The following is a 66,198-nucleotide window of genomic DNA, read 5'->3' as shown; positions in this document are numbered from 1 at the left end:
TCCAAAAGAAATCTCAATATAGCATCGAAGTCCTCTCCAAGAGACATATTCGTGTGACGAAAAAAAAAAAAAAAAAGACCATTCAAACATTGACCAGGTCAAAATTACCAGAACAATGTCGACCTTCGACCAGTCAACACAATAAGACGGGGATGGAGTACATCAGTGCAGACAAAATGTTACTCTACTATTCCAATATTGCATGTTGGTCCTTTAATTTAAATGAATTTCATATACGTTGCACTTTTGATCCTGAACATTTAAATTATCTTGATTTTTGATGTAGAATAATATTTTAATCATACTTGGATTAAACTAAAATAAGTTAAAGCATTATTTTTTTAAGGGATCTAAAGTACAATTGAAGTAAAATTCTAAGGTCCAAATTAAGGTTTAAACTGCTGTCCCGTATCATATGGCACAAGGCGGCACATACTGTGCCCCAAAAAAAGGGCATAGTAGAGGGGGGGGGGAGGGGGGTCTCATACCGCCGCCGTGCCGCGGTACCCACCCGGTTATCACACGAGATATTGCGATACCCGGGTGAATACCGCGGCACTGTGCCGTGCCTTGCTTTTTTTCACTTTTTTTTTTTTTCGATACCCAAAGCATTCTGACTACTCGGCTCACATCTCCTAAAAACATTACAAATCGAAAATCTACTTATTAAGTAAGTCAAAAAAGTTATAATTTAATTTTTCTTATTTATCAATATATGAATAAATTTTTAATTTATATATCAGATCCATACTGCAGTCTGCGAGCTGGAGCCGAGCTTCCACCACAGATATCCAGTTTTTATTCACAAATTATTTTATTAAAATTTGTCACATCGTGAAACTTTTGGCCAATTAGGAGCATAAAATCGAACTCAATAAACAATTTAAGACATATCAAATATAAAATTTTATTTTTGCGTTACAAAATTAAAAATTCTGATAAAATTAAAAGCTAAATTAAATCAATTGATACTTAAATTTATTAATATTTATTTTGTTCATATAATTATAATTATTTTTTTTATATAAATCTAATAATTTTTTAAAAATTAATAAAAAAATATATTTTTTTTCAAATATTTTTTAAAAATAATTTAAAAAAATATTTATTTTTTTACTTTATAAAAGAAATAATATAATATGATAAAAAAAAAAGAAAAAAATGCATTTATATTTTAAAAGTTCTAATATATAAAAACTTTTATTCTGTATCAGTTATAGTTGTATTTTATATAAAAAAGTTTACAAATATATTAATTGATGAGTATAAATAAACTATACATAGCAAATATTTATAATTATTTAATTAAATCTTTCAAAATAATATTATAAGAGTTTATTGAAATAAAAAAATTGAAATGATAGTCTGTACAAAAACGCACCGGTAGAAGATCATACGTATTTATCGGCATACAAGCGTACCACGTGTTCGCACGAAAGCGTGCCGATGCCATACCATACCAGGCAAACAGCGGCATGCCCCCATGCCACGGCACTTTAAACCTTGGTCCAAACTATTTAAGGTAAAAGTATTGGGATCAACTTGTGATGTTGAGATAGTAAAGGAGGAAAAATGTCAAGTATACATCTTAGAAAAAGGAGTGTACATTTTCCGCTTTCTATCCTAGGTAGAAAAGTATGGGAACTATCCATACATTTTACTCAAAAAATAGAAGGCTAAACATTGCACTTTTGGTCCTCAAACTATGATCTGCATGACAGTTCGGTCCTCAAATTTTAATTTATTATAATTTCTCTCTCGATCATTCGGAATTATTGTACCACAACCCAATTTACTTGGCTAAGTATTCACGAATCACTAATTAAAAGTAATGTGACATTTTTATTATTGTGACATCAATCGCACATTGCCATGTCCCTTCTACAGCAGCGAATTATCAATATTTAGTCAACTAATTTAGAACGTAGGATTGGCGGTAAAATTGTAGAAAGTTTGACCAAACAATTTGGGGACTAAAAGTGTAATTTAGCCAAAGATATAGAAGTGGTGAATCTAAATTATTAGTTAGGCAAACCAAAAGGGGTCGTAGATTCCCATGTGGTTCAAAGAATTAGGTTGACCATTCAACGTTTTAACATGGGTCCCACCACAATGCCAATAATGTGTAAAAGAGTTTTTGGAATGAATTGATTCCCACTATAAATAGGAGAAAGTAGAGAAGAGAACGCTAAGGGAGGGCTCAAAGGATATTAAACAAGCAAAGGAATAGGAGAGATCAGGTTCTTTTGTCGCAGGAAAGGTGACACCTGCTGCAGCTTACAACCACTGTGACAGCATGTGCCACCTTTTCTGAGACAAGAGAAGCTGCCTTCTCTCTGATTGATCAAAATCTTTTTATCCACCATCTCTTGAGTAATACGGTATCTGAACTAATCTTGAATCTTTTTATTCCGTGAGGTTGCACTTGCACGTGAGTTAGTGCTGTTAGATCAATATTTTGGGTGACATCATCTGCCCTGTTATTTCAATATGTCTGTTTGGAATTTTATTGTAATTAGTTATCTAGAAATAAGTCTAAGTCACGCACTACGAAAATTATCTTACTTTAGCTCATTTGATGGTCTTCACATCCATTATTTCTTGGGATAATGTATTTTTCTCTCAAGATGATTTATCTTATTTCATAAAATTCACTTGAAAGCTGAACATTATATTTGCCTTAATTTTTAGACATTTTCTTAGAAGGTCTGCAAGTATCCAAATAGGGCCATAGTAGATTTCTCTAACCTTGGTTTTTTGGTGTTTTTTCTGTTGTTTTTTGGGAAATGAATTGCCTTACTAGTCGTCCTCGAATTTTGAAACTCTTTTTTTTTTTTTTCGTTATGAAACTTTTCCTTTGACATTGGAGGTCGCAAACTTTAGACTACATTTGGTTCAGGTATAAATAAGAATTACTTATTTCAGAAATAGATACAAGTTTTGGTATAAGCAAAAAATTAGACCAATTTACGTTTTGATGAAAATAAAGTTATTTATGAGAATAAGATAAATAGTGTTTATATGATTAGATTGGAACAGAAGGAATAAAAATTATAATTTTAAATTAAAAATATTTTATCTAATTAATTAACATCAAATATTAATTAAAAATTATTTAATAAATTAATAAATTTATTAGCTATGAATATTGGATAAGATAATGAAACTATATTAATTAATTAAATATAAAACATAATTTAAATATTTAATTAGTTAGTAAACTATTTTAGTTAGATAACTAGTAAAAAAATTAATTAGATTAACAAAAATATTAATGGTTGATTAATATAAATATTGGTTTATGGATAAATACATTAAATTATTAATAATTAATTTGCTAATTGATTATAAGTAATAACTTAGTTAATTACTTTATTATTTAGGCAATGAATAATAATTTAATATATTAATTAGATTAATTAATAATTTAATATAATAATTAAAATTAAATTTAGACTTTAATTAACCTTGTTCCTATTTAGGAACAAACTTATTTCAGGAAAAGGAGTGAGACAACAGTTCTAATTTATACCGAGTTCTAATTTATACCGAATTATACCAGCTTACTCTAAAGACCTGAAAATTACTATTTTCGGATACCAGGCATAGCATTTGGAAACAAAAGGAGAACAAAAGCGTATTCCTCCCTTATTCCAGAACCAATTTTAATCTTTTTAGAGTCGTTTTATTTTAGCCCTTTTTTTTAGATAAAAATTTATTACTTGAACTCAATTCGCTAATACATTCACGCATCACTAGTCTATTCCGTCATAGGTGATGCAACGGCAAAATTTTGAAGCATAGAAAAATTTATATAGCTTATAATAAGATTAAACTATAAGATTGGATGATTTTTTTTTTTTTTTTGAGAGAAAAGTAGCTTAAGATTAAATTATACGATTGGGTGAATTTTTTTTTTCTTTAAAAAAAAAAAATAGCAAACTACTCGCTTCGATCATATTTTTGAAATAAATTCAACTTAGAATGTAAAACAACTCGTTTTCAAATTTTGAACCTTGGATATCATTTATCAAGTTTTTAAAAACTGTTTGGTTCCTTAAAAGTGCATGAAAAATAGCTTTCATGAAAAAATCTTTTTTTCAATTTTCCGGCCATTTGATTTCCCCAAAAACTAATTTCTTTTTTTTTTTTCAAATTTCATAGGAAACTACAGTTTATGTTTCCCAAAAAAATTCAAAAAATTAAATAATAGTTTTCCATGAAATGTGAAATTGTTTTGCAAAAAGTTATTCTTTTAGAACCAAACAAACAAAAAAACTAGAAAAAAAAAATCATGAAAAATATTTTCCCTTTTTTGAATTTTTTAGCCAGCTGCATTAGTAACGGTCGATAATAATATATGATGATTGGATGAAAAATTGATAGAGGTGTAATGCATAAATGATGGATAAAAAAACAAAAAGATACACCATGTACATGCAATCAATATTTTTTATTAATAACCATAAACAAGAACAATAACTAAAACGAGTCGCTTTAAAAAATTTAGAGTGAAATAAACTTTGGGTACCACCAAAAACGAGAAGGTATTAAATAAATCGTGATGATCAATTCGTGATCTTATTGTTACTCGAGTCTTAAAAATGCTTTTCTTTTTTTGGCTAAATTACATAAAATCCTTATGTCAAAATCCGATTTTTCACTTTTTTCCGTCATTTAAAAGCATACACTTTGACTCCTTGTAAAATAAAAAATATTCACTTTGTCCCCTGCAGTTAGTAATCCGTTAAAATTTTATTTATAAAATATTATTATATATTTTTTATGCCAAAAATATTCTCAGCCTTCTCTCTTGTGAAAATGGTAAGAGGCAAAATGGTGAGTGACAAAATAGTTATTTTATTATTACAGTTAACACCGTACCTTTCTGTAAATATTTTTTATTTTATAAAGGGACAAAGTGTAAATTTTTAAATGAGGAAGAAAAAGTGAAAAATCAAATTTTAATAGGAGGATTTACTGTAATTTAGCCCTTTTTTTTTTTCCCTTTTTGAAATGCTTTTCTTGGTTGACCATGACCTCGAGAGCAAGCTAGTCAATATATTTTAACATCAGGCAAATTGCATGTTTGGTCCTCAAAAACCTGACACTTGGATCCTTCAATTTTAATGTGTTGTAATTTCTAACTTAAACTTTCAAAATTATTACAATTAAGTTCTACAAATCAATTTAATTAACTACATATTACTATAACACTGAAATAAAAGTGGTGTGACATTTAAATTATTAGTGCATTATCAGTCACAATACTGCTATGTCACTTTTACTCTACTGATTCATCAACATTTAGTCAATTAAATTGAATTATAAGACTTTGTTGCAATAATTCTAAAAGTTCGAGATAGATATTGCCACCAAGTGTCACCCACCTCATAGTTTGCGGATCAAAGAAAAGCATTTAAAACTTTATTATAGGAATAAATATATAATTGTAGTGCTTTGTAAGGATTATGCATGCAACTGGACCAACAAATATATCTATTGAGGAATTTAGAGAGCCAAAGTTGTTGGCTTAAAGAAGCCAACATTTTGCCATGCGGCGAAAAGTCAGGTTGGACCAAGTCACATTCGAAAAGGCATGAGATTAGATTAAACTCAGTCATGTTCGAAATAACATGAAGCTGATTAGACCGAGTCACAATCGAGATCCGTAACTATTGTGTCTATCCGATTTAAATGAATTGATTGTATATTTCTAATGGTTAAAACTTTTAAGATTAATAATTAGTACCAACGATCTAACAAAAATGTCTTTATGCAAAGCACTTGACCAACAAATAATGACCATCCTAGTACCAAAACGTTTCAAGTATGACCTGTAAAGCAGGGGAAAGCAGAGTGTGGGGGAACACCTAATAATTAATAATGCAAAACAAAGTCCAAACAATTTCTTGGTCGGCCGTAGACTTTACAATTAAGGTTTAATTTGCTCAAGGGTCCCCATCCTTTACCTTGTTTTCATTTTGGTTCCCCACCTTTTACTTTTTACAATTAGATCCTTAACCTTTGAAATTACTTGCCAAATTTGTTCCTAACCTTCACCCTTTCTTTCTATTTTCTACTTTAGTTTTCACGGAGTTGTTTGATTCCCAAAAAAGTATGCAAAAATAAGTTTTGCCAAAAATTTTGTCACGAAAAAGGTTTTTTTTAAAAAATTTTCTGCCTGTTTTGCTCTAAGAACTAGCCTTTTTGGAAAAATCTTTTTTTTTTTCACATTTCATCCCCTTTTTTTGGAAAAATAAAAAAGCATTAATTTGCTATAAAATATGGAATTTTTTTTTCCACAACAGCTAATTCTTTTGGAACCAGATGGATAAAAAAAACTATAAAAAAGGAGCTTTCTATGAAAAAATTTGTTCTCAAAAACACTTTTTTTCCATACTTTTCCGAAAAATTAAACAGCCCCAGACCCCTTATATTATGTGCGCATATCACGTCAATCCCAATCTCACCATCCTCAATTTTGTACTCCACTGTTAAGACCACCTCGACCGCTTACACGACCCCTATTATCTCTTTTGGAGTATCTGACGTCCTTAGCATCAAGCTGGTCGTGCCATCAAGTTCTTTCAAACGTTTAAAAAATCAGTACCATGATTCATTAGTGATTAGGAGCTATTGTACTATGACTGTAATCTATATGAATAAGCAACACTTTATCGCAGTTGGCATGATCTATTCTGTCAAAATTAATAGGAATTTAGACAAAAAGGTAAAGGTTAGGGACCAATGGTGCAATTAACCCTACAATTAATAAACCACACTGACCCACTTTTCCAATGCTTGTGAGAACTCAAAATTCCACTTTTCCAATGCTTATGAGGACCCAAAATTCCACATGAAAGCACGTGGTTTCATTGGCCAAACATTTAAAATGGCCATATGCTTTGACCAGGCCAATGTGAATGCAAACGACGAAGAAGAAGAAAAGAAAAGCTCCCCATTCTCTATATAACCTTATGAGTTTATGCCTACGAAGCATATAGGAGAAACAAGAAAAGATATTGAATGAGGAGACTACTAGAGGGGTTAGGGACCTTTGTCAGGAGAGATGACACCCACACCGGCGGATCGGGTTACCGTTCGGAGCGGGTGTCATCTCTCCTCGACACGGGACCGTCTAACTCCGCATTCCTTCATTTTCATTGCTAAGTTATTGCTATATGATTCGATTGCATTATGCAGTGTCTAAATGTGCTTCAATAAGTTGTTCTTCGGCTTTGTTTTGCAGGAAAGGTAATGTCCAGTTGCTGCTGTCACTGACATAAGTTAGAGATGCCGAAAACAAGTATGGAGAAATTACCATTTCATTGCGAAGATGCTTAGCTCTTGCGTTCTACAAACCTCCATGGTATGTAACAAAGTTTCCTTCGCCTGACATTTAGTTTTAACAGCGAGAGAGGCAGACTCCAGTTTGCAGTGGCCGTTAACGGAAACGGCTTCTGGCTCCAATATCTTATCGCTGCACTCCAATTAAAATGGCACAAAAATGAGCAAGTTAGACGAAGTAATTCCAAAACTATATTGCCAAATAAACTTAGGAAACTTTGCCTACCTTTTTCTAATAATAACATTCAGAATTTAAATGTAACCAAATGTAAAGCATGTATCGATTACAACAAGTTGACAACATATTGACTAAGGTTAATAAGCAAAAGTTTATTGGTATTGGCACTTGTCTTTGGGAATGTAGGATTTTCATCATTGAGTACCTGGAGCTTACAGTCACTGTTTGCAACCTCAACAAAGAGGTTGGTCAAGTTCACCATCATCTAATAATATGCATATTAGAAAGGCCAAAGCTTCAGCGAATAATTTCGTAGGCTTATTTGACTCGAAAGACTATTTTGAGCTACAAATAAGTTCTCTTCCTGACTTAGAGAGATGTTTATATTCTGAATAGTAAATTCACCTTTAGGACAAATCTAACCAATGATACAACAACATACTCCCTGTTTGCCCAAAGAGCTGTGTTTTCATTTATTGAGGGAGCAATTAGTTGAAGATAGGAACTAGCCTATGATCTGGCTCACGAAATGTAACGACCCGACCCGCTAGCAATAATAATTCGTTAGGCACAAACAATCGGCCCAAGATGCTTAAGCTCAGTTATTATAACTAGCGTGGAAGGTCTCATATGAACTGATCGGAATCAGTATCCATCTGATGTAGGACTATTGGAGGCGTGGGATTATTTGGCGTTACAAACTCGGCATTACAAACTCCCCTTGTTTAGACCTTGACGTCCTGGCGTTACAAACTTCTCCTATTTAGACCCTGACGTCCTCATCAGGTCCAAACTCAGACAGACAGATAGACCAGAACAAGAATTACCAGGCAATGTGAAATTCTAAAGGTGGCTCCTACGGGTTCAAGAGGTGGCTGCCACCAAACTGGTTGGTGTAGCACTTTGCCCCGTTTAGCACTTAGTTCTCACACTTCCGGCTGGTATTCGGCTCTGATACCAAATGTAACAATCCGACCCGCTAGCAATAATAACTCGTTACGCCCAAACAACCGGCCCAAGATGCTTAAGCCCAATTATTATAACTAGCGTATAGACCTCATATAAACTGATCGGAATCAGTATCCCATCCGATATAGGACTATTGGGGGCGTTACACGAAACATTCTCAAATTTGATTAGTTAGAACAGAACATAGCACCTCACCGAATCAGATATTGAAACGATGTGCCCTTGGAATCCAGTTTAAATAGGGCATCATTTCAATACACTTAACACACTCTTCCTTGTGATTGCACTTTGTAGTCTATAGATAAGTATACTAGGCTAGCACTTGCAAATAACTTATGTACATTCTATCTTCTCGGTTCATCAGAATCAGCCTAATGAGATATAGCCTAGATGTAAAGTTATGATTTCTCTTTTTGTTCTCGTAACTTTGAATGCGAAACTTGTCAGCATAACATCTTAAGAGATCCATTCTATGATGAGAGTTTTCAGTGGTTAGATAATTTAAATTCATTTTGACGCAGTTTGTGAAGAGGATAGAGATATTCTTCTACTACTAAGTGGTGTAGGAGTTCACTGCTGAGGAGGAAAAGAGCTTGACGAATTCTCCAAAATAGCATGCTCAGCGGTCGATATGGCTCTCAAAAAAGGGTTTCTCGAGTTGAACATATATTTTCGCCCGAAATTATGAAGTCCAGTTATTATCACCTAAAGTGAAAGGATCATAGAGTTACTATGCAATACATGCCCATCATAATCATGGACAGTGCAGCATCTTCTTATTTGACTTGAATAGTTATGCCCATATAATGAATAGCTACAGTAGGCAACAGGGGAGTTTCAGGTTCTTGTTGGTAGACTCAACAAGAAAAAACAAATTTTACACATGCTAGTGCCATATAAATGATTTTGTTGTACTTTACAATAAGTTACACTATATTCTCTGCCTATAAAAACAGGTTTAAGATACATGTTTTCTAATAAAGCAAGACAACAATTAAAGAATCTTGAGAAAAAGAATGCCTAAAACTCAGCAGATTTGCAGAGGAGATTTTAATTTCTTAATTTTAAAAGAGAACAAGAACACTGATCTATATCATCTTGTACCTCTGAGATACTGTGGAATTCATGTCCATATGGAAGAATGAACTAATCATGAAAACACGAGCAACGTAATGTTGAGCTCCGAATTCAACACTAGCTGTGCACTTTGAAGCACTTCAGATTCAGGAATAACTGAAGCAAGTCACTGTGGCTCCTTCTCTACAAACAATTGAAATAGAAAAAAAAGAAAAATCAGAAAAAAAAAAAAAAGGAAAAGCCACATGAATAAGCCCTTGATAATAATAGTAATGTTACCCGACCTTAATGCCAGTACATCCATATACATCAAGAGTCGTTAGAGTTTTCGAGCAAGACTTTGATAGGGCCTCAAGAGAAGCATCAGTCACACCAATAATTCCAAACAAGCTGCATATACATTCAAATTTTTTTGTATAAGATACACAACATGAATTCTTGCTTCAATGCAAATGAGCTGTCCTCAATTTACCTAAGAAACTCAAGAGACCTACAGCCTTGTGCAATAGCTACCACTCCCACATCAGTGACACATACACACCTGTAAGGTAGTGCTTGTTATACCACTTATTAACCAACTTGAAAGGAAATATATATATAGATAGAGGTATTAGCCCTGAGTTACCAAGTCAAATTGAGAGAAACCAACTTTGCGCATCTCGCTATACAGGAAAGACCTTCATCACTTAGATTCTGACAATAAATTTACTGTGACAATATTAGCTATAGGTTTGATTATGTTAGGTAAAAGGAAATTTCAGTTAGTACCTGGGCTCCACAAAGGTCTAGGAATCTCAAATTAGATAGAAATGCTATCTTTTCATAAGCTTTGTCGGTGAAGCTGCAGGTAAAAGTCGTCAATTAACCTAGCTCCAATATTACACAATATTCATAGTGAATCAGAAACATGTTCTTTTCCATGATTACCTGGAAAGGGCATAGAGATTCAAACTTTGAAGGGAAGAACATTTTAGAAGTATCTGTTGCAATCCATCATCTGTTAACTTGATGCACCTACAAAATATGGAAACTGATATTTTGAACTGTAACGCTAACGCATAATTAGAACACACATTCTTAGAAGGAAAAGTCCATCTGCTGCACAGAATGCAAAGGCTGCTATGTACTGGTAATTACAAAATATTACTCATAGTAGTGCTAAAACAATTAGGTTGAAAGCCTGAAACGTCATATGAGATAAAAAGTATCAGATACTCCCAGGGTGATGACAAGCAAAAAGTATTGACTACTTGGCTCAAGTGCATAAATAATAAGACATTAAAATCCGAGTCATTTATAAGTATAAATAATTTTCTTATGTAAACTTAACAGATAAACGGATTCTCAAATCCACATCTGAAGAGAAACACAAAAAGTGTATTAAATCGTAGTGTTTCTATCCTATCTAAAATGCTGTCTTATCTATAGTATAGATGAAACCAATCTCAAAATCGTGATTTTTAGTTTCTAGAAACTTTACTCCATATCATTTCTAACTTAGGGATCCCCAATTGAAATGCTCCAGCATCATTAAGTCATGCATAAGAGGAAGGCAGTAAAACAACACTCTGCTTCTGCTTCCTCCTACTCGCCCTCTTCTTGATTCTGCTCCATCAATTGTGGCGGAGTCCTTGACCAACCGAACTCTTCCTGCTCCACATCTCGTTCTTTTGGCGTCCCTTTCTCTCCCACACCTCTTCCTCATCCTCTCATATCATCTGGTTCTGATCCTCCACACCCCCCCCCTCGTATTTGTTTCCCTTTGCTCCCTCTCGCCGCAATGATCGCCTCTCTTCAGAGTTCACGGGTTCTTACTGCAGCATTATGGATCAGATGAACGAGATTAAGAGTCTCAAATACATATTTGCATCCATCCCTTCTGCTATGACCGCTTCTTCAACTCCACCACCCACCTTGGTGGAACCGCAGTTTGATGCATCCTCCCTTGACCCCACAACTTCAAGCTCAACCTTTCGGCATCCTTTGACAGTCAAAGATCTTCATCCGATCAGGAAGGCATGCAGGATTCTCATCCCTGAGGATCTTATATTCGAGGCAGCTTAAATCTAAAGGCTTTCAATGTAAGATGCATGACTAGCTTTTCGGACATTTACTCAAATAAAGTTGCATGACGCAAGCTTTTTGGGATTTCTTTTTTTTTTCTTTTTTTTTTTGCTTTTGGTTTTGCTTGGACATAGATACTGCTATAATATGTGTGCTCTTTGATTTTTCATTTCCTTGTTAGACTATAGTTGGTTAGTGGTTGTGCTAGGATATGAGGTACTATCCTGTTCTCTTTTTATATTTAATGAATTGCATAGGGAATCACCCTGTGCCTTATAGTCAAAAAAAAAGTCATGCATATTCTTCAACAGCATCCATCTTGAATTGAAGTACTAATTTCCATATGCATAGGTGGAAATAAGAAAAACAGGGTATTTTCCCACATTGAATTCGTGCATTTGGACCCAAATTGAAGGATAAAAGCAGGTCAACAAGATCAACACAAGGATCAACAAATGCAATATCCACACTATATTACATTTTACCTGGTGATATTCAAACTCTCCAATCCTTGGTAGTTATCAGCTATTAGATGCAAACTTTTATCTGAAATTTTCTGCAATTAGACAGCCAAGTAAACAACTGCATCACATCATTAAATGTCGATCACAACATCATGCAAAAGAGTAAAAAGCTGAATGGAATAGAAAATCACGTGCAATCTATAAGGCAAAATGCTACATCTAACAGGAGCCATATTTTTTAAGTACACCATATTTACAAAAAAATCCTCAATTCCCTCATATTATTACATAAAAATCATCAAGTCGTTCCTTTATAGCATCGTTGAAACCCAAGCATTTTTATGCCCTGTTTATTAGGTCCAGTAAATAAATAATGCCCATGGAGACAACATTTACAATGATGGCGATTTTAGAGGGCACAGATGTTATCTCTTCATGGTTATAAACTTCTTTTCAAATGTTTTTGGCTGCAGCTACAACTAAAATAGATCTGAAAAGATTGTTTTATAGTCTCATGATTTACAAGATAATGAGTATAGGTTTTAGCTACAGTGAAACATATCCAATTCAAAACATCCAGATATGAAAAAGAAAGAGCATCCACATAGAGAGCTACTCACAAACACACTCATGAATCCACTACATTAACGAACAAATGAGATAAGTAACGCAAGAAAAATCACATAAGGGAGAATCATTTAAGGTAAAGCACTACACATTTAAAAAAATTAAAATTTTAAAAAATGAAGACTACTGAAGTTTTGTATTACCTTACAACCACTCAAGTTCAAGTCAACTATCTGTCTGCAGTTCTTCACGATGTACTGTATGCTTAAGTCAGTTAGCCTAAGCAAACAACATTATGTAATCAATCACACAGATGACAAGCAATATATTTTTAAGAACTTAAACTCCATAAAATCTTTTAAATAATCTTCAACAACAAGCATACCCAACATTCCAATAAATAGAGAGAGCCCGAAGATTTGGAGAAATGCTGGTTATAGCATCAATTCCTTTGTCGGAGATCTTCTGACATGCATTCAGATTTAGAGTCTCCAAATCTTGAAGTAAATCAATTCCCTATCAAACAGAAAGGATTAAAATGTTAACGTTGTTTGATTTTATAAGAGACAACTTTCAGTGAAGCATGGCCCAATAACTCAAATGGATCAATTTTGGATGAATGCGAGTTGTTTAGAGATGATTTTTCAGCTCTGGAAACCTGTTATGTTTCACTATGTGAAGTAAAGTTCACAGGGCCCAGTGGGTGCAAAGAACTGAAAGTGATCCAATTGGTAAATTATGTATCATATGGTTTTAAAACCACTCATTTTCAATCTGTTCTTAGACACAAGAGCTTTTAGAAACCAATCTAAACAGTACAAACACCAAATCTTTTGCCTCAGAGATATTTTATACTTTTAAATGGTTTTGGGTGTGAATAACATATATTGGTGTGCACGCCTAAGAGATGGATCAGTTCAAGTACCAGTAGGTGACCAACATAATTTCCGGTTAGGACTAAGCATTTAAAATTTTAAATGACTTTGGAGCTCTGCATAAATTTACTCCATAATGAAATATTCTGCCCGAAAAACATCTGATACAGTTCAGACTAAACAAGCAAGCCTTGTGCGAGACATACATATGAAACTAATAATATATTGCTCTGATAACAGTAACATGAATTGGAAAATAATCACAAAAAATTATGTGTTCTAATATTTTATAAAAAAAAACTTTATAAAGGGTTATTAATAGATATTCACAGAAGTAAAATTCAGATATTCAGCAAGCTAAATGTTATTCACCATAGCAAACAGAAACCTGAGGTAAACACAGGCCAAGTAAATTAACAGGACAGTTTCTATAGTTGAGAAAATTGTAATTACAACTAACGGTACAAAATTTTTCATAACACTACGAAATGAACTGAAGAATGTAGCCAAAAAAAAAAAAAAAACTTATGTGCAAATAATAATAATCTTACTTCTATGGCGTCCAAACAATTTAATAAACACTCTGTGAGGACCCATTTACTGCTCCTTTGGGCCCCTAAATAGCTAGCCCTAATTGTTTCTAGAGAACCTTGCTTGATTTTAAAACAGGGCAGTATTAGTTGCCAATAAATTGGTCCTACGGAAAACCTATTGCTCAACCCGTGTTATCTACTCACTAACGATCCAAAATTATGTGCCTTCTCTATTAACCTTTTAAATACTTTTCCTCGTAACTTGTAATTAAATGTGCCGCAAGTTAAGCAATTCCAATATTACAATACTTATAAATGAAGATGGATTCTCGGTTTGAAAAGAAAATAACCTAGGGATGGATTCTTTCTTTCGAGATAATAAAGACAAATTTGGTATGGTTCTTCAATTGACATTCACTATCACTTTACTGGAGGTTTCAATGTCTACACCCAATTATTTCCAAAATTTGATTTCGGGAGTAATCTTATGTTAGCGGTTTAAAAGAATAGGAAATGGGCCGCTAAAACTTATACAATTTCTAATAACACAAGTAGCAAGGGATTTGTGTACTTCAAAGTAAGAAATCCCAAAGAAAAGGGAGAAATTATATTATAACGTCAACAACAAATTTACTGATGAATAAAATTTCTCACAGGCAATTTGTGATTACCTTGCTTTTCAAAAGAAGTAGATGTCTATCTTCAATATCTTGGGCAAATTCAAGGTTAATCATTTTCACATGTCGATACCTGGGCTGCACACACGAGGGGAAAAAAAAAAAAAAAAAAACTAAAATCCGAGCAGCAGCAGACAATGATACCTTATACAGTTCCAAAAGGTATAAAATGCCATAACACAAGATAAAATCACTCATTATCTGGCAGACAATCCTCGTCATGCAAAATCACATTACAAACTGTGCTTGATGATGAGCCTAATATTACGGTGAAACATACCAGTGAAAGTGCAGAAACAAGTCGATCTCCTGCGTTTTTCATCTCATGCAGATCAAGAACCTGGCGTATTACATGGTTAGGGACATGAGTTAAAACAATATTAGAGCCAATAACAGTAAACTTGCATACACTGAAGCAGCAATAGATAAATAACAGCAACTCCATGTGTTAAACCCAACTAGCGCACAGGTACGAACAATTGACGAACCTAAACTATGCGGCTCAAAATGCTTTATCCCATGTTAGTTAATACTATGTTATATACAGCAATCTAGTTCTCAATTTCATCGAATGCAGGAATACGGGAATTGGGGTTTGACACCAGGAGAAGTTCAAACTGTCAAAAAAAAAACAAATTGCCGCATGGAATTGGCGATGATCTCCGTTTGCCAAGCTAAATCCTTCATATTCACCCGCCCAACTTTGGCCATCATAAAAGGCCATTAAGAAAAAAAAAAATTGATCAATCTGGGTACAATTTTTTCCACTCAAAAATTAAGATTGCTAGTTCACTAATGTTTCATTTGCATGGAGAGAAAAGAAGAGAAAATAAATAAGAGAACGGAATAAAAAAGAAAAAGAGAAAAAGAAATGAAATGAAAATAACTTTCTCTTACTTTTTCTCTGCTCTTGCAGAAAAAAGCAATTGATCGTTACGTACGTTATTTTCGCTCTATTCTTCTTCGTTTCTCTTCCGGATTTCAATTCAAATAAGAGAAAACGATTCTCTTCTAACTTTCTTTTCTTTCTGCCCATTTTCTTTTCATATAAGACCTCATGGCTTAAACTACCAATTTTGACACTTTCTCAAACCAAGTTTGGAATCCGGTGTCTACAACTACCAATTTTGACACTTTCTCAGACCAAGTTTGGAATCACGGCATCTACAACTACGTATTTTCAGGTTCTGAAATGCCAAAAATATTCAAAAGCACTTTCAATCTTTCTCTTTCTCCAATACCTTCAGTGCTCACCACAATTTTGTATCCTTAGAGTAGAAGATTTTGAAATTGGAAAGATTGTGAGTACTTTTTGAATATTCTGCGCTTCTTTTCAAAGCATGAAATACTTCGGGTTCTTACTGTTCTTATAGCAATTTTAGCCTTAGAATAGAAAAGATTGATTATGCTTTCCAAAGTATACTCATTATAGAACTTACCAACTTTTCAAAAAATTTAATTTTACTGTCTAACCTTTCAATTTTGTTTGATTTGAATCAGTCACTGATACTTTAACTTCAAAATTTAAGCTGATTACTCACTTTAATAAATCTATAGTTACGAGAATCACATAAAGTATGCTAACTAATAACTAATAAAAATAAATGCCGCTTTTTAAACTTTGAAGTCAAAGACCGTTAACCAACTCAAATCAAATAAATCGAAAGATTGGGTAGTAAAATCAAAATTTTGAAAGGTTGAGTAGCAGCCGATTCGGGTGCAGAACATGTTTTCTACGTTTTCATCAAAAAAAAAAAAAAAAAATTTAACCAAAGTAGGTCTGAATGATTCGAGTGACCAGCGCCGAGGAAATTGGGCATGACAAAGAAGACGAATCTAAGAAGGGTTTTGGTTCTTCGCAAGTACCTCCCAGAGGGCGGGGGCGGGGATGGAGAGGAGGGCGCGGTAGCACGAGGTGCTAACGAGGAGAAGGGAGTGGACGTCGCGCTGCGGGAGAAACCCCCTCTCGCTCACGATCGCCATCACGCGGGGCACCGTCTCCCCACACCATGTCGCCGCCGCCGCCGCCGCCGCTCCCTCTCCCTCTCCCTCTCCCTCTCCCCACTCCGCCGCCATTAGCGCCCCCCTTCTCTCTCTCTCTCTCTCTTTCTCTCTCTCAAAATATCTCTCTGGAGAGTACCTTTATTTATTTATTTACCGTTGCCAACGGATCGGATTCGGGCGGGTTTTAAAAATCCGAACCTGTACCCGAACCCTATGAATTTTAAAAATTTATATTCAAATCCGGACCCCCGACCAAAAATCAAAAAATCTGAAGCTAAACCCGAACCAGCAAATTGGAATCCAAAATAATTATTTTTTTTACAATATTTCAAAAATATATTACGTTAAATCTAAATTTTTAAAATATAAATTTAAATATAACATCAAATATATGTGTGTATATATATATATATATATATATATATATAATGTAAAATTAATTCGGATTCGGGTCGGATTTAGGTACAGTTAAAATCTATACCCGAATCCAAATTCGTCCAGTTTTCGTTTTTTATATTCATATCCGAAATTATTTCCGTTTAGTATATGATATCTCCGATTCATTCGAGTTCAAATTTAGATAAAACTTCGAATATCCATCTTGAATGACATCCCTAGTCTCTCCACGGGGAGGAAGTCTAGTGTGTAACAACTAACAACTATACTGTATCATTTATCTACAGTTTACTATATTTTTTTCTTTCAAGAGAAAAACACAATAAAAATATTTTTAAATTATGATGGAATCCACACGGTTAAAAATGATCTATACCATTTTAAATATCTAAAAGCATAATATCAAATCTTTTTGACATCATTGATCTAATGTTCAAAGGATTGCAAATTTTATAATTTTAATGGTCGATATAAGACGTTTTTTTATTTAACGACGTAAAGATATCCAAGTCGATTGAATTTTGATTAGATAATTTTTGAAACTCTTTAAAACAAGATCTATACTCTTGATCTTGATTACAAGACTCCTATCATCACTTTTTGAAGGATAGTCATTTTCAAATGTTAACTTTTGTGTCCATTTAATGGACAAGAGAACAATATTGAAAAAATATAAAATATAATTTATAGATACTTCAAGTGATATAGAATATAGATCATGCTCAATAATATCAATCGTCAATTTGGAGGTTACATTATCGCAAATAAATAGATAACAATAGAACTCATTTACTACTAATAGCATTTCAGTTCAACTCTACTATATATGTATGTATCTACGTATCACGGACACTTATATAAGCCTCGCGTGTCCGATGTGGACATTCCTCGGACGTTCGTTTAATGTCGATCCATAACATATACAACTAAAAAATATATATACCTATTTTTATTTTACTTTTTCTATCCATATATAATATAAGATAATAAATACTTTAGCTTTTTGATGAATGTATATTGATAATATAAATAAATTATGTATGATGGAGAATTTTTTTTCTTAAAATATATAAACTGTCAATGAAAAATTTACTAACTTTCATTCGTATGAAAAATATAATAATATTTTACCAAAATTAATATTTTATATATAATAAAAATATATTATTATATTAATAATATTATATTTTAGAGGTGTTTACGCCGAGTTTGTGTCCTAATTTTTTGAAAACTGTTGGATCACAGTGTTCGAGTCGTGTCGTATCTCGTATCAGTGTTCGTGACGTCAAGGTACGTATGCAGGTATGTATGTATGCATATTAAAAACCCTAAAAGAATTGGTAAACTCAAAAACTCTTGGATTAAGGGTTGAACCCCTTCGGAGTGTAGATTTAATATTTATTTTTTTTATTTACTATTATGAATTATTTTTATTTTCAAATGCATCACTAATGTAGCGTTTTCTCACCAATTTCTATACAGAGACTTATTTCTTTTGCTACAGTATACTATTTATTTCATTTTCAAACACACCACTAAATTATTAATTTTTCGCTAACCCTTATACTACTGCCGTCAACAAACTTATTGTTTAAGATAGCAACAGCAATACCGACCGTTCCTAGAGCAACTGGCAAAATGCTTGGTGGTTAGTATCTGAGGTCTCAAATTCGAATCCTAGTTGATTCACATTTCCAGCTAAATTTATTTCTAAATAAAATAAACGAAACGGATAGTGTGCTACCTATCTCTTAAAAACAAGAAAAAAAAAAAAGCACTAGCAAAGAGCATACAGATTCTCTCTAAAGCCACGTAGCTTTTTATATAGTAGTGGCACCACATTATATAAATCTCAACCAATCAAATTCTTTACTTTGATAGAAAAGTATAATAATTTTTTAAAAAACAAATTTATGATGGAAGAGGTGAACTCTATGAACTCGATTTGATTTAATTGATTAGAGATATAAATGATGAGGTGTCACCACTATATTTTAGAGTTTTTCCTGCTGTGGAAAGTATAGATCCATTGGCAAGTGTTTTTTCAAATTATTCTCAAATCTCAACTATTTTTTCTACCATTTATAGTGTTTCTTCTTTTTATCACCAAAATAGGTGTATACTGTTTAGTACTTTCAACCAGTATTTTTAAACGAAGCTGCCAACACCATCTGCAAACTTTAGTTCTACAAAGTTGTCTAGCGAAATTCAATAATTATTCAAATTTTAGACTTTTTTGACTTGGAAACAAAATCTAAAGTGAAAATTTATGTAATTTTTAACACCGAGGGGTAATTAAGACATGAGCTTAAATGCACCGAGAGAATTCTGTAACTTAGCCACATACACACACAAACAAAACAAAAAGAAAAAGAAAAAGAACAAGCAAAAGAAAACTAAATCTGAACTGCTTACTTTTGTTTTAGTTTGCTTACCATTTTGGACTATTTAGTTTGCTTACCATTTTGGACTAGATTGTCGAAAGCACTTCGACAGCAAAATCTCCCACAGCAAATTGGCCATTATTTTGAGAAAGAAATAAGCAAAGCCCCTGCTTACTAGTGGTACAGTGAAACTATGAGTTAAAAATATAAATGAAAGAAGAATCATGGTTCCAAGCAGAGGAGAATTACAACTTGCCAGTTACTACTTAAAACTGTACAGCAATAGCAATAAAACTGTTCAATACTTTCCCTCCCATAAAAAAAAAAGATGTTCAGCACTTCAATTAACATAATGACCTTCAAATTATTAACATAATTATATTTTGGTGTCTCAATTCAAATTCAAAATCCTATGTTGCTTGTTTTTATTTATGTTCTTCAAAATCAATTCTAAAATTCCCACAAATTATTAGCGCGGAAGAGAAAGGCATAGATCAAGAATGAAGCAGCTCAGAAAGGCAAACTGATGAAAGAATGGTACACAGTAGAGCTTGGACTGTATACAGAAAGGGCAACATATGCAGCCTCAAACTCCATGAAAAAGAATCCGAAGATTTCCTAAAACAGATAAACAATGGCCTACACTAGCACAAATATTGAATGGGAGAGAAGAACAACAAACAAAATGGTTATTTCTTATCATACAAGGAGCTTTTTTGCCAAAAAAAAAAAAAAAACCAGAAAAGCACAAATCAGGAACTACCATGTGATCTGAATGATGACATGGATTGTGCCGAAACGGAGGCAGTTGGGCTGCTAAGTTCCCTATCTCCATTTGCAACCCTCGCTCTTCCACTTATCTTACTTATTGTATCTTGGGCAACATCGATGAACCAATCATCACTAGGAAGTACACTGCATGAAATCCATAACGTAACTAGCCGAATTCTGGAAACAAATCTTGCAGAAACACTATAATGTAACTACATGGAGTATTAATACGAAAATAGCAACCACGGGAAACAGCATTTCTGCTGAACGAATTTGAGATGGAAATGGTCAGAGTAATTAACAAACTGCTAGCAAATTAGTTTGAGATCTTATCAAGTGAAAGCATGCAATAAGCAGTTAATTTGTTTCGATGAAACATATATACTGTGGCATGATAAGTAAATATATTACCTGTCTGGGTTCATGCCGGTAGCAGAAAATGCGGCCATAGCTCTTTCAATGATGTCAATTATAACTTGATGAACATGCCGTGACAAGAATCGGCCATGTCCAAAAAGGATCACAAACTGCATATCCAAATAGAACTACAGAGGGAAAAATAAATAATAAGCAGCAGCTAAAACAGATCGATCGATAAAAGAAGAAAGTAGCTAAAAAAAAAAGTTTTACCTGTTGAAGACCAAGAGGACCCAAAGGTTTTGGTCCCTCTTCAATGTCTTCCCAGAAGCTCTGATCTTCTGAGAGCCATAATATGACTGTCTCAGTAAGTCTCATCAGTAACAATGTAGCAAACCTTTCCCTGCCGACAAACATTTCTGTAGCTATGCTCGCCATCCTATTTAGTTTTGCATATAGTTCCTGGGAACGACAACGAAAAAAATTTCATCAAAACTATGTCCGCTATTCTATAGAAAATTACTTGAAGCTTAATTACTGAACCCTGAAAGGAAGCTAAAAGAGTTCTCGCCTTTCACATGCTAAAACCATCAATTACAAGTTGAAGACCATGTGATAAGTTTGGTCTTACTGAATTAAACTTGATTCCTGCTAGCATGAAAATCTGTATTTACATTTCTAGGAGAAGAAATGAGTTCAAACTAACTTAAAAAAGAGTCACAAACACATTTTAACATAAATAACTGGGTTTTAGCTTGCTAAATAAGGAAACTTTTTGCTTAAGGAAAATTCTTCCATAGAGTCCTGAAATAGTACTTGATTGCAGCAAAGTAGCCTCCTTACAGGTAAGATAACAGTTTAAAAAAAATCAGATATCACATATTCCACAAGATTTTGAACAGTATTAAGTTGGTAAGAAGACAAAAAACAAATGAATAAAAGTGGCTCATTATACATCAACAAACAATAAGCCAATTAACCAAAGCAAAATACAGTTGCAATCCCAACTTTGAAACCAATGGGGAAAGTGTATTCAGGAATAATAGAATGGGAGAGAATGAGGATAACACGCATGCGCAATGTCTTCTTCGAAACTACATGACGAGAAAACTAACACTAGGACCTCAATAAACATATAGGTGGTATACATGTAACATTTCATTCATCGCTGTCCACATGAAATAGGCTTGTTTAGCTTAATCATAGATAACATATTTGATGTGTAGAAGAACAGAACTCATAAGTAATACAAAGAAAAGAAGAAATAAGAGCGCAAATAAAATTCATGAACAGAAGGAAGTTATCATAGCAGAACTCTACTTCAAAAAGCTGTAAATTTAAACTACTAAAGAAACCTAGAAAAGTGTACAAGTACCTGAAAGATTGGGGAAGGAACCCAGTCTGGCTCTTCAACAACACTATTATCCATACTAATGTACATATCTGCACTCAAATGGCTGTCACCATCCTCTGTGAATATGAGGTCAAGAGCGTGCTGCCTACAGAAACTATCTCTCAACCTATCAACGGAACGTTGTAGCTTTCTTTTCCATTCTCTTTGCTCAGGTACACGGTTATTCTTTTCTGAAGCTCTTTTACGAAGATCATCATTACCAGTCTGGTACATTGGAGAAAGCTTCATGGCCGCTCGAGGCAGCAACTCTTCTGCTAATAAAGAAGCATTAGCAAGCAACGCTAGCTGCTGCATTTCGGTCTCTGCCATCCTAACAATTTTGTTTCCAGAACCTTCCAGGTTCTCGTCATCTTCCATTGAACCTGGTAATGCACTTATGAGCAAATTAACATACGAGTTGAAAACTTTAAGAAGGCCATCCATCGTGGATCCACCTAACTGCAAACTAAGGAGCGGCCCTACATCCTCAAAGAAATCCTGCAAATGGCAGTTGGAAAGATGAAAACTTCAGCAAAACTGAAGTTGTTTAACTATATAAAACTTGCCTAAATGACCAACTATTTATCAGCTAAAGTGCATATGAAGAGCTTCCAAATCAGATTTTTCTTTTTTTTCACTCAAATAAACACTTGTATGGTCACTGGACCAAATTTTTTTAAAAAAAATCTAGATGATTTTTACCAATGCATTAACAGATAATGGTGCAAATATAAGTGTTGAAAATAAAACATCATATTATAGTGCAAAAATAAGCTAACAAAGAACATATGCATATTATTGCTTTTATCCTATATGAAAGTATATGTATCACCTGAACCATAGTATTGAAACGATGTGCACTGCTAGAAAGTTTCGGCTGAAGAGCTAAATTTGTCGTAGACACTCTAGCAGAAGCACGTAAACCAGAAGGAGGACTAATAAGCACCCAATCATCAGCGGCAGCTAAAGCAGCAGTACTCTCTTCAATCCTCTTCAAATTAGCCTCTAGTGCTTGCTCAACACTGGGCCTGAACAACTTCAGGAGAACCGAAGAAAGCGAAAGGCCACGGGCCTCCAGCAAAGAACAGTGGCCAAGAGCAATCTGAACACACTCTGCAGCTGCTCTTAACCCTCCAGCAGCAGCACAAGAGGCTAAGGCATGCCTCTTTACAAGTTGGGCAAAAGCCTCTGCCTGTTTTGTAGCCCATATAACCAATTCTGACGCATATGATGATTCTTCACCAAAAACCTCTAAAGAGTCATTAAGAGCCTGAGAAATAATAGAGAACACCTGCTGGGATAGAGCTGCAGTGTACGCTCCCCCATATGAAGTGGTGGTTGGATGAATCGTCTGCATATTATGTTGAAGCTTCTCATTATGAGCATTAAGCAGCAAGCTGTGAGCACGGGGCCCATCCCCGAGCCTCTTGAGGGCAGAGGCTGCTGCGCGGAGTTCAACTCCACGGGTCGAAGATTGGCAGGTGGCTTCGGCAAGCTGATCTGCTAATTTCTGACGATGGTAAGAAATAGCCCTCTGTAGTGATAAAATTTCGGCTGCACTTAAAGTCTGTCTTTGTTTGGCTTCTGTGGCTATGCGGTCAGCTTCATCTAGGGCATCCAAAGCTTCATCCACTCTCCTCTCAGCTAGTAGAACATCGAGTATGTCGGGGAACTCTAGCGACCATTTCTGTACATCTGAAGGTTCTCGATCTTCGACACTGGATAGATCATCTTCTGCAGAAGCTTCAGAGCTAGCAGTAATAGAATCAATGTGAACTCCGTCGGCTAAACCATGAACTAAAGCTGCCTGGGTAGATAGAAGATTTCTAATGGATAGAAGCTCGCCTTCTAGATCTGATATCTCCTTTGAGGTTCTGTAAATAGTGAAAAACTATGTCAATTGCATTTCTACCGTTAACTACAATTTTAGGTGAGAAATTAAAGGTAAAAACAAACAGGCACTACTTGAAGAATAGCACATTTTTGAAATAGGTGAACTCACAGTTTTAAATACAATACCTAACTACAACTTTTTCCTCTTTTTTTTTAATTTTGAGAAATACGTAACCTTTCATTATATTTTTTTTTCCACTACCTCTTCTTCAGAGCTTGATTGATGATTTTAAGTTCTGTCAAAAGATTAACAGTCAGGTAACGAAATATGAAATAATAGAAAGCACTAAAATCCTAACTTTAAAGTTCATATACTTATTCCACAATATACTATAGTTCAGGCAGTGATGTTGTCCTAGCACACAAGGCTCCTGCCTATAACACGTCTGAGAAGGAGAAAGAGAATAACTTCTTTCCATGACATTAACCTGTACTGCCATGAATCATGCTAAGAACCTTCTTATGACACTAATTTAATTAGTTAGCCACGTAGCTATTTCGAAACATCAAATTTAACCTTCACTAAAGGAGAAACACTAAAGATTACCGACCAGAAGGTAGTTTACTAACGGTGCAGAACACAAAATGTCCAATAAAAGATGTTGAAAATACATACCTAATGAATGCTGAATAGTTAGCGTAAACACTTCTGCGCATCTCTTCAGCAGAAGCCTTCTTTAGATCTTGCAGATAAGAGCACAGGTGCCTTATTTCCTGCACCAAGTGAGAATGCATTCAGACAATTATCAGTTACATTTTTATAATGCTAATCAGCAACATAAGTTTCTTAGTAGTATAGTGACTTATAACATTTCAGAGAGCTCAAGAATTTCAGCATTGTAGATTACCTATGCAATACTAAAAGAAACATAACAATTCCTTAAAGTTTGGTATATCCAGATGCTATGTGGAAATAGAAGCAATAACAAGATCTTACTATTTTACTAGTAATCAGATAAAATTGACCTACAGGTTTTGCTTGTTTGTGACAAGAGTAGAAAGCCACTATAAAATGTAAAATCAGACCACAAATCATCAGAAAACTTGGATGTCTAATGATGTCACTAAGTAAACTATTGGTGAAATCACCTCTTCAATGTCGATAAAAGCAACTGGCTAAACCTCACCACCATAATTATCATGATGAGCATCCTGCAATAAGCCTTTCCCACAACAACAAAGCAGTGCAACCCCAATGTATTAAGCATCTAATGCGCGAACATTTTTGTCTCTGTTCAACTCTCATGAGCACGCCAACAGTTAACTAAGAGCCATTTGACATCTCAACTAGCCATTTCCAAAGGACATTAAAAATATTTTGGTAATGCAACAAGCAATGAAGAGAACTTCGTCCATGGTCTCATATCATTTGTTTAACATATGAAAGCTTCTCTCGGAACCAATTTTTAATTATAATTTTTTGGCCAAATTAAACTCAACATTCCCGATGGATTATGGATACATGCAAGAGAAAATGCACAGCATTCATCAAAAAATCCTCTATAGTGATCAAATCCTTCCTACTAGATCATTAGAACAAACATTTATCCCATAATCCACAAACAAATGCTTCGCTCCAACTAATTTGTACATCAAAATTTTGACTATTTCTCTGAACGGATCTACAGGAACACAGGCACATCAGAAAGACAAGATCCAAAATGGCATCTTTTGCAGTAAAATCGCATCAAAACCTCCAAAAAAAGAGGAAAAAAAAAACCATCCTAACAAATAGGAAATTTTTTGGGAAGGGGGGAGTGAATGGGGGACCTTCTCGTTCATGGTCTGGCACTTGGATTGGACGTAGGCGTCGGGGTCGAAGTTGTCGGTCTTGAAGATCTTGAGCTTGTCGGCGAGCTGCACCCCGCTCTCGCTGTGCCCCGCCCCCGCCCCCGAGAGCATCCCCGAGGGCGCCGAGGGCCTCGATCGCGACGACTTCGCCGAGGCCATCGCCAAACCCTAGATCCCGCGGCCAAGAACAGATCAATCGATCAATCAATCAATCAATCGCTCAATCGATCGATCGATCGAAGAGAGAAAAAGGTCGCTTGCTTCGACAATGGCGATGGGGTAGATCGAGATGAGGAGGAGGAGGAGGGGGGGAGAGGCGAAGGCGAGGTGGGCGGTGACGGGATCCGCGGAGACGAGCCCCCCAAATGCGGTGGCACCGTGCCAGGTCGGAGTCGTGGTGGTACGCTTACCGGCCCCTCTCCCCACCTTCTATTTCGGTAATTCCGTTCCCCCTTTGCCCCTCACTCTTCTCACCTTCTCTCACCTCGTTTCACTCAGCAAGCTGAGAAAGTGCACCCACGAGGAATTCCATCCTATTTTAGCACGCGCACCACGTCAGCTACCTACAGCCAATCAAATATTTTTTAACAAAATATAAATATAAATAATTTGTTATTAATCAATAATGAGACGGTGGATTTGTAAGAAACTATTATAATTCATTGGACCAAATACGATAGAATATGTAATCAGCACATTTTAGATTTATTTATAATTTGCTGTGCCATCTAGGACAGATATCCAATTAAAATTTTTTCCTTTTAGATAAAGTGTAATAATTTTTCTTTTTGAACCATCACAGCGATGAGTGAATTTTAAATATACAATTTGATTGACTTAGGACGCGAATGACGGTCAATTATAATATTCTTAAAATTTTTCCAGTCAGGAATCGTTGGGAAGCGAAAAGTCAGATAGCAGAAAACTTGTGAGTTTCGTAAATTTGACAACGTCACTTACTCCGTTAAAATCAAAAAATTTGATTGGTTTTTATACAATTGTGAGTAAAAGTTTAGACGATCTCACGGCTTGGATGTCAAACTGGCAACTTAATTCAAAGTCACAAGTTCAACTTCCCAAATCCACAAAAAAAAATTAAAAAAAGCATGCTCTTATTTCACACAATAATAAAGATATATATATAGTTGATATCTTCACATATTGTAAAAAAATAATAAAAATAAATAATTTTAAAAGCATTATATTAATAAAAAAATATTATTATTTCTATGTGTAGAAATTTTACATAAGAAATTGCAGGGAGAGAACTTGTGCCCATCATATTGCTCATATTACTTCCTATTAGAAGTTTTGCAATATCATTGAACATAAAACATGAGTGGCTCAGGGCATATTACATGTGATATAACCGTTACACACACACACACACACACACACACAAAAAAAAAAAAAGAAAAGAAAATTCTGCAGGATATACAGCTATACAGGATAGATCCTTGATCTAATCTTTTTCTCAATTTTTCACTTTGTTCCTCATTTTTAATTTTTTTAAAATTAAGCCTCTAATATTCGCTGAATTTTTTCTAACAAAGAATTAGCCACGGAGTTTGCATTCATGTGGCAATTTCTCTTAAAAGTAATGCGCTTTTAGACATAAGAAACTTAGGTGAGATACACACTGAAATTTTTTTTTAAAAAAAAGATAAAACTAGAAATAAATGGTGCTGATAATTTATTTCTAAGTTTCTTTCTAAATGAAATAGTCGATTCATTTCATTTAGAAAGAAATGAAATAAATGAAGTTGATTTATTTCTAAGTTTCTTTCGAATCCTAATTGATTCACATTTTCAGCTAAATTTATTTTTAAATGAAATAAACGAAGCGGGTAGCATGTTACCTTTCTCTCAAAAAAAAAAAAAATTGGTGCTGATAATTTATTTATCTTAATTTTTCAGTAAATTTTTTTCTATCTTTTTTGAAAAAGAGATAGCGTGCTACCCAATTTTTTTTTCTTTTTAATAAATTTAGCTAAAAATATGAAGCAATAAGCTTTCGAATTTAGTACATAAAAAATAAATCATCAAGTATTTTGCCATTTGTGCCGAGAAAAGTTAATTTCTTTTGTAAAAGTATTAAAATAACTTTTAGTGACGAGGATGCCTCTGCCAAAAGAGGAAATTACTGTTTAAAGGGAGGAGAGGAGAGAGAGAAGGGTAAAAAAAAAAAATGGATATTTTTGAGAATTCCGAAGAGATTTATGTTTACACATTCTACAACTAAATTTATAATCATATAGAAACATATTAGTCTACGAAAATTCTTTTCTCCTGCGCTCCAAACTAGTGTGCATTCCAGAAAATTTCCCACCAAGTTTTTCTCTCATTCATTGCTTGTGGCCATGTCTTCTGCATCATAAAAACTTTCAACATTATTTTTTGAAAAAATTTCAAAGATTATTCCTGTGGTTTTGCACTTTCTTACTTTACTACTCTATAGTTTAAAATGTATCACTTTAATACCCTATGGTTTTATTTTTCTCTTTCCGTTACTTCGTATATTAATTTTTTCGTTAAATCAATTAAAAGTAAAACTACAAAGTACTAAAGTGAAAATTCGGTAGACCATCGGGTACTAAAGTGAATATTCAATAAATTATAAGTGGAGTATCTGATGGTTTTTATGTATGATTTAACAGAGTTAATGTAGGTACTGACAGAAAGAAAAAATGAAACTATGAAATACAAAAATAATACAATATAAACCACATGATAGTAAAGTGATAAAGCGCAAAACCAAAAGAATGATATTTAAAATTTACCCCTTTCTTCCTACACTTATTTTAAATTTTTAATACACTATTTTTATTTTTCTTATTGTGTGTCTCATGTATAGGTGTAAAGGCCTTTTATTTTGTCTTTGTTTATTTATCCTCTTGTAATAATGAAATATATCAAAATAATTTTAAAAAAAAAGAAAATTCTCCTATAAGGCTATAACCAAACATCCCACGAGGCATATTAACTTGTCAGGTCTCAACTCCAGCTATGCTAAAATATTCCTCTGTATTTGGTAGAGGTTGATATTCTGCATCTTCTAATGTGGAAGGAGCTTCTTTTCGGATAAGACATTATTATAATTGCGCCAAATTAGATATCATAATTAAATCTCGATATAGTTAAAATTATAGTATAGTTACGATCGCGTCAAACCAAACAGCCCCGAAGAGATAGCATGTTAGCAGATAGGTAAGATTATTCAAAAGAAAAAGGGATATTATAGAAGCATTTTAACATGAGTAAAAACGAAGATCCATATAAAGTTCTTTTACGGCTCTGCCAACAACTTAATGGACAAGCATTTTTGGAATGTAGCCATCCAAATTAAGCTAGAAGACTAGAAGAGGAATAAGATGATGATAGAAAGGAGAAGGGCCAAAAAGTTCCAAGCCCCACCATTGCCTCCTTGCCCTACCATCTTTGCTCCCAGCCACTGCCTGCTCCCACCACTGCTAGCCTGTGCACCACCACCGGCTCCGCTGGCTTCCTTTCTTTTCACTGCAAACAGCAAATCAACAATAGCTCTATTTTACCGACGGTTCCTAGAGCAAGTGACAAAGGGCTTAGTAGTTGGTACCCGAGACCCAAGTTCGAATCCTAGTTGATTCATATTTCTAGCTAAATTTATTTCTTAATGAAATAAACGACTCCAAAAAAAAAAAAAAAAAAAAAAAAAAAAAAAAAAAAACAATAGTTTGGTTTTTCAAAAGAGAAAAAAAAAAACTTCAAATACTGTTCTTATAGTTGCGCACTTTCTCACTTTAGTATTCTGTGATTTAAAATGTATCACTTTCGTACTTTGTGGTATTTTTTTTTTTTTTGTTATTCCCTCCACTAATTTTTTCGTTAAATCACCGATAAAGTTAAAACTAAAGGATATTAAAATAAATATTTGATAAACTACATATAGAATATCTGAAATTTTTTATATATAAATTTAACGAAAAAGTTAAAGAGGGGCTAGCGTCCTATTCCGAATAAATGGGCTAGAGAAAAACCGATGAACCTGGCCTTTGGATCATGGGCCACAGCTACTTGGGTTTAGACTGCTTTTTTTTTTTTTAATGCACCGGAAATTTATTGTAGACCTGGACATGTTCCAAGCTATACACCCAGGCTCTAAGGTAGCATTTGATTCGGAAATAAGAGGGAAGAATAAGCCTTTATTCCCCCCTTTGTTTTCAAACAGTGCGTTTGGTAACCGAGAACAGTAGCTCTTGGCTTTCTGGAATAAGCCGGTATAAGACTGGAACTGATGTTCCACCTTTTTTTTTGAAACAAGCTTGTTCCCAGATGAGAATAAAATTAATTAAAGTTTAAAAATAATTTTAATTATTATGGTATTAAATAATTAATTAATTTAATTAATATATTTAAATTATTATTTATTACTTAAATAATAAAATTATTTATTAATTTATTATTTATAATTAATTTACTATTAATTAATTATAATTAATTAAGTTATTTAATTTATTAGTATTTATAATTTATTATTTATTATATATTAATTAATTATTTTTATTATAATTATTATTAGTTATATTATACTATATTATCTAATTAATTTATTATTAATGAATTATTATTAATTAATAATTATTATTTATAATTATTTATAACTTATTATATTTAATCAATTTATTGTTTATAATTATTAATATTAATTATTATTTTTAAGTAATATTTTGATGTTAATTAATTAGATAAAATAATTTTAATTTAAAATTATAATTCTTATTTCCTTTGTTCCAATCTAACCATTCAAGCACTATTTATCTTATTTCTAGAACAACTCAATTTTCATCTAAACACAAAATTAGTCTAGTTCTTGCTTATACCTGAACTTGTAACTATCCCTGGAATAAGCAGTTCTTATTTATACCCAAACCAAACGCAACCTAAGGTATCGTTTGGTCGGGAATAAGCAGAAAGTGACTATTCCAGAGATAAGTATATAAATTGAGATATAAGCGGGGATTAGATCAATTTTACGTTTGGATGAAAATTGGGTTATTCCTGAGAGCAAAAAAAATAGCGTTTGGTTAGGTAAGATGGAATAAGAAGGATAGTAGGCTTTATAAATAAAAAATAATGATATTACCCGCTTATTATATTTGAATTTGAATTTTTAAATTTAAATTTTTAAATTTTTAAATTTATATTTTTAAATTTAAAATTTTAACTTTGAAATTTCAAAATTTGAAATTAAAATTTTAAATTTAAAATCTCAAATTTTAAACTCAAATTTTAAATTATAAATTTTAAATTTTAAATATGAGATCAAATTTAAATTTGGAAAATATAAACTATCAAATTTTAAATTTCAAAAATTTAAAATATCAAAATTTAAATTTAAAATTTAAAAGTTAGAACTTAAAATTATAAACTTTAATTTTGAGATTACAAATTATAAATTTTAAATTTTTAAATTTTTAAATTTAACTATTTAATTAGATAAATAATAATAAATTATAAATAGATTATTATTTAAATATTTATTAATTTAATAACTCAAATAATTAATTAGTCAATTATTAAAAAAATTTAATTGTATTAATTGATTATAATTTATAATTATTTACAACTTAATTAGTGGAGGAATAAATTAGAGAATAGCTTGTTCTACCCAATACATGGAACTACTATTCTCCTCTCTTAACGGATTATTCTGAAATAACCCGTTAACGCAGGTATAAATTAAGATGCCAATTTTGCTTGGTGTTTGGCAAGAATAGTGGGATAAAAGGGGTTATCCCACTTTTATCCCACAACCAAACAGCATTTGGTTAGGGGATAAGAGTAGGGATAGGCCCTTATCCCCCCCTTTATATCCAAATGCTAATTTTTTACCTGAGAATAGTAGTTCTTAGTTATCCCCACCAATACCTTCATTTTTTATATAAAACTACCTAATATTTTTCTTATCTCCAGGAACAGCCCAATTTTCATCCAAACACTATTTTTCTTATCTCCATACTTGTATCTATCCCTGTAATAGCTAGTTCTTACTTATACCCAAACCAAATGGTACAATTATAAGAGCTTTGCTCGGTCATGCGCTACAATCGGTCAGTAACATCTCATGACCTCAATTAGGTCCACGCACTCTGTCGACACAGTCAATTGAGTGATCAAAATCCCAATTTCAATAAGGGTCAAAGTTTTGCCCCGCCTTTAGGTCGGCTAGAGCCCAGAGACACTTGAATCTCCTTCTTGTGGGGCTCTAAAGCCAAATTGGCTATCAAAAGTTGTCCTTCAGATGATACGACTTCTAAATTGAAGCTCATTGAATAGCTTTCGATTATCATTTGAAAAAACAAAAAATTTATCTAGGCTGTCCCACTGAACGTGTCAAAAATTTATTGCTCAATGAATTACTGCTTGAATTACAGCTACTACTAGATTAGGTTACTCCTATTTCTAAGCTTAAGTTATCGCTACTCCTACTACAATTACAAACAAAAAAGTGGTTGAATTTGGGTATGCCTAGATACCTAGGTGGAACTTATAATTATAATTCGATTACAACTACATATAATCAAACAGTCCCTTAAAGTGATTATATACTAGTAGCTCGAGTGTTAATCACACTATTTGTCTCCATCATTCATTCGAGATTTCAGTTTGATCCCTAACACTTCAACTATTTTAATATAGAGTATGTAGTGTCTTTAATCGCTTTAAGTATATCCAATTATTTTGCGATAAGATTATGTGTTGGTGGCAGCATAGCTCAATATTGACATAACAATTATTGTCCAGTTCGATTAATATTACGTTTGATAGAAGGGATGATATCTAATATATCCATAAAAACTTCTGAAATTTAATGTACTCCTACTTTTATTTTGTTTTAAATATACTCCTCGTATATTTTTTTCTTATTCAAAAATACCCTCGTCATTAATACCCATTAAGTTATTTCTGATTAAACCCGGATTAAATTTTTACCAGAGTTAAAAGAAATCAAAATACTTCTTTTGCCCTTAACTTAATTAAGGACAAATAAGAAAAGTTGGTGATGGTAGAAAATATATTTGAAAAGACAAAATTAAAATACTTCTTTTGTCTCTAACTTAATTAAGAGTAAATAAGAAAAGTTGGTGACGGTAGAAAGGTATATTTGAAGGAATAAAATAATAATTTTACAAAGATAACAGTTGTTGCTAATAGTTCACTAATAGAATTCAACTCTAGAAGAATATTTTAAATAACTTAGAATATTAAGATATATATATAATATATTATATATATATATAGTATATATAATATTATAGTTGTAGCTAGAATACTCCCAAAAGCACAAAGGGTGGTCTTTGACGTTTTAGCCCTGATGAGAGATGAACTGGATTATAAGATGTGGTGTAGGTGCTGTGCAGGTGGAATAGTGTTTGATCTAAACTCATTATGTAATCAATAGTGTGATTCCAAGGGCGTATAACTTATAGAAGCACCAAGGTTGATGTACTAATGTATTCAACTCAATTATATATATATATATATATAGCAGGGCTGTTGTGCTCTCAGGAGCACGGAGGCCTACATGCTCCTGAGTCGTTTTCGATGATGGAATTTTCGATCGGCTCTATTAGACTTGATCTAGGGTATTTGAAGTTTCTAAAAAATAATTTTTGCGATTTTTTGATATCATTTACCTAGTGATCGAAAAGATTCAAAATCAATAATTTTTAATAGTTGATATTTGCTGTTTTCAAGTTTAACGGTGTAGAAGTATTCAAATCAGATGAAATTTTGATATAAAATTCTTTATACTATTTACAACCAGATCAATTTTCTAATCGAAAATTTTAGTGCTATATCACCACTTTTTATAGGATTTTTATTTTCAGCCGTTAAAAATTATTGATTTTAAATCCTTTCGATTGCTAGGTAAATGATATCGAAAAATTACAAAAAATATTTTATAGAAACTTTAAATACGCTAGATCAAGTCTAACGGAGCCGATCGTCGATTCGAAAATTCCATCACCGAAAACGGCTCAGGAGCATGAAGGCCTCCGTGCTCCTGAGAGCACAACAATCCTGCTCTATATACATCGAAATAACTTATGAGTACAAAGGACTCTATACTCATAATAGTATAGTAGCCCTATTATATATGAGTCCGGCTACTATACTCTTATGAGTACGATCGCCTTCGTACTCATAAGTTGTTTTCAATGATAGAGCTTCCGAATCAACAATCCATACAGTTAAACATTATCCAGAGCATTTAAAATTTTTAGAAATTAAATTTTATAATTTTTCGATATCATTTACCTTACGATCAAAAGCTCAAAAAATTAACAATTTTTAACGGCCGGTATGAGATATTTGCTAGTTTAACGGTGAAAAAGAATCGAAATAGGTTGAATTTTTGATAGAAAATTCTATTCACTACCTAAATAAAGATTAATAACTCCTTAAATTGAAAGATCCGATCATCCATTTTTAAGATGTCATTCGATTTTAACCGTTCATTTTATACCCGCTTGATGGATTTTATAATGATTTTGAAAAATTACGAAATTTATTTTCTAGAATTTTCAAATACTCTAGATCATATTTAACGGAGTGGATCGTCGATTCGGAAGCTCTATCATCGAAAATAACTTATAAGTACTAAGGGCCCACTACTCATAAGAGTATAGTAGCCCTACTATATATATATATATATAGAGAGAGAGAGAGAGAGGGAGAGAGAGAGAGAGTCCGGCTACTATACTCTTATGAGTACGATCGCTCTCGTACTCATAAGTCGTTTTCGATTATAGAGCTTCCGAATCGACGATCCATACCGTTAAACATTTTCTAGAGCATTTAAAACTTCTAGAAATCAAATTTTATAATTTTTCGACATCATTTGCCTTACGATCAAAAGCTCACAAAATTGACAATTTTTAACGGCCGATATAAGATACTTGCTAGTTTAACGGTGCAAAAGAATCGGAATAGATTGAATTTTTGATAGAAAATTCTATTCACTACCTAGATAAAGATCAATAACTCCGATCTTAAATTGAAGGATCCGATCATCCATTTTTAGGACGTCGTTCGATTTTGACCGTTCATTTTATGCCCGCTCAGTGGGCTTTATAATGATTTAAAAAAATTACGAAATTTATTTTTTAGAAGTTTCAAATACTCTAGATCATGTTCAACAGAGTGGATCGTTGATTCGGAAGCTCCATCATGGAATGAGTACGAAGGGCCCAATACTCATAAGAGTATAGTATCCCTACTCTCTCTCTCTCTCTCTCTCTCTCTCTCTCTCTCTCTCTCTATATATATATATATATATAGTCCCGCTGGGATACTATCGATAGCACCAAGAACTTGGTGGGTTCTTGGTGCTATTGAGTTTTTCACCGTTTGATATAATCATTTGATTATTTTTACATTATACTATTCAACTAACCACTCACTCAACCTTAGAGGACCCACATCATCATAACCGCACATTTCTCAATCCAAGAGCTAAAAATTAATAACACCAATAGCTTGGTGCTATTCATATATACTAGTGCAGTGACCCGCGCGATGCAGCGAAAAAAAAATATTTTAATAAAAATTTACAAATTAAATAAATAAATATAAATGTAAATAAGAAAAAAATATATAACCATACTTGATTAGACTTAATAATATGAAAAACACATTAAAAAATATTTAAAATGGAATCACAACTCAACATATATATAAAAAATGACTATTAAATAATAAAAATTTAAAAATGAAATTATCATAGATAGACGATGTTATGAGTCCAGTGAAATAATAACTAAAAATTCTATTTAAACTAAACGCAGTTTTTTTATTAATCTGCCTACTTAGATAAATAAACTAAACAATTAACAATTAAATTTAGAAAAGTCACACGAGAAATTATAAACAATAGAAAGTGAACGTTCTAAAGTTTGTAAAAAAAAATATTATAGATACATTGTTAAAAAGAAGAGTATATTAAGAATGAAAGAAAAAAAAAAGCCAAAGAAAGTAATAAAAAGNATAACCAAAAAAATATAAAACTCACATAATAAAAAATCATAAAAAACTCCAAATTATGCAAAATTTGAAATTTACATAGTACTCACATATTATTCCCTTCGCAAATTAGTTTTTATTTATAGGACATAGAATTTAGAGCAATCATCTATTGACTTAAAATCAATACCAGAGCAAACAAAAAAAGAATAAACTAAAATATTATAAAATAAAATTTTAAAAGTAATAAATAAAGGCCAAATAGGAATCAGGATTGGGATCGTCGGGGAAGGAGTGGGAGCGATCGAAGGAGAGGCTTCAGATGTTGATCGAAGAGGGTCTTCTTGTGGGGGGAGTGAAAGGCGAGGGAGTCCGCGGTGGAGCGAAGGCGGGTGACATAGGTACTGCTTAGGTGGGGTGAGCGAGAGAAAAAGAGATGCCTATGCGACTTTCTAAATGATCATTTACCATTTAATTTATCTTACTATTTCCTTTTTTTTCTCAGCTATTTTTTTTTCCCATCAATTTCTCTTATTCATTTGTTATTAATTCTCCATATTAATCACCCCAATTAAAGTTCAAAATTTAATTTTAGATAACGGGTGACCTTCTAAATTATCAATTAGCAATATGATTTATGAATGTGTAACTTAATTAATGTTTTTTCCTTTTTTAGCAATGTTTAATTAGCAATTGTTCTCATTTATATCTAAAAATAAAAATAAGAGATATGATAAGAGAAAGCATAAAAAGAAGAAACATTTCACATTAATTAAAAGTAATGAGCCCCATTACTCACAAATTAAGATAGCTTTTAAATATAACGTAAGAGAGATGAAAAGAGAAACCGTAGGAAGAGAAAAAAACATTGTTTATTCATTATGTTTGGTTTGGTTTAAAGTGAGTTATTATTTTTTAAAAACCTAAGAATGAAGGGTTTCTTACCACATAGCAAGAAACATTGTGAATTCATTATGTTTAGTATATATTACTATTAGAGCTCATTAGCCAATCACATACCACTTGGCTGTGTTGCACTTCCAAGTTGCTTGAAAATCTCGGCCTCTTTTGAATTCGGCGCCAGCTTCAATAGCCCTGCCGTATTTCATAGCCCACATTCCACATAATAAAATTATCAGATCCTCACCCTTCACAAAAAAAAAATAAAAGTAATTTTTTTTTTTTGCTTCTTTACCCTTTACTATTATTAAAAGTTTTCAAATTTATCCTTTAATACCCAAACTATCCATCTAAAACTCAATCCCATTAGTAAACTCTAAAGAAAATAGTATATTTAAATAATTTTTTTCAAATCAACAAAGACATTTTATTCTTCTATGAATAAATATGATATTTTTAAAATTTTGAAGAAGATATTAGATATTATCCGAAAAGATGTATAAGCCCCCCAACCACAGGATATTTTGAAATGCCACTCTCAATTTTTAACTTCTAATTTAGAAATTAGAATTAAATAACTTTAATTAAATAAATTAGAGATTTCACCAAAATCACTCATAGGACGTGTTTGGTTCGAAGTCGGAATCGGAATCAGAATCGGAATCAAAATAAGTTGGAATCGGAATCGGAATGACTCATTATCTTATTCTATTTAGTTCATCACATGAATCGGAATCGGAATAAATCATTCCCATTGTCGGTGTTTGGTTCAGGTGGATATAAAAAACATAATCAAATTAATATACTAACTTTATCTTTATAATATATTAATTTAAATTCAAATTGAAAATTAAATATTAAAAATTTACATCAAAATTTTGAAATAATGTCAAAATTTTAAATCTATTTTTTTTAAAAAAATTAAACTTTGAAGTTGAGTGGATAATTCAAAATATGAAACTAAATTTTGATTTATTCAAATTCAAACTTAAAATTACAATTTAAATTTTAATTTGAATCCATAAATTTAATTTAAGTTTTAAATAAAATTTGAATAAAATTTTATATAAATTAAAATTTAATTTAAATTCAAATTCATATGTTAGATTCGAAATACTTGATTAAATTTTAATTTTTAATTCAAGTTCAAATTAAAATTTAAAATCATATATTTAATTTCTAAATTTAAACTCATATTTTAATTAAAAAAGTTGAAAAAATAAATTTAATCCGAATAAATATTCATTCCGTCCGGATTCAACTTCCAATCCGGCCTCTTAGGCCGGATTGGAAAAAGAGGTGATTGGGGGATTTCCATTCTACTCGAAAATCGGAATCGGAATGGGACTCCCGCGTACCAAACACCCGCAAATGGATTCGTCCATTCCGATACCGATTCCAAAGTGAAAAAAAAGCGAACCAAACACGCCCATAATGTCATTGAATTTATTTTTTATCACTTTTTACTGAATAAGATTGGATTCATTAATGATTAATAACTAATAAAGTAATTAAATTTAACAAAATTCTTAGCTTAACTACCTAGAAATTTTTTTAAAAAAAAATTAGTATTAAAATACAATTGATAAGACAAGTAAGTAAATCCGGACCATTGACGGCCCAAAGTGTAAGATTTATATCTATAATATAAATACACAAGTGGCATTGCTCATTTGAAAATGGCCCTTACAGCAGGTTCTCCATAAAATATTAATAAAAAAGTACAAGATTTATCTGAACTATGGACCATTTTGAATCGACTATCCAGTCTTTCAAAATTTTAAGTTTACTATTCAACCTTTCAATTTATTTAATTTGAATCAGTCAACAAACTTCATTGACTTCAAAAGTCAAATTAATTATTTGCTCTAATAAATTTATAATTACAAAAATTACATAAAATATACGAAATAAATCTATAAAGATAAACGGTGCATTCAAATTATAAAGTCAAAGTATTGTTAATTGACTAAGATTTTAATAGTAAAATTAAAATTTTAAAAGATTAGATAATCAATTTAAAATGGTCCATAGTTCAGATGAATTCCGTACGCTTTTGCCTAAAATATTTTTACCCACAAAATAAAAAATAATAATAATAAAAAAAAACCAGAAAAGAAGCATGCAAAAAAAAAAGAAGCATTGTTACATACCGGGGCAGTTAGAAATATTAGCAGCAGGAGCACTGCACAATGCGGGAAGTGAAACAGCAAGCGTGAGATTAATCCTAAACCCTAATTCCGGCTCATGGAAATCTTTAATGAGGAGGCACAAGCACTTGGGGCTCTCGTTCACCACACCCTTGAGCCCCATGCAGCAGCTCGGAGTCGGGGCCGGTGCGCCGACACCGCCGCCTCCACCGCCCTGCACGAACGCCAGGCACGGCGCCAGCCCGAGGAGGCGGTCGCCGCACTCGGCGCGGTCGGCGGCAAAATCGGAGCCGAGCACGGTAAGAGAGCTTAGAGATAGTAGCAGTGCGAAGAGGAGCACTTGAGAGGTGTCCATGTATAGAGGTGATGAGATGAAGATGCAGAGAAGTGAATTGGAAGAAGATGCATGCATGTCTTAAGTTGAGTTTGGGAGGCTTAATACATGCTAGTTAATGTGCCAAGTGTTTGTGGGTTGAGGTACAAGTGGATGCATGGGTTGACACCTAGGGTTGCTATGAGTTGGCACTAAATAAAAGAGCAATATTACTCAAACACTTTAATCAATGAGTTGAACTGAAATACTATTAATAGTATCTAATAGTATCTAGACTCTTTTACTATTAATTTTTAAACCATTAGATCTACACTGTAAACAATTCCATTATTTGGATTATACTATTCAATCAACCACCCACTCAATACTAGGAGAGCTACCACTAAACCCTAGGAGATCACTATCATCCTAACGTTATAATTTTTCATCCGAGAATTAAAAACTCATAGCAAATGAACTCAAATATTATTTAATAGTATTCCAGCCTAATTCTATATTCCATAATGCCGATCATCAATTTAAATGTCTTATTATGGTCTAAAATGAGTAAAACGTAAAACTATAGTTCGAATGCACCACTTACATGCAATTAAATTCTGCTTGCGTAGGTGGATAGACCTACTGTTGTTCTTAAAATATAATACAAAATAAAATAAAATGAGAACTTGATATAAATCCACTCCAAATCCCATAAGCAATGGCCCGTCCCGTGAGCCACCTGAGTTTACATCGAAAAAATTCCATCTCAACAGCAGCTTTTTATATTATTTTCGCGACACAAATCGTTTAAAGATCATCTTAATAAAATGTTTGTGAACTTAAAAAGGAATATAAACAAGATAAGTGCAATGCTGGGAAAGTCATGATCTGCTGAAAAGGTCATGCATTACAAGCATCCCAAATTTTTGGATCAATGTGCACAACAAAGCCAAAGATACAAGAAGAAAAAAATCGAGCTTAACACGACAAAAATTATTAAATTTGCAGGGAAGAATAGCTTCCAGCATACCATATTCCACCTGGAGAGCCCTTCTATGATGCCAACATTTGCGCAATTTATAAGTGCTTCTGTTGCATTACATGTCGTGCTTCATGAAACCTTCGCTAACTCGCCGCCATTTGATTGAGAGCTTTTGTATTTAAGCCACTGATCCAGTGGGAGGAAATGCGGAATAAGCGCTGCGAATGCCAAACAGAGAATAGCTGCGGTTCCGACCCACCAAGCATTATGTGGAATTCCCAAAACTAATTCATCACAAACTGCGTAAAACAAGGGCAGTAATGATCATCAGAATTAGGAGAATTCTACGCAATAATGTTTCTCATTGTTTCCCCCGAGTTCTAAATGGATTAACGCACCAACTGATGAACTTATTCACTTTTCTTATCATGCTTTACTAACAACATAATAGTTTCTGATAACAAAGCTAAAAAAAAAAGCATGCAGTTACAACTGCATTGTTTTTGGTTGTGGAATAATACCCAATAGATAAAAAGTAAAAAAGCAATGTGACAATAGCAAATTTGCAGAACACCAAAACAGCAAATTTGCACAACACCAATATATGCTTTTAACCATAGAACTAGGACAAAATAATGATAAAGAACATAATCAATGCAAAACAAACGCTTGGCTATTCCACTGATGATGATATCGAGGGGATAAGGAATTTCCGGCAATTGTAGTACTAAGATTATCGTTGGAAACAGATTTACTGTCCATATTGACACCCAGCAGTATAATTTCCAGCTCTTAATCAGAGAAACAAGCAATTCTAAAAACAAGCAATTTTCTCCTAAGTATAAGCGAACACTGATTTCTATGAGATTTAATATAGGCTGACTTCAAAAGAAGCAAAAATAACAAGAGAAATCTGTGTTATCTATAGACTACTCGGATTTTGAGATACTTGATTGGAAGTTTCGGATCTTTACGAGAATGTAGCCCCTACCAGACCCTTATATCTGGTATCTGCTCATGGTGTGAGCCGATATAAGGTGTTTATCTCTGAACACTATTCATTGCACTAAAATTATTTTCAGATGACAATTACTACTTGGAGCCCTTCCTCAATTAGTTGAAGCCTTTCAAAATGCACAAAAAAAAAAAAAAGAAAAAAAGAAAGAAGAGGAAATTATACACTGAAGGGGACAGCTTAAACGATCAACCATTTCATCATCCTTAATTCCTCATCAGTTCATGTAAAAGGAAACTTAATTGGGCCCCTTCGTATTGCATGCAAATTATAAATGACTACATGAGTATATCTAGTAATTTCTAAGGTCATCATTTTCACCATTCATTATCAGTATCCACTTGGGTGTCTAACCAAGATTCTTCTATATTGCATGAGAGCCATACTGGGAAAACAAAGTAGTTCATCTACAGTCCAATCAAGCATAGTAATAAACAAAAAAAAAAGAAAAAAAAAAAGAGGAGTTTCATGTTAGCTCTCTCTATTGCCTGAATTTGCCTTTGCTTTCTCATCGAATACGCACCAACTTTTAGATTACAAACTATGAAGTCTACAACATATCTTTCATTTGCTTATCTGTTTTCTGTAAATCTGGCTTTGAAAGTGACTAGGTGGGCATAACTCAACAATTAAGCTAATAGTAAACTCTTCATTGGCAAATGTTTTAGTACCGCTTATAACCATCAGTTCCAAATTGACAAATGACAAATGATACGGAGAACATCGCACTACAAGGATGGGATAAGGAACTATCACATACCAATATTGAAGAGTATGACTTCTCTCTCGTGTGAATTTGGTTGTGCAACAACCCCAGCAGTCTCCACAGTTACTTGAACATATACCTACAGGCAAAAAGTAAGTGCTCTTATGATCAAAATAATAATTAATTCATGTTATTAAGTTGACACATACACTCACCAGGTCAAAACTATCAGCCTTGAAAATAAGTTTCTCTGTGTTAAGCAATCTCCTATTCTTGTTCAACCAAAGCTCTGGAGCTTCCCTTTTCAATTGAATCGAAAAGCTTGCAGGAATCTATCACACACCATAATGTTAAAAAAGATACTTTCAGCTGTAAACTAAAAGTCTTTAACAAAATGCACTAAGAGCACGTCGAGAAAAACAATCATACAGAAGCTGGATAGGAGATCTTGACTTCATACCAAACTGATTTCTTGAGACCTGTTACTTTATAAACACGATGGCCCATATTTAACGGGAGACTTTCTCCCTCAAGCTCATTTCCAACTTTTAGTTCCTTTAATTCCAAGCTGCCACCAATAAATAACGAGTTAACTGGCAATCCAAAAAGAGCAGTACCATAGCTAGCAATTCTAACCCTATAACAGCTGTATATTTCCAGAAAGAAAAAAAAGATAGCAAAAGCAAGAGATGGATCAAAAAGACAATTTTGACCAAATGCCAATGGAGACGGGAAACAGACCTATGAGTGAGAGCCAGAGAGACAAGGAAAAAGAACGGAAGAGAGAGCAGACTAGGCAGCAATCCATGGGCCATTGAGAAGCTTCAGGACACCACACTATGACCTGATTACACAGAAATGAAGAATTACAAACATCTGCACATTCGACATGTAGCTGTCCTGATAAAACAGCTTGCAGTTATTGGAGTGTGCCTCCAGGTTCTAAAGCATGTATATCTTTATAGATGTATATCATTGTACATGTAGATCGCTCTTTCTTCATATATTAAAGTAAAGACCCGATGTAAGAATATACCTATAAAACATTTACCTATCTGCCAATTGAACCCCCAACTTCTGATTTTAAAGTTTAACTCTCCAAAGTGTAATTTGTTGTACCATCTGATGGAGGTTCATCCCTTTGTAAAAGGTTCTATACCATGTCATTTCATGGGAAAAAACCTGAACCAGCAGGAAAGCATAAGTCTATGTACATAGGAGCATGTAGAAGAATAGTACATAGACATGAGTCTCAACTGAAAGAAAAGGAAATAGCTCAATATTTGGCCTGAATCCCCAAATCCCTGTCCTCTCTTCACCAGCAGGAAAAGGTAAGAGACCTCAATGCAATCTCATTATAAAATAAGATTGGAAGATTAAATAAAGAATTTTCTCCCATGATCAAATTAGGAGCAGGAAAGCATACCGAAGTGCAACAATCAGTGCTTTAGAAGGCAGAGAAGAATCGGGTGTTAAGATTTTTGAAATATACGAGGTTACTTTACTACTAGATGAGAGTTCGTACAATCACAAAATATTTTTCTAAGTGTACATATTCCGTCCGGACTAAGAACTTTGCTTCTTTGTAGGCAGCATCTCGGGCTCTCGGCTGCATTAGAAAAGCCATAAGTCTATGTACTATTCTTCTACAATCACAGATGGTGACCAATAATTCTTCTCTCTGGATCTTTTGTCTCCTATTTGCTTGTTGTTTCTTCCTTTTGGACAGCCTGAACAATATTGTTTGTTTATTGAATACGCTCAATATACTGTTGCAGATGAATGTTAACTAACAACCAGAGTTTTACAATGTTTATACTTCATGCACCTAGTTAAGAGGTCAGTTGCCGATATGCTCAATATGTCTATTTAAAGTTTTACAATATTTGTACAGTTGCAAATGAATGCTAGATCTCTACTTAAAGCTAGTCCAAGGGTACTTAGCTTGCATAACAATCACTAGCAGGAAAGTCGCCACATGGTTTACATATATATATGTTCTATGAGGGGCAAGTCCAATTAATGAATATACAGGGGATTTTCCGAAATTGTTATAAAAGTTAGGGGTTACCAATAAATTTCCTTTATTAAGATATATATATATATATATATATATATATATATATATATAGAGCTAGTCTCCTATACTATCTATAGTACCGGGGCTCCGGTACTATAGTCTCGTTTTCGATCTTAGGGTGTTCAAATCAACGATCCACACGTAAATGATCTAGGATATTTAAAATTTTAGAAATAAAATTTTATATTTTTTCGACATAGTTTACTTTATGATCAAACCATTTCAAATTGTCAATTTTCAATGGCTACTATGGCGAGTTTGGAGTTTTAACGGTGTAGAAAAATCTAAATTTTCTTCAATTTTGAGAGAAATACTTTAAACTATCTAGATTAAGGTTAACATTCTTGATCTTGAATTTAAAAGTCCTATGCTAAATTTTAAAAATTATTCAATTTTCACTGTCCATTTTGACATAATTTATTTACTAAGTAAACGATGTCGAAAAAAACTAAAATTTTATTCCTAAGAACTTCATATACCTATATCATATTTAACGGTGTGGATCGTTAATTTGAACACCTAAGATCGAAAACAAGACTATAGTACCGGAGCTCCGGTACTATAGATAGTATAGTAGCCTAATTCTATATATATATGTAGTTGAGCCGGAATACTATCGGTAGCAAACGGGCTCCGTTGCACCCATTGTGTTTTCGATAATGGAGCTCCAAATCGATAACGGACCGTTGAAATGATCTATACCACTTGAAGTATCTAGAAACCAAATTTCAAAACTTTTCAATCTTCATTTAACTAATGATCAAAGGATTTGAAAATTTGCAATTTTAATGATAGATATGAAGCGTTTTCTTGTTTAACGGTGTAAAGCTATTCAAATCAATTGAATTTTGGTTAGAAAATTCTTTAAACTATTTAGAACAAGATTTATACTCTCGATCTTGATTACAAATTTTCTATCATCACTTTTTAGAGGATATTCATTTTCAGCCATTCATTTTTACGTCCACTTGATGGACAAGATAACAATATCGGAAAAGCATAAAATTTGATTTCTACATACTTCAAGTGGTATAGATCATATTTAACGGTGTCGATCGTCGATTTGGAAGCTCTATCATCAAAAACAAATGGGTGGCAACGGAGCCCGTTTGCTATCAATAGTATTCCAGCTCAACTCTATATAAGTTTTGGTGGTAATATCAAAAGTTATATAGATCACAAACCTGCCAAAAATATTCCTCACCCTCAACCTCAAATAGTGTATTACACTTTCGACATACAATGGAGAGAATTATTATGGTTTTATTAGCCTATAGGGAGGCAATAGATGTAAATATCTGATTCTTTAGGGACGTATATATTAAAATAGTAGGAGAGGAAAAAAAATATTTTGATAATTTAGACTTTGAAGAATATTTCAACACTACAGTTCTTATAACCAATTATGGAGAACTCAAAATTAGTAGTTAGTTATTAAATAAATTTTATGACATTAAAAGCCTAGCATATCAACAATTATATGTTTAGACATATTTAATAAAATAAACTTACGATTATCTAATATAGGAATCTAATTCATTAAATACATTTTATGAAATTTTATCATAAAAATAAATTTCATAAAATTCAAAAGGCCAACATATTAAATAACATAAATTTCAAGCATACCTTTTTTATTCAAATCTGTAAATTTTAAACCCGATCCTTGCTACACCGAGATGTACCTGCTAGGGGTGAAACGGCCGAATACGGTCAAATATTTGATGAAACCATATATATATATATATATATATATATATAAAATCTGGCTACTATACTCTTATGAGTATAGACCCCTTTGTACTCATAAATTTTCGGCCGTTAGATCTACCCCTTTGACCATTTCTATCCGTTAGATCATACTATTCAACCAACCACCCACTCAACCCTACAGGACCACTATCATCCTAACCGCACATCCCTTCATCCAAGGGTCGAAAACCTAATAGCACCAATGACTTGGTTCTATCAATGGTATAGTAGCCTAGTTCTATATGATCATTCAGACCCTTCAATTCATAGATGTGGATCTCGGACCTATGAATGGGGATAGTCCCGATACTCACAAAGAAAAGGGGAAGTGACTTGGACAAAAAGGGAAGTGACTTGGACAAAAAGAGAAGTGATTTGGACAAAAAGAAACAAAGTGACTTAGACAAATCTTGTTTGTCGATAGCCTCGAACCAATCAATCGAATATTGATTAATACAGAATCGATCGAACACTACTTGAAAACGCTTCATCTGTTCAGAAACGAAATCTTCCAAATGTCTATGACTCATATTTCAGAGTATATCTTTTAACGGGTCAAACCAAAATAAAAGAAAATTTCCCATTTTTTCCTACCACAAAATTAAATATTAAATAATGGTAGACTGGAAATGAAAGTCCTTTTCTCGCATTCGTTCACTATTGCATTGGTGGAAGAACAAAACAATATCTAATTCTGAAATCAAGGAAAGACATTGAAAAATAGATTTTCGAAATAAACTTTGTAGAAGAAAAAAATAGCGATTTATTCCTATGGAGCATCCAGTAACAAGAAGATTAAATCGTAAATATTGACAAATTCTTGCTTTGTGTGGTCTAAGGAAATAAATATAGAACTAGGCTACTATACTATTGATAGAACCAAGTCATTGGTGCTATTAGGTTTTCGGCCCTTGGATAAAGGGATGTGCGGTTAGGATGATAGTGGTCCCCTAGGGTTGAGTGGGTGGTTGGTTGAATAGTATGATCTAACGGATAGAAATGGTCAAAGGGATAGATCTAACGGCGGAAAACTTGGTAGCACCAAGTACTTAGTGCTATTAGAATTTAGAAGCACCCCAGTAGGACTCAATATGTGTGTGTGTATCTATTCGGATATGATCAAATGCGGATATATGTCGAATGCTAAATTTTTGTTAGCATATCTGCTAAAAACAGATTCAGATATGATCAGATATTCCTTTGGGTTCGCATATGGATCAGATATGTATTCGAATATTATTCTGATAATAATATATACCAATATGTACATATGAATATGAACCTGAATTAGCAACAATGCAACGAAAGTTTCACACTCGTGTTCAAATTTTTATATGCCCATATTTATTGAATAAAATCTAAGATTTAATAAACATAAATGCAATCTTAACATAAAACTCATTATAAAGTAAATGAAGAACACAATAAACGATCTAAACTAATAAAATTAAGAAGTCGTAAAGCAAAAGCCCTACAAACAATCAGCTCCTCCATTATTTCATACTATAGCCTAATTCCGTAATTATGTTCTCTTGTTTATGAAGATTTCACTTAATACCATAGTTAGTTAATTCGGATTCGGCAAAAATTCGGTACGGATATAATTCGGATAAAATTCGCTTTCTAATTTTTAAATTCGTTGAAAAAAACGGCTAAAAAACGGATTCGCCAATTATTCGGATACGTGATTTATACGGATATTATACGTTCACCAATTAAAAACTCGGGATCAAAAATTCGGCTATTAAATTAAGTTTTTTTCCTCTCAAGATTTATGCTCTTAGCATAAATACTCATATTTTTTAAGAATATAAGAATAAAGACCTACAAAATTAAACTAATTAAGTAAAAAAAAATAGTAAACTATATTATGCCTCAAAATAAAGAAATAATTAAGCAAATCAGAGATCAAGAGAGTCCATATTTAAATATAAAATATAAAAGGTTCACATACAAGCATAGTTAGAAACTAAATACAAGATGAAATTGGCACAAACTGAGGAACAAATTGGATGTGACAAGAAAAAAAAACAGGAAAAGAGGTTGTAACAAGAACAAATTGAGGAACAAAATAATATGATGGGATGTGATTAGGAAAGAATTAGTCACAAACAGTTTCTAAGAACATAAAAGAAAATTTTCCATCTTTTTCGAAATTGGAAATGGCCCAACTGTGCATTCCTTGCATGGTAAACCTCAATTGTAAGACAATAGACACCAAACGTCTGGACAAAATTAGATCACAACATATTCTAATCACGATCAAAATCTGATTTAAAGTTATCAACTGAGAAAAAGATCTTATGATAAATCTGCAATAGGGCAACCTTGAGAAACCTAAAATTTTAAGCTTAACAGAGAATGGACTAAAAGCTTCCAACTTTTGCTTTGAAGAATGAAAACTCAAATCGTACCTGGTTTGTAAAGAACCACCCGATTACTGATCTATCGTTGGATAGCGGAACTGCGGAAGCGGAAGCGGAAGAGGAAGAGGAAGAGGAAGAGGCGACGAGGAGGGTTTTGATTTCTGAAAAGTGAAGAACCCGATCTTTGATCTTCGATCTTCGATTTCTGAAGAGTAGGGCTTCCGATGGCGTTCGGCGAGCGGCCGGAAGGGAAGAGAGGGAGGAGGAGGGGTCGGAAGCAGGGCCGCAGCGGTGAGAAGTTAGGGCAAACCCTTTTTTTCGGAAGAGGTGGGCGTAGGGCTCGTGGGAGAGGGAATGTGGGATGGCTCTGAAAAAGGGTTTTTTTTTTTTTTTTTTTGGGCGACAGGAGTCACAGGACAGGGCGACAGCCGAGGAATGAATAGAATCAGTATTTCTTCTTCCCCAAAAGGTCTTCTCCTCTAAACCCTTCTTCTCCCCATTCTTCTCTATCTCTAATTCCCCACTTCAAATCTCTATTCCAACTCCTTTTCCCTCTCTATCTCTATCTCTATCTCTATTCCCTCTCTTCTCAACCCCCTCTGCGTCTTCTTTTATCAATCCGGCAACAATTTACCTCATAATTAGCATCAGGAAGCTCCCATCATCCTCTCCGCCATACCGGCCTCAGCGAGCTCTCATCATCGGCGGTTGCGGATCGTCTGGGGATATTACATGGGTCGAGTGCGGTGAGAAAAAAGCGGATGAGGAAGAGAGAGCAGAGATCAGGGGAGGGAGTTCAGGTTCAGAGCTCTGAGAGGAGAGATGAGAGAGCGAGATTATTTTAATCCTTTTATATTTTATAAAATTTAAAAAAAATAAAATAAAATTTAAAAGTAATAACTAGCCTGTACGGGCCCGGCCCAACTTGGCCCAACTTATGCTGTCGAGCCCAGGGACTGTGCTGGGCCGAAAGTCAGGAATTTCGACCCGGCATGGCTTGGACCAGAATTAGGAGCTGTGTGATGCCGGGCCGGCCCCCAACCCTTTCCGGCCCAGGATAATGTGGGCTGTACGGGCCCAACACAGCCTACACTACATCTACTTTTAAGGGTGCGTTTGGTTCGGATTATCCTAACGGAATTATAAGCAATTCTGTTAGGATTGCTGCATTTAGTTTATTCAGTACTTAATCTATTTAGTAATGCAACATTACAAATGATGTAAGATTACACCATAAATATTACCGAGGAGGAGGATGAGTATTTTGGATTACTGAAGGTTTACCCTCCAACCCCTACAAAACCCTATCAACAGTATCATTTCAATCTCTCTCTCTCTCTCTCTGGTGTTATAGATGAGTTTCTAAATTGAAATTTATTTATTATTGTATACTCTTTGATTATGCAATATGGTGTTTTGTTTTCTATGAAATTACTTTTTTGCAATGTAATTTTTTTTTATCTTTTTTTATTTTATTACTTATTAATATGCTTAATTTACAAGTGCAATTATATTTAGTTATAGTTTAATAAAAATTAATATTCAATATGACCACAAGGTAGTTTTGAAAAAAACTATATTTTCTGTCATAATTACTAAATTTTAACAGAATCAAATATAGTAATACTATATATATTGTAATCCAACATTACATTACTATTTTGAACTAAACGCGCTAATGTAACATCAGTAGTAATCTCATTTAGAAATTCAAAAAATCTGAATATGTCCAAATAATCTGTAATGTTATATAATGCGAACTACACGCGCCCTTAAGGATATAACGAATTCTTTTTCCTACTTAACTTTTCACATTGATTTTTAAAAAGAGTTTTGAGGTTTCGTTGTATTCTGAATATACAGTGTCCAACTTAATTACTTGAATAGTGAGAATAATAACACTTTTAATAAAGAAAGTGTTTCATATGCATAAAAATCAAAAGAACTCTATCTTCGATTCCTATTTTATCAACGAAAGAGGACACTCCCTCATCTTCGTGCATGACTTTCATACTTCGCCACCATCCATGAAAAGGATGAAGAAGAGGTTGCTCACGGCCGACAGATTGATCAGGCGAGGGACCCAAGTTGAACCAAGCTGCGTCTTCTACGCATTTTCCTTGGAAAGTTCTGACCACCTCTTCTGCACTTGCATTTTTGCCCGATTTCTACTTCTACAACTGGCTTAGGCACCCAACAATACCTCGTGTAGGGACGTCCGAAGTCTTTGGAACGTAGTATCACAAACCCCCGACGCCTAAGAGATAAAGGTTTAACCAAGCTAGCGGCTACTTGGTGGGTCCTCTGGATTGAGCGAAACAGCTTTGTTTTTGGTTCGAATCTTCCCAACGTCGTCAGAGCCTCGGACAGAGCTTCAACCCTGTTTAGCTCTTGGATCACGCTCTCGTAACCCGTCACCCTCTGATCTTTTTCTCTTCCCTCTTTCGTTTCTTACTTGCTTCTCTTTCGTTTTTATATTTTTGGTTTTGGTTTTTTTCAAGGAAGCCTAGGCTGCTTCCACCTTGTACGCTTAGTTCACTTATCCTATTGAATGAAGCAGGTAGCGTGCTACCTTTCTCTCAAAAAAAAAAAAGAAAGAAAAGGATGAAGAAGAGAAGGGTCCATGCGAAAAACGAGGAGATGGAAAAACAAAAGCAAAATAAAAAAATTAGTTAAAAATATAAACTACAAAAAGATGAAGTATAAAACTTTTAAAAAAAGTTTTAAAATTTTGTTATGTAAAATTTTGGCCAATTTGCATAAAAAATCCACTTATTTTGGCCTTTTAAAAACCGGGCCATCTTTTTCGTTTTTGCAGATTCGGTCCGCTTTTTCGTCCGCCTGACCAAAATGCCCTTCTTACTTTTTCTCTTTCCTCTTTCTCTCTCCTCTCTGTTTCTATCGTTCTGTTTTTTTTTCTCGCCGCGCCCGCCGTTCTCCCTCGAATCCTCCTGCGTCGTCCCCATCACCGTCGCGTTCCCGAACCGCACCCTCCCGCTCGACCCCATAGCGACCCGCACCCCTCGACGGCCCCACGGCCGCTCCTCCACGCCAGCCGGGAGCGACCCGCCGCCTGCGGCGTCGCGAGGAGCGGCCATGGTGGCCGTCGAGGGGTGCGGGTCGCCGGGGAGCGAGGGAGGGTGCGGTTCGGGAACGCGACGTGATGGGACGGCGCAGGAGGATTTAAGAGAACGGCGGGCGCGGCGAGAAAAAAAAAAGAGCGATAGAATTACACCATTACACCATTACCGTTACACCATTACCATTACACTATTACACCATTACTATTACACCATTACCATTACACCATTACACCATTACACTATTTACGCCATTACACCATTACACCATTACACCATTTGCCGACGGAGAAGAACACGCGCGGGTCTTTTTCATTTTCTTCTTCTTTTTCATTTTCTTCTTCTTCCTCCTGTGGAGGAGCTCGACTCCCTCGATCTCCGCTGACGGGGACGCCCCTTCCGCCGCCGCCTCGGCGGCGCGCGGTGGCGCCGATGGCGTCGTCGGACGAGGAGACGTTTTACACGCCGCAGCGCTCGGCGGAGTCGGCGTATAGCGAGAGCCCCAGCAGCCCCATCTCACGGCGGTGGTGTCGAAAGCTCGTCGTCGATGGTGAGGGAGCTGCTCGAGGTGGTGCTCGCGCTGTTGAGCTCGGGCTTGGCGGCCGCCGACCTACGCTGGTCGACGAGGCCGCGGGTTGCGACGAGAGGAGAAGCCGCGAAGCTCGGGGCCAGCTCCGCCACCACCGCCGCGTTGCTCCGTCGCAGCCACTCATTCTCCTCTACCAACACCGTCGCTCCTCCTACGTTGGCGGCGGCGAAGGCGGTAGGGGTGGGGCCAAGGACGAGGAGGCGAGGAGGAGAGGGGGAGTCGGTCTAGGGCTGGGGGTCTGCGGCGACGAGATCGAAGAAAGGAGAGAGAAAAAAAAGAGAAGAGAGAAAAATATATAAAGGTATTTTGGTCAGTTTGCTGAAAAAGTGGACCGAATCTGCAAAAACGAAAAAGGTGTCCCGATTTTGCAAAAACCCAAAATAAGTGAATTTTTTATGCAAAAAGGCCTAAAATTTTAGACAATTGTTGTAACTGCTTTCATGTAATGCTAATGTGTTGGAAAACTAGCTAAAAATCTACAACCAAAGTATAGTATAATTGTATAAATTAACCTCCGTTCCACAGTTTAACTAATTCTTTTAAATTTTTTGTATTAGAATAAAAACAATAAGATTAATGCAAAAAAGTTAGTCTAAAAATTATAGTAATTAAAAATTGTAGCAACTCTTATGAAAAACTAATAGTAATATAAGTAAAAAATGGTTTATGCAAAAAAGTGTGCAAAAGTGTTCATTTGGGTAATGCAGCTGAGGAATCAATTTTCGTTGGCCACCTAAATAAAAAGAATAATATAATAATTATAAATTGGCCTTAAAAGAACACAGCTTATTAACTGAACTTAACTATAATAAAGAAACAAGAAAAGGCTGACATGCCTTTCCAAAAACTGAAATGGGCCCCATTTGATATGCTGTCTGGTCGCCTTTCCTCGGCCAGACAACCCTCCACGCCCATCCCCATTATCAACCCTCGTGAAGAACGCCCACCTCTTAAAAAAATAAAAAAAATAAAATAAAATAAAATAAAAATTAGTATTTGTTTGTTTTATCAAAACTGAATTTTGAATTAAAGTAAAATTCGATAAAAATTATTTCTTCCTTATTGTTTATTTTCGTAACTCGTGTTCGGCTCGTTTGTTAAAACAGATAATTCATTTCGAACTCATTAATTTTTAGCCGAATACGAGCTGGTTCGAGGACGGCGCACGTGATTGCCGATCCTTCTCCTAATGTATATAAGTATATTTCAAACATTACATATTATGGTGTTCTTTTTTGAACTTATAAAATTTTTTATTTGAAATATTTTTTGACTTGTTTAGGAAATTTATAGTATCAAATAAATAACAACTATGATCAATGTCTTGGATGTATACCATATTTAAGTTTCTATGTCATTTTTTGTAAATAAAATAAGGCCGTGTTCTGATGACGGAATAAAATATTTAATGATCACCAAGAATAACTTATTTGATATAAATTTTTTTTTAATATGATTATAAGTAAAGAGTTTGATTTTTGCACATTAAAAGATCTCGCTATTCATAATTTAACATCTTATGCAAAAAATAAAAAAGACGTGTGATCGAACTCTTCATTTGCTAAATTTATAAGTTTTTTAAGTAAATCAAATAGATATATCAAATAAAATATATATATATATATATCTAAATATTGTTAGTATAGGATTTTTTTGTGTAATTTGACGCAAGCAGCATGATTTATGCTTTTTTTAAAAAAATCCCATCATTCATAATTTAGTAAGATAATACATTTTATCCCTCCAAATATTTATCTTATTCTGAAATAATAACTTACGGGTCAAATATAATAATCATTTTATATACATTTGATTAAGCTACTCATCTATCAAATATCATATACTTTCTAAATGAAAAAAATTAAATATTACTTAAGTGTTCACGCAACCAAATAGAATTTAAATCACTTGATACAATTAGATTTCAAACTTAAAATCGCAGGTACTGTCCATCAAGTCTTTTTGTTTTTGTACTATGAACAGTGAGCATAAAATATTTAAGGGCTAATTGCATACACGTCATTTCAAACATAATAAATTGCAGATATATTCCTACAAAACTCAACTTCATAAGTTATTCTTACAAAAATCCTAATGTATTCAGATATGTCCCTCTAGTTAGGATCTGTTAGAGAACTGTTAAATTTTTTAACAGTATACTTGTGAAATGATAATTTTGCTCTCACAAATATACCCCTCAAAAAGTACTCCCTCTTCCTCTTCGGGCCACGGGGGCGGACGGCGGCGACGACGGATCATCGACGACGACAATAAAGAAGGAGGAGAAGAGGAGGATACAAAGAAGAAGAAGAAGGAGGCTGCGGAGGCCGGAGGAGCTTGGAGGCAAGGGGGAGGTCAGCGTCGGTGGCGCTTCGGTGAGGCCGGGGTCTGGTTCACCGGCGACGAAGAAGAGGGAAAAGGAAGAGGGAGAGGAAGAAGAAAGGGGAAGAGGAAGAGAGAGAGGAAGAGGGAAGAAGAAGAAGAAGAGGAAGAGGGAGAGGGTTTGCCGCCACGGCTAGGTTGAGGTCGGTGAGGTTGGGGTCGGGTTCGCCGACGACGAAGAAGAGGGAAGAGGAAAAAGGAGAGGAAGAAGAAGGGGGAAGAGAAAGAGGGAGAGGAAGAGGGAAGAGAAAGAGGAAGAGGGTTTGCCGCCGCGACGAGGTCGGGGTCAGGTTCGCCGGCGACGAAGAATAGGGAAGAGGAAGAGGGAGAGGAAGAAGAAAGGGGTAAATTATAAATTCACCTTATTAATTAATTATGGTTAAGTATTTTAACTGAGGTTAACGAAATTTTTCCAACGGAAGCTCACGGCAAGAACATATGTGAATACATTAGGATTTTTGTAGTGACAGCTTATGAAAGTTGAGTTTTGCAGAAATATATCTACAATTCATCATGTTTACAGGTACGTATATGCAATTAACCCAATAATTAATTATTGAGTGTGATGCTTGCGCAATCACACAGCATCATGAGCTGTGCTTGTGGTGGAAAACGTTGGACGCATTTGGACTGTTGGATACACCCTGACCACCCTTCCAATCCACCAATAAACTGCCTTTTAAATAAAGGGCAAATCACATTAGTGTGCAACTAATCACTTGCTAATCACTTGCTAATTAAATTAAAGAGTACAACCATCACCGTTTAGTTCCATTTAGATGCCCAGATAAGTTATTTTAGTATAAATTTTGTTTGGTAGAAGCTACTGCTTGCTTGAGCCTGGAAATAGAATGAGCATCGAATAAAAGTAATGTGTTTCGCATATATATGTTTCGCCAAACATAGCTAAATTTAACAACAATAAAATTAATTATCTAGATCGAAGCAGATGACAGCAATCTTGAACAATAATTTATTTGGAATAATACGTTAAGAGTAATCTTGTCTAGGAATGCAAATGAATCAAGGTTGACAGGGCTTCTCCTCTGATCTGTCCCGAATAAAATCATAAGTGGAGGTTAAAAATTAAAAAAATAAAAAAATAAAATGCTCTGAAAGAGAATAGAAGAGTAGGTTGGAAACCTTCTGTATTCCTTCGGGGCCGTTTGTTTTAGTATAAGCGGAGGGGTGGAACCCAAGTTTTATTACTTCCGGTATTTGTTTTTTCATTACTTCCGATATTTGTTTTGATGTAAGTCAAAAATATAGTGCAACTCAAGTTACATTAGACCTCCACTTCACCTACTATCGACTTTTTCCTTTAAAGTGTCGAACTTGACTTCCAACACACTCAACCTTTTCTAAAAAATTTATTAAATAGTAAAACTTAAACTCTATTTTCTTTATAATAGGTTAGAATTAACTTATTTATAATAAATTAGAATTACCTTTAAATAATAATAAAAAATTTAATAATTTAATAGGTTAAATTTTAAAGCGGCAAGTTTATCAATATATGCAGAAGATAGCGAGATTCACTTACTTATATCAAAACAAACAATAAAACTAAAAAAAACTAATTTCACTGACACCAAATTAGATCAAAATAAATAAAAAAAAATAATTGAATTTAACTTTCAAACTGTACAAGTTATATCAAAACAAATAACAAAAAAATAGTCACACTTCAGGAAAATTCAAACACCACTACACTTGAGTTATATATGTTGGATATACAAATTCGTCAATCTAAACGCCCCCTAATTACTTCGCTCTGATTCGTCAAAAATTCGTTCTTATACTGACCTACTTCAAATGGAATGATAAATAGGAGCAAAAAATAGGATAAAAAATTAACCAACTGTGAATCGGCTCCCACAACCAAGGAAATGGAGAGGAATGAAGGTGACCTCTTCTGTCCCTGAATCGAATCCACTCTGTTTGCATCCCTAATTCTACATACCCGTGGAACAGAGTCATTTTTTGATTTATCCTTTGTCTTATTTTCCATAACATTTTTTTAATATTCGCCACTATTTAATCAAATATTTCTATCCTAACTAATTACTGGACCAAATTACTGAACCAGTTTGCATTAAAAAAATAAATTATATATATACATATATATATATATATATATATAGAATTGAGCTAAAATATTTTTAGAAGTATTACCCCAATGGTGCTATTAGGTTTTTAGCCATTGGATCTACTCCTTAATTACTAATAACTATTGGATCAGATACTATTCCACCTATCACCATCTATCACCATCATCTCAACCTCACATCTCTTAATCTAATGGCAAAAAACTCAAAAGCACCACCCTCATGGTGCTTTTGAGAGTATTTTAGCTCAACTCTATATATATATAAAATCTACAATGCTCTGCTTGGTTCAGGGATAATGTTTTTCCATTTATATAATTTAATAGGATAATTTATGTCCATATCATATATGGAAAAATTGATTTGAAAAATCAAGAAGATTTTCTACAGATTGATGGAGGAATTGCAATCTGATTGAACTCCAAACCTAACATTCTCGCGTCAAGACATGTCAAACTTACAATCAATATATATAATATATATAATATATAATATATATTATATATATATATTAGAACTAGCTACTAATGCTATTAATAGCACCAAGTCATTGGTGCACCAAGTTTTTGGCCATTGAGTTAAGAAATGTGTGGTTAGGATGAGTGGGCCCCTAAGGTTAAAGTGAGTGGTTGGTTGAATAGTATGATCTAACGGGTGAAATGATCAAAAGAGTAGATCTAACGGCGGGAACTTAATAGCACCAAGTCTCCGTGCTATTAATAAAACATAGTAGCCGGACTCTAATATATATATAACTATATATATATAGAAGTCCGGCTACTATACTATCGATAGTACAAGCCCTTGGTACTATTGAGTTTTCTACCGTTAGATTCTAGCCTTTGATCATTTCCACCCGTTAGATATACTATTAAACCACCATCCACCTCAACCCTATGGAAACCACTATTAATTTAACCGGGGACCACTATCATCATAACCGCACATCTATTCATTCAACGGCCAAAAACTCAATAGTACAAACTTGGTACTATTGATAGATATACTGTAGCATAATTATATATATATATATATATAATATATATAATATATAAATATATATATATATATATATATATATACTATTATATATTATATATATATATATATATATTATATATATAATATATAATAGAGGGCAATTTCATAATACTCCTCAAAATCTAAGATATCATAAATGCCTTACAAAATTTAAAATATCACATAGGTCTCTGTAAACGTTTACAGAAAATTATCATCAATATTCCTACCGTTAGTTGTGTTAGCTTTACCGTAGTTATTAAGTGGTTAAAGTTAAGTTAACTTTTAAAATGACCTATTTACTCTCAACTATCTCGTAAGTAAATAAAAATAAAATTTGAGGATTATATAACATTCAAAAAGAGAAAAAAAAAAGAGTATTTAGAAAGTTTACTAAATAGAATATTCATAAAAAAATCAAGTTGTTGACTATAATTGGAAAGGGATTTCGAAAAAACTCACTTGTGTAGTTGTGTCGTGCTTGTAAAGGATTAATATCGCTGATAATGACGACGATGAAAATATTATTTTATAAAAAATTCTTAGGTGGAAATGAAGCAAAAAAAATAAAGAGCAAAAAATAAAGAGTAAAAAAATTAGAAAAAAAAGGAGTGAAAGAGCGGCTAAAATTTCAATGTTTCATTAGAATGAAAATACTTAGAGACCCCTTATTTATAAGTCCTATTAAAATTGATTTCTCAATTTCAAAAGTTCAAATCTTTTTTATTTACTATCGAATATTTTATCGGGTTCGAGTCCGAATCCTGATTTTAAAACTATTCCAGATCCTACCCTTCGGATCGGGTTCAAATCGGGTATGGGTATAAAATATCTGAATTCATACCCAAAATTTTAATGAGTAATTTTTTTTACCTGTATACTATCTATTTTTTACGGGTCTGGTTCGAGTCCGAATAGGGTCCGGATCGGGTATGATGTATTAAATATTTTGGACAGCTTTAACTTTGGTTCTCAAATTTAATTACTTATAATTTTTTTAAGCCTTTAGAATAATTACAATTAAGCTTTGTAGTCCAATTAAGCTGGCTGAACGGAAATGTGCCGTTGAGGTAGCAATGATGTGGCATTGCTTAATTGATAACCAAAAATAATTAAAATTTGAGATTACAGAAAAATTATAGTGTGTACGATAAAAAATAACGATAGAAAAATTTTCTATTGCGCAAATTGTAACAGTCTTTGGTTCCAACGAAGGACCATGAAATACGTGGAGACATATTTTCATCCAATTTTTTGTTTTTTTGCTCTAAATAATATTAGAGAAACTTCAAAACCAAATGGGCTCTAACATCCTATATTACTGTCATATTTATATCTATATTTATATTTATACTTATACATTATTTCTGCTAAATTTTTGCCACGTTGCGAATCCTTCTTCACCGTTAGCTTCCCTCTTTCCACTCATATCTCCACCCAATGCTTTATCTTTCTAACCCTCACCTTTCAATTAATGTATTTATATAGTTCCATTTTCACCAAATACTTTATCTTCTTAACCTTCACCTCTCAATTAATGTGTTTACATGATTCCATTTCCGCCTAATGCTTCATCTTCCTAACCCCCACCTCTCAATTAATGTATTTATTTCTCTCAAAAAAAAGTAATGTATTTATATGGTTTCATCTCCATCTAATGTTTCACCTTCCAAACTTCCCCCTCTCAATTATTTTCATAAAAACAAATGAGTAAAATAAAGTTTCTTCATTTTTTTTTCATATTATTTTCTTTTTTCTTTTTTTCTTGGCGCACAAGAAGAGCTTATGTTTTGTAACTTTTTTAATTTTTTATTTTAATTATGCGTTGATTGAAATTAGGGTTCCGAGAATCGCGACGGGACGCGGCAGGAGAAAACGGTGATGGATTTGGAGTCAGTGAGGGAGAAAAAACAGTGAATGTGGAAGAATTTATATGAAATTGACATGATCATGGCTAAGAAGGAGCTCGACACTAGGATTGAAGGCGATGTAAAGATCAGAATTTGCCTCTTCGATAGTATCATTACATCGCAATGCACGAGTAACTTCACTAGTTGACAAAAAATCGATACAAATTAAATAAAATTATAAAATTTAATTATAATAAATTAAAATTTAAAAAATAAACAGGGTAATTAGTAAGGATTAAAAAGAAAAAAAAAGAAGCAGCCAAGAACCGAAATGGTGGTTGTCAAAGTAATGTTAGGATTACGAAGGCACGGAGTTCAGATTTGTTGCTTTCTCAAGGCCGTTGCCGGTTCGGGGCCACGCCGAGAAACCACACACATTAATTTTCCACGCCTCCCCAAAACACAATAATGCAATACTACCATCCTACCATGCCAATGCCCCGCCACGTGGCCACACCAGCATTCATTGCCCGTTGACGGGTTTCCCTATGCCCCCACGGCCCACCACCATTTAAAACCTCTTCCGTTTGGTTTCACATAAAATCATAAAAAAAATAAATTATTTATAATTATCAGATTTTTTATTATATTAAATTAAATAAGATATCTATTATCTATTACATTACATAATATGAATCCTTAATACTTTTGCCACGTGGCACCCCCTCCCTCACCCTCCTACTCCCATTCCCTTCTTTCTCCACTACTGCTAATTATCACCTCCAATAAATAAATAAATTTTTTAATTTTAATTAAAATTAACAATCCTTCATTATCTATTTGGGGCATTTATTTTCTTTCATTTTTATCCTTACCGTTACATCCCTCCACTACCTATAATAAATAAATTTACTGATTTTTTAATTAAAATTAACAATCCTCCACTACATATTTGAGACATTCATTTCCCTTTATTTTTACCTTTACCGTTACATCCCTCCACTACCTATTTGAGGCATTTATTTTCTTCCATTTTTATGCCTATATAATTAAATTAAATGCCTACTTTCAATGAATGATCCTTCAATATAATTGATAACTTCTTCTCATATCTTGGTGATACTTTTACTGTCTACAATTAGTTAGTATTTTGGGTTTCTTTTTAAGACTTCTAAAATTGAGTTTTTATTGATCGTCGTCTCCACCAAGTGTGGGCACTATGCCGACAGGTTCGACCTTAGAGCCAAGCGCGTGTCGCGCAGCGTCGACGAGAGTCTCACCCGCCTCAAGCTTGACTATGATTTGATCAAAATTTTCTATATTTCTCTAATTTAGTTTTCTCGATTATGATTTTTCAGAAAGTTTTTTTTTGGTATTTTGTTTGAACTTTTTTGTTGGAATAAGAGGAAGATAGGATTTTATTAAAAGATTTATTTTTTTTACCTGAAGAAACATAAAGTGTAAGCTTATATTTTTATTTTCTTCATATAGATAATTACGGAACCATGTAAATTTCAGATTCATTCAGTTTCTAACGATATAATGGTAAACTATCTTGATTTTTATATTCAAAGTTGAGTATTCAAAACTCAAAGTAACTCAGAATAGGTTTCGAGGCTCTTTTGTGCTGTAATTTGTGCAAGAAAATTTGTACTTTTGTTTTCTGGGTTTGCAGTCTATTTTGAGTTAATTGAAAGTTAATGTTGTCTATTTCAAAAATCTATTTGGCAAAGTAATTGGTGTTTTTATTTTTATTTATTGTTCTGTTTTCTTTCTCTATCTGTCTTTATGCTAGAATAAATAGATATTTTGAAGATCATTAGAAAATGCTTTGATTATTCTATAGGCTGTGTCATACTATGAAGATACTTCTTTTCTGAGAGGAATTGGGGGAAGCGTCAGTCTTGATGGTTGGCTCCTGGAATATTCTTCCAGATTATTATTTTCTCTTGATGGTCTACTTCTCATGTTATTGCCCTATTCTTTTTGTAGCATCAAAATATTTGCTTCGTTTTTTCTAATTTCCCATTCGATTGGTAGTATTTCATTCTATTTCATTTGTTTAAGGAATGGAATGGTAGGCTGTGAAGTATGCACAACAAAATATTAATTTGAATTGCTTTCTTCTTCTTCTTTTTTTCTTTTTTTTTTTAATGTTTGATTTGATATGGCGACGTAAATCGATTCAAACCTGCAGAGATTGACGATATGGAACGTTCCATGGACAATTCGAGTCGATCCGGTAAACTGCTAGGAATGTTCCTTTGATTTTTCCTCCTTAGCAGCGCAGTTCAATTATATCTGAAGCTAAGAAGTGATTTTTTTCAAAATTTTGCAGTGGCCTCTCCTATTGTCTTTGCTTTTATTGCCTGTCACTCAAGTTTTTGTGTTGGCTATAGTTCACTGCATATAACTATTACTTTTGTTGATATTTTACTCTTTCTAAAAGTTTACTACAATGCTCTCCATTGTGAACTAATATTTTAATACTGGCATACTATAATTTTATTTACTTATGTTCATATTTTATTATTTATAAATTTTTTACTTTAGCAGTAACTACCCGCCGCATCGCGCGGGTATCTACACTAGTATATAGTTATTATGAATGGTAAGTGCTAATTATTTATTATTTAAAATATATACCAGTAGGAAGTGCGTATGTATCGGACTTAAAAGCTCAAACACAATGCTTATAGATTTCGATCTGTCTTAATTTATCTGAACGTTAGATCTATTGTTGGATCTCTTGCTGTTAGATCTTTTGTGGATCGTAGCTAGGGATGTCAATGGGTATGGATATTCGAAATTTTATCCGAACTCAAACCCGAATGAAAAATAGAAATCGATGGATATAGATTCGGATATGGATTTTGATTGTATCCGACCCGAACCCGAATCCGATCTGAACCCGAATTTATTTTGTATTATATATAATATATATATAAAAATTTGATGTTATATTTGAATTTGTATTTTAAAAATTTAGATTTAATATAATAATATTTTGAAATATTCAAAAAAGAAATAAGTGTTTCGGGTTCAAATTTTCGGGTTCGGGTTCGGATTAGGGTTTCGGATTTTTGGTCGGGTTCGGGTTTGGACATGGATTTTTAAAATCCGTTGAGTTCGGGTTCGGGTTCGGGTCTCGGTTTGGAGTCGGGTTCGGGTTCGGGTTTTTAAAAATCCGCCCCGAATCCGACCCGTTGACATCTCTAATCGCAGCCCTACTCAACTTATTAGTCTTACCCAACTCAACTTATTAGTCTTCTAAACCTATTAACATGGGGCAAAAAGTTAGACTTATTTTAGCTCAATAATAAATAACCAACAATTATAACAGTTGTATTTCGAATTGTATACATCTTCAACTACGCATATTTCTATTTACATCCAACCAAAAGGCCGCTAAGTGTTGAAAAGTAAGAAGTATGTGAATTAGAAATGTCCAAATATTTGATATCTTGTACTCTATTCGGATTTTATATAGTCCCAATTAAAAGCAGGTAGCATATAGATAAAAAAGGGCTAAATTACAGAAAATTCTTCTGTCAATACCCACTTTTTCACTTTTCTTCTTTATCATTTAAAAACCTACACTTTGCTTCCTTGAAAAATGAAAAATATTTTTAAAAATATAAAATGTCAAATTATAAAATTTAATATTAAATTTAAATTTTAAAATTTAAAACTTTAAATTTTTAATTTAAAATTTAAAATTTAAAATTTAAAATTTTCATCCAAACTTAAATTTAGTCTAATTCTTATTTATACCTGAACTTATATGTATCGCTGGAATAGATAGTTCTTATTTATATCCGAACCAAACGGAGCCAAGGTTAATATGTACAGAACCTATTTGACTTATAAACAATTTGGAATCGGTAATCCAATAAGATTTTCATTTTATTGCTCAACTTTTTAATTTGTTTGATTTGAATTAGCAAATGATACTTTGACTTAGAAAAAAGTTGTATGAGTTATTTATCTTTGTAGATAGATGGTATATGTGAGACTCAAAATAGTTCTATATATAAGATATAATATGGTTAAACTCTTAACCTGTCTTAAACATTTTAGGTGGTGGCTAGGCCCAAGAGATTAAGAGAGTTAAACGTGTTAGGACGGAAGTAGTCCTAGGATGGGTGATCCCCTGGAAAGTTGGGGCGTTACAGTTGGTATTAGAGCCAATTATCAGCCGGAAGTGTGAGATGAGTTTTGGTTAAGTCGGGATCGGAATGATAAGGCTAGCGAGACGAGTCTCACATCGTCTGATACTTATGAGTCTGAGCCTGACAAAAACGTCAAGGCTTAAAGGGGAAAAAATTGTGAGACTCCAAATAGTCCTATATATAAGATATAATAGGGCTAAACTTTTAAGCCGGCTTAAGTGTTTTGGATGGTAGCTAGGTCCAAGAGCTTAAGAGAGTTAAGCGTGTTAGGACGGGAATGATTCTAGGATGAAAAATTAAAAATTTGAAAGATTAAATAGTCAATTTAAAATGGCCTATAGTTAAATAAAGTCTATACTTTCACCAAACTTAAATTTTAGGTACACTAAATATGACTATGATGCCTGATGTTGAAACTTGAAGGGGGACAAAATTTTGAACTCTGCAGTTTATGCTACAGGATAATCACAAGTCCCATGCATACAAAATTTTTTAACAAAATTATTTTTTGTTTATTTAATACAATATAATTTTATTTTATAATAATATCTATGATCACATTTTGCAGCCCTGAATTTTTTTTTTTTTAAAAGGTGTGATCTTAAGTCGGAATGATATCAAATATACTGCTATTGATTTTCAATTTTTTAAATATTTTTAAAATCTTAGAATTTATTAATTTTAAAAAATAGTTTGAATATAAAAAATAAATTTAAAAATTATAAATATTAGTAAAGGGTATATAAATAAAAGCCCATATCAATTTAAGTTTGACCTGTCTTCACGTTAGAATGTTTGGTTTGGATTCAATCAGATCACAATCCATCCTTCACATCTGGTAAAAGTCTATTTGTTTTTAAAATCAGTTTTTTTTTTATATATAATATATGCATAAATTAATCCTATTAAATTATATAACATTGGAAAAATAAATAAATCTATCAAGTTAACTAATGTAAAAACAAATCTTATTATTTTATCTAAAATAACTACGTTAAAAAATTTTAATTTTACTATTCAAATAGTTTGTTTGCTTTCTGATATTTATATACAATATCTTAATTTTGTTTCCAAATATATCTTTCATTATTAATTCATTCATAGAGTTCTTAATTACTATAAAAACTAGACGGTAGATAATGAACAATTAGATAAAATATTACCGTGCATATTCGATAAATTTATATGAAATATTTAAAATTTTTGTATATAATTTAACAAAATATTAACAGAAAAGTTGACGAAAAAATAAAAATAAAACCACATGATGTTAGTTTGATACACTTTAAATCACAGATACTAAAGTGAGAAAATGCGAAACTATATGGGCGGTATGTGAAGTTTTTTTTTTCTAAAAAAATATTAAAGGAAAGCTGTGTGTTTGCTGTTCTCCAGGAACGGGCGGATTTCCCCGCTCGCGCGAGTCCGAACTCCGAAGTCGCCGTCGTCGTCTCCCTCGGCGTTACGCTTTTCGGTTCTCCAGGTGCCGAAAGCTCCCACCCCCCAACTTCCTCCCCATTCCCCACTTTCGTTCTTTTTTTTCTCTTTTTTTTTTTATTTTTTTTAATTATTAATAATGTAATGATTATTAAATTATATATAAAAAATATATATATTTATATATATATATATTTATTATTATTCCTTATCACCGTTCAACTGATTAAACAATAAAATAAAAACGAGAAGATAAATATTCCTTTTTTTATTTTAATTTTAGTTTTAAAGTAAAATATAAAATATGAATAATTATAAATAAATACTCGATGCATATGAAAAAGACGCACCTTGAGCGGCTTTATTCCCCTCTCTCTATCTATCTCCCTCTCTCTCTTTCTTTTTCGTTCTTTCTGCGTTCTCTGTCATCTCCACTCCGACGCGGTCTCACTTCGTTTCCTCCGCTCCTGCGATTCTAGGGTTAGGGTTGGTGTTCTTGGAGATCGGAGAGGGAGATCGATCGCTCGAAACCCTTCTCTTTGATTCCTCGAATTTTGGGGTCGGAGGGGTTGGGGGGTGGGGGAGGGAGAGAGGAAGGGGATGAAGCGAACGAAGCTCGACGTGGCGGCCTCCCTCGGCCGCCACTGGCCCCTCCACGCCATCCTCGCCCTCGCCCTCCTCTACGTCGCCCTCCTCGTCTTCTACGAGCTCTTGGCCTCCAGCCGCGTCGCCGTCCCCGGCGACGGCCTCGTCGGCGGCGGCGGCGGCGGGGGCGGCGACGGCGCGGCCCATGCCCTCCATCTCGGCAGCGAGGAGGCGGCGCCCGTGCGCCCCTCGAAGCAGTCCTACCGGATCCTCACGTCGTCGGCGTCCTCGCCGCCGCCGCTCCCCGATATCCTGCGGCGGCGCGGCCGCGCCGGGATCGTCTCCGGGCTCGATTTCCGGCAGCTGAACGCCACCGGGCGCGGCGGCCCCTTCTCGGAGCTCCACAGGGCGGCGCGGGACGCGTGGGAGGTGGGGCGGAAGCTCTTCGAGGAGCTGCGGGCCTCCCCGCTGCCGTCCCCCGCCACGGCGGCGGCGTTGTCGAATCGGACGGAGGAGGAGAAGTGCCCCCACTCGATCATCATGACCGGGGCGGAGTTCCGGGAGCGGGGGAGGCTGATGGTGCTCCCCTGCGGCCTCACCCTCGGCTCCCACCTCACGCTCGTGGCGAAACCCTACCCGGCGCACCCCGAATACGACCCCAAGATCACGATTTTGAAGGAAGGGGATCAGGCGATCATGGTTTCGCAGTTCATGATGGAGCTGCAAGGGCTCAAGACGGTCGACGGCGAGGATCCGCCCAGGATCCTCCACTTCAACCCCCGGTTGAAGGGCGATTGGAGCGGCAAGCCGGTGATCGAGCAGAACACTTGCTACCGCATGCAGTGGGGCTCCGCCCTCCGCTGCGAGGGTTGGAAATCCAGAGCTGATGAAGAGACTAGTAAGCTTCCCCTTTTCAACTGGTTGCGTTAAAGTCCTTTCATTTCTAATGAGTAGTGACGTTAC

At 33.9% G+C, this 66,198-nt stretch overlaps 5 protein-coding genes across 10 annotated transcripts in view; 1 reads left to right on the top strand and 4 right to left on the bottom strand.

The window, feature by feature from the left end:
* On the bottom strand, positions 6,805-16,839 carry LOC109713181 (F-box protein At3g58530). Its single transcript, XM_020237175.1, has 13 exons — positions 16,621-16,839; positions 15,035-15,094; positions 14,749-14,832; positions 13,055-13,185; positions 12,873-12,948; positions 12,124-12,194; positions 10,502-10,588; positions 10,343-10,415; positions 10,200-10,267; positions 10,047-10,115; positions 9,859-9,964; positions 9,602-9,757; positions 6,805-7,483 (listed from the first exon to the last, which is right to left on the bottom strand). The coding sequence occupies exons 1-12, from the start codon at positions 16,828-16,830 to the stop codon at positions 9,692-9,694; spliced, it is 1,101 nt and encodes a 366-aa protein (XP_020092764.1). The 5' UTR covers positions 16,831-16,839; the 3' UTR covers positions 6,805-7,483; positions 9,602-9,691.
* On the bottom strand, positions 20,029-26,230 carry LOC109712508 (exocyst complex component EXO84B-like). Its single transcript, XM_020236103.1, has 7 exons — positions 25,723-26,230; positions 24,569-24,666; positions 22,892-23,933; positions 22,042-22,557; positions 20,940-21,128; positions 20,721-20,854; positions 20,029-20,453 (listed from the first exon to the last, which is right to left on the bottom strand). The coding sequence occupies exons 1-7, from the start codon at positions 25,900-25,902 to the stop codon at positions 20,291-20,293; spliced, it is 2,322 nt and encodes a 773-aa protein (XP_020091692.1). The 5' UTR covers positions 25,903-26,230; the 3' UTR covers positions 20,029-20,290.
* On the bottom strand, positions 29,048-39,250 carry LOC109712507 (protein YLS3-like). The gene is made up of 3 exons (XM_020236102.1): positions 38,802-39,250; positions 36,769-36,843; positions 29,048-29,259 (listed from the first exon to the last, which is right to left on the bottom strand). Exons 1-3 carry the CDS (start codon positions 39,208-39,210, stop codon positions 29,099-29,101), a joined length of 645 nt encoding a protein of 214 aa, XP_020091691.1. The 5' UTR covers positions 39,211-39,250; the 3' UTR covers positions 29,048-29,098.
* LOC109712506 lies at positions 39,871-48,122 on the bottom strand. Of its 6 annotated transcripts, none has more exons than XM_020236096.1 (9): positions 48,061-48,122; positions 45,524-45,579; positions 43,072-43,544; positions 42,866-42,996; positions 42,556-42,658; positions 42,244-42,382; positions 42,030-42,146; positions 41,869-41,953; positions 39,871-40,392 (listed from the first exon to the last, which is right to left on the bottom strand). In XM_020236096.1, exons 5-9 carry the CDS (start codon positions 42,627-42,629, stop codon positions 40,223-40,225), a joined length of 585 nt encoding a protein of 194 aa, XP_020091685.1. In that variant the 5' UTR covers positions 42,630-42,658; positions 42,866-42,996; positions 43,072-43,544; positions 45,524-45,579; positions 48,061-48,122; the 3' UTR covers positions 39,871-40,222. The 6 variants fall into 6 exon arrangements, with proteins under 6 accessions (XP_020091685.1, XP_020091687.1, XP_020091688.1 ...); XM_020236098.1 differs by having other exon boundaries at positions 43,340-43,544; XM_020236099.1 differs by lacking the exon at positions 43,072-43,544 and having other exon boundaries at positions 42,851-42,996; positions 48,061-48,120.
* LOC109713417 (hydroxyproline O-galactosyltransferase GALT6-like) overlaps positions 65,254-66,198 on the top strand; it is a 5,001-nt gene continuing 4,056 nt past the window's right edge. Inside the window, exon 1 of the mRNA XM_020237479.1 lies at positions 65,254-66,133. Within this exon, the coding sequence (XP_020093068.1) occupies positions 65,776-66,133 (358 nt within the window). The 5' untranslated portion in view covers positions 65,254-65,775. The remainder of the gene's footprint in view (positions 66,134-66,198) is intronic.

The sequence above is a fragment of the Ananas comosus genome, linkage group 7 (assembly GCF_001540865.1).
Source record: "Ananas comosus cultivar F153 linkage group 7, ASM154086v1, whole genome shotgun sequence".
NCBI lineage: Eukaryota > Viridiplantae > Streptophyta > Magnoliopsida > Poales > Bromeliaceae > Ananas > Ananas comosus.
This window is presented reverse-complemented; position numbering and strand designations above follow the sequence as displayed.

Bases quoted from the DNA above. Each gene is read 5' to 3' on its own strand.
- LOC109713181 (XM_020237175.1), bottom strand. From the start codon at position 16,830: ATGGCGGCGGAGTGGGGAGAGGGAGAGGGAGAGGGAGAGGGAGCGGCG. The intron at 14,833-15,034 runs GTATGTTTCACC...TCGTGTGTGCAG, and splicing joins TTGTTTCTGCACTTTCACTG to CCCAGGTATCGACATGTGAA. The intron at 9,758-9,858 runs GTCGGGTAACAT...AATTGTTTGTAG, and splicing joins ATGGATGTACTGGCATTAAG to AGAAGGAGCCACAGTGACTT.
- LOC109712508 (XM_020236103.1), bottom strand. From the start codon at position 25,902: ATGGCCTCGGCGAAGTCGTCGCGATCGAGGCCCTCGGCGCCCTCGGGG. The intron at 24,667-25,722 runs GTCCCCCATTCA...CACTTGGTGCAG, and splicing joins GCCAGACCATGAACGAGAAG to GAAATAAGGCACCTGTGCTC. The intron at 22,558-22,891 runs GTGATACATATA...TGCCATTTGCAG, and splicing joins GTTTCAATACTATGGTTCAG to GATTTCTTTGAGGATGTAGG.
- LOC109712507 (XM_020236102.1), bottom strand. From the start codon at position 39,210: ATGCATGCATCTTCTTCCAATTCACTTCTCTGCATCTTCATCTCATCA. The intron at 36,844-38,801 runs GTATGTAACAAT...GAAATACGGCAG, and splicing joins TAATATTTCTAACTGCCCCG to GGCTATTGAAGCTGGCGCCG. The intron at 29,260-36,768 runs GTATGTGATTGG...TGCTGTTTGCAG, and splicing joins AAGTGCAACACAGCCAAGTG to TGAAAAGAAAGGAAGCCAGC.
- LOC109712506 (XM_020236096.1), bottom strand. From the start codon at position 42,629: ATGGCCCATGGATTGCTGCCTAGTCTGCTCTCTCTTCCGTTCTTTTTC. The intron at 41,954-42,029 runs GTGAGTGTATGT...TTTTGCCTGTAG, and splicing joins AGGCTGATAGTTTTGACCTG to GTATATGTTCAAGTAACTGT. The intron at 40,393-41,868 runs GTATGTGATAGT...TGTTTTACGCAG, and splicing joins AGTCATACTCTTCAATATTG to TTTGTGATGAATTAGTTTTG.